We start from the raw sequence: 71,389 nt of genomic DNA, 5'->3' as shown, positions 1-71,389 counted from the left end.
TTCTCAAGAGGATCGAACCTCCTCTTTCCTAGAAGTCACCTAAAAATCTAAGGCTGAAACATCTAGGTTGCACTTTCCAGATATTATCTTTATTTTACTGCATTCCATGGAGGGCATGCGATCAAGGCGTCAATAGCTGTTTAGGTTGGATTGCTAATGATGCAGAACACCAAGGGCTGCCTTGGCATTTTGAACAAGCTCATTAATATTGAGTACATATACCTGTAATGAACCAGGCCACTAGTGTCTTCAAAATTTTTTATCAGGGTTTGTAAAGATTCTTTACATATTTTTTCCAAATGAAATTAATTCCCCAATAGGATATTGGGACAGGGTGGGAGCATGATGATGCCCACCCCTGGTACTCCTCAACCATGATTATATTTATTCTACTTATAGTAAACTTCTTAGGCAACTGATTTTTTTTTTTTCAAATAAAAAGATTAATCGGTGAATTGATGCTGTGGCTATTATATCGAGTAATAGAATGCTTAATTGAGAAATACTTATTTTGATTTCAATCGGGAATTTTTTTCACATTTGATTGTTGTGGTGTATTCTCTAACTGTCCTAAAATAGATTCTGTTGATTGGAAATGCTGCCTCTGCCCGGACCTGTTGCAGGTTCACCAATGATTGATATGGTGGGGGGGGGGGTGCTTGTTTTTGTTCATATTTTGAATTATAGATCAAATAGTCTCAGGCACAATGTTTTTATTTGTTATAGGTTATCTGGTTTATGGATCCTCCACCCTACCTACAATCTTGTGATCATAGCTGCTCCTATAGTTTTCGAAAATTTCACATTGCCACTCTGCTTTTTGCAGTTGAAGAAACTGAGTAACTCAATACCCTCTGCCGGGACCGAACCATCAGAATCTGTGGAGCAAGCCTATGGACTGAATGAGAGTGATAGGGAAAAGAAAACTTCCACAGAACAGGGTAAGAGCTTAACAAATGGTTTTCCTAATGATGGGACTCCAGAGAATCCATCCAGTGCTAAACGGGGAATGAAACGAAAAATTCCATCTAGAGAGGAAATTTCAAAATCCAGGTAATATGTCCCTTTTTATTCTTTACTAGCTTTTCACCCACTTGAACGCTGCAAATATGTCTGTCAGAAATGTGGTCAGCTTTACTGAATGAAGGTTCAATGTACTCAACTCTGAAATAGAATAGTGTGGATGAGTCATTATGATTTTTGCAACGTGAAACATTTTTTCTGTAATTAGAAACTAATATCCTTGTCATACTGCAGAGAGGAGAAAAGAGCAGCTTATAGAGAGGCTAATCGGAATGCTGCAAAGAACAGTAGGAAGTGAGGACTGACGGCTACAATTCCGACCATGTACGACATGGTGAAGTCATAATTGTCTGCTGATCAAGTTATCTGGAGCAAATGTCTGGCTTTTAGTTATTTGTATACTTTTTAGTTAAGTTGGGGTTGCCCTTCGTGGACTGCAAGTCCAGAAAATTTTGTTGGTTACACAACTGGTTCAACTGTTGCTGTTATTGCTATAAACACAATCAATGGGCTATTAATATGTCCAATGCATTTCAGTGGAGATTTTGCAAACAATCATAAACAAGTTATTTAAGCATTTTCCTGCTGTATCTTCTTTCCCTTTTTCCAGGAATAGCAGCAATAGATCTGTGCCCTGCGTATGTTGTCTGTCCACAGTTTTTAACAAGGAAAATGATATTGTGACAGAACAACCCAGAATACGGACATGTTACCCAAAAACTAAGAGGGCTTCAAATTAACCTTGACTGAAGAGGATATGTTTTTGGGTTATTGGATTATAATAAAAATTGCACGTTTATAATTACAAGTTTATTATCACAAGCCTACTGTTATTGTTATTGGCCTACTTGATATAAGTTTTGAAGATCATGCAAACTTGGTTGAATTGCAGAGGAATTCTTGATGTTGTTTTGTTGAGTTTGTGTATTGATTATATTCCTTGCATCATTCTTTAAATAGAAAAGTTCAACATAATTTTCACTAACTATCTACTATTTTATTAAATATAATTTCTAGTAAGTAACCATTCGTTTTATTAAAGATAACTTCTAGTAACTATCGACTCATCTTATTTTATTCATTATTTTAAGGATCTTGAACCATATGGACTCTTTATACATTTCTTTCACTATCCTCGTTCAAGTTTGGACTTTATAATGTCTGGCATGTTCTTCTTGGTCTAAAACTTGTAACTTTTTGGTTGGTTTTAGTTTATAAGAATTAATGAGCAATTTAAAAACTTTAACACCTTCGAACTCTAAAGCTCTCTTTTCAAGAATTTGAAATATCCAATAAGTTAGTAACCTTTTAATAGTAGTCTGGAGTGCTTTAGAGTTTCATTATTTTATTAGTCTATTTATTGGGAGAGACTTTTGTCTTCATTCTAGGCTCTAGGCTCTTTGTTTAGCAAAGGCCTTCTTAAGATATCACAAATATTACCCTCAATTTCTTTATAAAAAAATATATATCTTAAAGTATTTTATTGGCTTTTTTCACCTTTCATTTAAAGAGTGTATATCTCTCAACTACCCTCATAAACTTGCATTTTTTTTTCGTCATTTTATAGTGCTACTTCTATAAGGATTGATTCTCTATTTTTTTTTTTTTAATAGGGACATCCACCATTTTTTTCTCTTTCTTTTAAATTTTCTTGTAATTGTTTTATCTTTTTGGTGACATAGTTTCAAAGGACAAATATGACACTAATTGAGGTAGCTAATTATTTCAAGTTCTTCTTTGAATTAATCATGGAGTTGTTCTTGATATGTGAGAACATGTTTTTGTATTTTTTTAGTTTTTTTAGTAATGAAAATTACAAGTCTACTAAATTACAATGGAAACAACAAGCATGCTATTATAAGCCTACTATTATTAGCCTACAATTACATGCTTACTTGATAAATAAGTTATGAAGATCCTGTGAACTTGGTTGAATTACAAATCAATTTTTGTTGTTGCTTTCTTGAGTTATGTATTTTGATGATGTATCTTGTCAATAATTACTCACTCACCCTATTCAAGCAATTCAAGATAACTTTTAGTAACTACTCACTCATCATATTACATTCATTGTTTTAGAGCCCGTCTAGCTACGCATTAGCGTTCGTGTTTTTTCAAAAACACATTGAGTAAACATTTGGTTAAGGAAAAAAAAAGTTGTTTACTATGCATGGGTCTCACAATAAATTGCGTGAGAAACGCAGGGAGATGGAAAGCAACAAACTGCTGCTTTATTACGCGGCTAGAAATTCAACCATGCTTCACTGTTCATTGAACAGTGTAGCATGCCTCCACTGTTCAGTAAACAGTAGAGCTATGCTGCACTGTTCTGCCCAGACCGGGTCCGGTCCAATGCGTAAAATGCATTGAACCGGATTCGACCTAGTAAAATAAAAAATATATTTTTTTATTTTTTAATTGTGTTTTATTTGCTTGATGACATAGTATTTGCAGAATTTAATCGCAATTCTAATTTTGTTCTTGATTATATTTTACAAGTTATGTTGTTGCGTGTTAAAGAAACCAAGAAAATTGTCGGATGTATTTCAGACGTGATGAAATTGTAAATAGTTCAATGGAATAATAAAAAAAATATTTTATATAAAGTATGATTTATTTTATGATGTAATAGCAATAGTTAAATTCACAATATTTAAATTAAAAATAATCAATATTAATATATATTTTTTTAAAATTATTTTATAACCTTAATTTCAAAAGCATTCTTAACCAATTACATTAAATTATTTTTTCTTCAACCTCAATTTCAACCACAGTTTTAACCAAACACCTATTTTTTCAAACCAACTCAACTAAAAATACTTTTTATAAAATAATTTTTTTTCAAATCACAACCACAACAGCTACCGCAATACCAAACACATTTTTAATGATGTTGCACCTTGTAGACTTTTTATATATTTTTTTTATCACCTACATTAAAGTTTAGACTTTATCGAGTCTAGTCTGCAATTATGATTGACATGTTTTTTATGATCCAAAACTTTGTAGTTCTTTGATCAATTTAGTGTATAACACATATATATGTAAAATGATAGCAATCTATAAATAGTGCTACGATAAAAGTTTTCTTTTGACTCGTGAAACTCTTTATTAACTAGTTATATTATATGTAGCATGTAAACTTATAAAGTAAAATGAGTCTTACCAAAAAAATATTATATTCAATGAGATGTATTTGATGGTGGTTTTTGGTCCTCATTTTATCGGAAAAATTGATCAGACTTGAAAAGATTTTTTTGTCTCGGTTTCACTTTTTTTTTTAAGGGTAAAAATGGGTTGATTGAGGTTTGATGTGTGTTTCTTAGGTGTTTGCATATGAAAAATTGGTTTAAAAATGGATTGATTGGTAAAAAATTAAAAAAGGGAGGCCTGCTACCTTTTTATTTGTTTTTTTTTTTCCTTTTTTTATATTAGAAAAAAATTACTAGATTAACCTACTTTTCAATTTTGATTTGATTCTTAAATAATATTATAAATTGTTACTGGGATTTTAATATTTTTTTAATTGTTATGTATTTGATATAAAAATAATAACAACAACAATAATAATAAATTTTATTCATGAAAATTCAATTCAAATTGTTTTTTTTTTTTTTTTTATCATAGTTATTATTTTTTAGCTTTCAATCACTCATAAAATATGAACATACTATTTTGATTTTTTTAACTTGTTTTAATAATCAAAAGATGTTTTTTAATAGAAATAATAATTTGAGTTAAAAACTTTATATTCACTAAAATAAATAAAAATATATCAATAAGAAAATTTATCTTTATTTTTTTTAAACCAATCATATATTTTTTAATAATATTATCAAAGAATTTATGGAGACTTGAATATTTTTTATTATATATTTTTTAAAAAAAATTATCCTCCAAGACATAATACAAGCAAATTAGTTTAAAAACAATAGCATATGTGACTAATCCTTTATTTATTCATTTTTTATTGTAGTCAAGTTTCAAAATCATGGTCAGGTCTCAAGAGCTGCTCGAAAAACCGATCTTCGCGGAAACTGAAGAGCTAAAGCTAGAAAGAAAATAGAAGTATTTAAGATCGGGTTATAATTGTAATGGAATAACGGAATATGGTATTATACGTAAATATATAAAATTACCAAGAAGGATTTATAATTTTAAGAATTGGGACCGTGTGTGTACTGTGGACGTCACAAACCCCTAATAAACCCTTGTGGCTGTTAGAACCCTAAAAAAGATCCACAGTCTGTCTTTCCTCTTCCTCCCAAAAGGAGAGAAACTAAGCAGTAAGTCGTCAAAAAGAAAAAGAAAATAAAATAAAATAAAAGAATGAGTGAACAAGAAAGCAGCAGTGATGAAAGAACGAGCAGTGAAGAAGAAGAACAACAACAAAAGGAGGGATTTTCATATTGGAATTTGAAAGATGTGGAAAGGGGTCAACTGCCAGCACATATCCGAAAACAAGGAACTCGTGTTTATTGCAAACCTGATGCTCCTACTAATGTATTTCTAACTCACCCTTTTTATCCTTTCTTCTAAAGACTCAAGCTTTGGTAGAAATAATCATCGTTATAGGATAGGACTTAGTTTGAGCTTAATACAATTTATTTTAGCTCACATGTTTGCATCTTGAATTTTATGAAGTTCTTAACTACAGCCCAGTTGCTGGACTTTGTTTCTGCTATGTTTGGAGATGGGAAATTGATGGTTATTGCTTTTAATGAACATAGCACTATTTGCAGTGCGTTTATCTTGTTATCTCATTTGATTTGGAAAGGAAAAGAGGGAAAATTGGAATGGCTAAGTTTATTTTAATTGAGATCTTCGGTTTTATTTGTCTCTTTAAGTGCTTATATTTTTTAGGATTTTGGTTTCTGCAGACTGAAACTTTGCAATATTCTGGTTCCTATGCGTCAATGGGAGTAGATAATAGCTTACGATTAGATTCTTTCCGTGAAAACTTCAGAATTAAGGTAATTGCACTGGATAAGGATAAAATGGAGTTTGATATGATTGGTATTGATGCAGCAGTTGCCAACGCTTTTCGGAGGATTCTCATATCTGAGGTGTGTACGCTATGCCTAGTTCTGGGGATTATATTCTTGTAGATAAACAGTGATGAAAGCTTGATTTTTAGTTAGTTATTCTGCTGTTCTTTTGTAATAATTGATATCCTCTTTTATAGATCATTTATCCTTTTCTGTTTTTGCACATTGGGGGATGATCAGCTGTCAAAGTTTCTTAAACTCTTGTCAGAACATGTTGGTGTGACGAAAATTGCAAATTTCTTCTAATCTGCATTTCCTCAGATTTGTTGTTGATAGGTGCTTGCTTGCAGTGTTTAGTACCCCTAAAAAATTATAACTGTGGACAGACTCTTAGATTAGATGGTTCCTCGAAATGTGCTTGACTTATAAGCATATTAAAGCCATCCACGAACAAAATGGAACATTTAGTAATTTTTAAAACAGCACAGTTCCTTATATCATGAGAAGCTCTCCTTACATTCATGTCAATGGATAAAGTTATATCATGATTAGTAGTGGATTGTGGAAAATAGTTTTCACCTTTTTCATTGTATTCTATTTTTGGTTTCACTAGTTGGTTCCCTGCTGATAAATTTGAATTTCCTAACTGTAGGAATGGAGTTAACTCTCTCTCTCTCTCTCCATCTATCTTGTCTGAATTTTGATTTACGATATTGATAGTTTGTAAATTCATGTCTTGTGCATTATCTCTTGCACGTAAAGCTTGTCGATTGATGGAAATGATGGATTTTGGTTTTATTCTCTGTATTTAGGTTCCCACAATGGCTATTGAAAAAGTCTTCATTGCAAATAATACATCTGTGATCCAAGATGAAGTGCTTGCCCACAGATTGGGTCTCATTCCCATCAAGGTTGACCCTAGGCTGTTTGAATATCTTTCAGGTTTGACTCGTATTTCATTTACATGATAAGTTTTTTTCTATACAAAAGAGGGAAACAATTAACCTCTGCATTGTTTAGGAACTTAATGGACTTTCCTTCTTTTTTCTCCTTTTCTCCTTACCTGAAGCAAATGATACACCAAATGAAAAGAACACTATTGTCCTCAAACTCCATGCTCGCTGCAATCAGGGCCAGCCTCGCTGTACAGGTAACTGGTACTTTGTATATTTCAATTAAAGCCAGTGATTTTCTTACAATATTTTGTAGTGAATTGATTAATAATTAGTTGTCCTCTTTCCAATAGTTGGTAGCTTAACTTGATGATATAAAGCCAGTGATTACTTTGTATAATAGTTGGTACCATTATGGTCATTATAATGCAGTGTATTCTCAAGAATTGAAGTGGTTACCAAATGGAAGTGAGTTTGCTAAAGAATCTGAAAAACCTGATTCCAAACCAAGTACCTATACTTCATTTAGTTGCGGCCAAGACTCCCTGCCAGAATTTGCAGGCAATCCAATTTCCACATTAGAAGATATTATACTTGCCAAACTGGGCCCTGGACAGGTAAGGTTTTTTCATGTCTGGTTGGGTGGTGTTGATTTATCTTTTACATCTTCATGTAACATAATTGGAAAGGAAGTTGTCTAAACTTCAATGCTGAAAGCCCAAAGGGTATAAATTCTGGCAGATTGTGCTGAAAGAACAAAGTGATGTGTGATTGACGGATTGGATACATGCTATTGTGGTTTGTGGAATAAAGTATGATATTGAGCTTGGTAACTGTGGTATTTGTGATGCAGGAACTTTTTAATAATTTTCTTATCAGTTTTGGTTTTCTTATTTAATTTAGGATTTCTTGTGTTAGTCAGAGTTATAGCTGTTATGTGATTAGTATGTGACATATAGTAAGAGGTTACTTTTCCTGCAATCATTAGTATTAGGGTTTTAACTAGCGCAAATAGGATGTTAGGATTATTTTTGTGGACATTTTGTTTTGCTATTTTATCAATCTATTCGGATTCTAGAGCTTTCTCATGAACCCTAAACCCTATTATCTTGTTCGTGCTTCAATTTTCTTCTACTTTTAGCCATTATTCTGCTGTTATTTTTGTTTTCTACTGTTTTCCTCTCCCCACCCTACTTCTATTTGGCTATTGAACTTCCAAAGGCATAGCACAAAAGATTTTTAAAACCAGGAACTGCATTTCAACAATCCTAATTAGACCAAGCATATGATCATTGGGTGCTTCCTTTCTAGATTACATTTCCAGTAAGCATATCCAGACTTCTAAAGCAATTGAATAAACAGAAAGTAGTAACATATACAAATATAGTTTGAAAGTGGGAGGGGTTTGTTAGTGACTTATCTACGATACTAAGGATCCCAATAGGAGCATGTTTTAAAATGAGACTGGTTTCTTGGATGCTTGTGGTCTTTTGGGTTTGGTCTTCTTCAGCCATTTGTGTTTCATTCTTTGATTTCCTACAAATCCAAGATAACTTTAAAATTTTAATTGCTGCTGCATTCTGTTGATAGAAACATTTTCAAGCTACCAACCTAGGTTAAATATTTTCGGATTTGATGTTTTGCTGACAAAGACTAATTGATTTATGTAATATAAAGCTTTTCACTTGTCTAGAAATCCATGAATATTGATGCACTTCCCTCTTTCTTTCCTTTTCCATTGGAATCCACATATGCTGGTGAGCACAACATATTTGAGTTTCTGGAAGTTTTTGCATATTGTTTCTTTTTCTATCAAAGGTCGATCTTGCCTGTTACTAGATTGCAGGTGCAAATACTGAAATGTCTGATCATTTTACAGGAAATTGAACTAGAAGCTCATGCTGTCAAAGGAATGGGAAAAACACATGCAAAATGGTCTCCTGTGGGGACTGCTTGGTATCGGATGTTTCCTGAGGTGTGAAGATATCTTGTTCTCTGATTGTTTTTATCAATGCAACCCAACCCCCCCCCCCCCTCCCTTTGCATATTATTGTAACATTTGAACACTTCATCCTTCCTTGTAGGTTGTATTACTGGAAAACATTAAAGGTGAGGATGCTGAAGAACTTATAAGGAAGTGTCCAAGTGGTGTATTTGATATTGAAGACACTGGCAATGGTAAAGTGATTTTGTCTTCTTTATCCTTTCTTTCTGGACAACTTTATGTGCTGCATAGTTTCCATTAATTTTCTTAGAATATAAAAAAAACGCTTCCATCTCTGTATTTGCTTTCTTGAGTATCCCTGATGAATGATTTGGCTGTTTGACAGCTAAGAAGAAGGCAATTGTAGCTGATTCACGAGCCTGCACATTGTGTAGGGAATGCATAAGAGGGGATGAGAAGTGGGAGAACCGTGTGGCACTGCACCGTGTTAAGGATCATTTCATATGTAAGTGATGAGGTGCACATGCTTTTAGCAATCTAATTACCATTAAACTGTGAATATAAGCTTCTTGTGATTGTTTGAAGAATGTAGTGAGGGAAATTATAAGCAATATCAAAACAAAGTAAACTATTCTGATTAGTTTGATACCAATTAAATTTACTGCTAAATGTTTTTTCTACAAGAATAGTTAGAGAACCTCAGGAGCTTTGCCTCGGTGGACTAATTGTTGCTTGGAGTTATAACGACATACATCACCTTCTAGTGGAAAATCAATATTCTATTACTTGAGTTCAGATTGCAGATCAAATATTTCTCGTTAAAGTTCAAACTCAATTGGAAACAAGCTTAAGTCTGTGGCTCTTGTCCTTGCAGGACAACGGACTAAATATATTAGCTCTATCATAGTTTTATTGAAGATCCCATACTTGAGATATTCAGAGAACTTTCTTTTAACTGAATTAGAACTCCAAAGAAGGAAACTTGTCAATTTTACAATAATTGCCCTGAAGATCCTCGCTTCCAGATTTGGAAAGATCCATAATGTCATGAGATGGTCATGGTTTTGAATTTAATAGACCAAATTTTATATGTTGCCAAACCGTTTTCAACTCACTGGTTTTTGATAGAGTCCCCTGGATAGAGGTTTTTTATATATTGCAATCTATAGCAACGAATATGTTTTGAATTGATCACTTTAGCTAAATGAAATATTTTGAACTTCCAATGCTAAGCCTATATATAATTCTGCAACCAAGAGCCTGAAAGGCTGCTTGAGCGTTATGCTGTCTAAGCAGCTCAGGAGAAAAAGTTGTGCGTGATATTTCCTGCTATCCATTTACTGGAGTTCTGTTACTGTGGTTCATGGTACATAAGTTCGTCTGTGACCAATTTTGAGTAGAGTTTCTGTTGTCAATTTCTTGTACAAGGCAGATGAAATTGTCCCTCTTGTTTATCAGTATTTATTTTTTAATCTTCATTGTAGGTGGATAAAATTGCTTGAATTTGAAATTTATTAATTTTGAGAAGATCTGTACTAATTTTGCTTGCTCTTTCCCACTAGTTACTATTGAATCAACTGGAGCATTACCTCCTGAAGTTCTCTTTACTGAAGCTGTGAAGATCTTGGAAGCCAAGTGTGAACGTGTAATTACCGAGCTCTCTTGAGGCCTTCTTCTCGTTTCCATTTTTTCTGGAGTAGATGTTATTTAATGTTGTTTAGCAAGCTTGATTACTCTCTCTCTCACACAATTTTGGAATTCGAAACCTTTGCAAAGCCTTTTAAGTAAAAGCCTCAGTTTCTGCATAGAAGCCTTGTTACTGATAACACATGATTATGCAGTGTGAATGTTGAATAACTGAACTCTTTTAAGGCCAAACTTAATTGAATTCCGTGGCCGAGTTTCAATGTATAGCTGGGATTTTACTTGAATGCATCCTATTTACTTGAAGCAGCTTCTTGGTGCCTAATCATAACAGGTTTTAGACGGGAAAACTATACAGCTCCATCAACAGTTTCATAATTATTTTTGGTCATTAATTTATGTTATGCAGTACAAATTTCCATTTATGAAATGAAAATAACACCATTAATTACTGTTGTTATAAAGCATTTGAGATCCCTTGATTTTCGAACAAGAGAACAAAACAAAACAAAAAACATTTAGTGGGTGAAATGATATGAAGGTACCGGGGATTAAAAAAAGAGAAGAGAAAAGAGATGAGCAAAGAAAAATACAAAAGTTGATGTGGTCCAATCACATCGAATATTCTATTATAATATGTTAATTTTTATATATAGGGGAGTGTGATTAATAATGTTTATATTTTTGAAGTAATCCAAACCACATCTCATCGACCACCTTATAAAATTAATTATGAGACTGAAACTTCAAAAACAAGTTTAAGAATTGATGATGACAAAATGATACATAAAAAAATATGAGTTTATATGTAGTTTTAGTATTGTTAGTACCAAAGAAGGATAAGACTTAGAGGATTAGTGTTGATTTTCAAGCCATCAATAATATCACAGCACAATATTACAGTAAAGTATAAATACTCAATTCGTAATCTTAATGATATATTAGATGAATAGTCTCGTAAGTTTTTTAAGATTAATTTAAAAATTGAATATCATCAACTAAGAATGAAAAAATAAGATAAATGAAAAACTGTATTTAAAACTAAATACAATTTGTATGAGAGGTTAGTTATGTTTTTTGGACTTACTAATGCACCTAGTATTCTCAAGAGATTAATTAACCATGTTTTGCGCAATTTTAAAGGTAAGTTTTTTATGATTTACTTTGATGATATTTTAACTTATAATAAGAATTTAGAGGAACATATTGAACATTTAAGGAATGGATTGATTATTTTGCGAAAACAATGTTTATATGCTAATATAAAAAAGTGTGACTTTTGCATGGAAAAGATTAATTCTTAGATATATTGTTAGTGCAAAATGTATTGAGATGTATAAAGAAAAGGTTAAGGTTATCCAGTAATGGTCTACACCTAAGTCAATCATTAAGACAATAAGTTTTAATAGATTGGCTATTTTTTAAAGGAGATTTGTTAAGGGTTTTAGTACTCTAGCCGCATCTTTAACTGAGATAATTCAACTCAATGAGGTATCTAAGAGCATTATGTTTGACTGTGATAAATTTCTAAGCTATTTCTAGAAGGTTTTGGTGGGGAAATTATGAACAAAATTATTATTTTCTACTACTTGTCATCCACAAACTGATGGTCAAATTGATGTAGTTAATAAGACTTTAAATATACTATTAAGAATTACCGTTCAAAAGAATTTTGAAAATTAAAAATATTGTCAATTATTTATTGAATTTATTTATAATAGAAGTGTGTATTCTACTACTGATTATTCTCATTTTGAAATTGTCTATGACTTTAATCCTTTGGATTTCTTTTCTTTATCTATAGCTGAAAAAATTAGTTTTGATCGCAATAGAAAAACACAGGTAATAAAGGCTCTCCATGAGAATGTTATGAGACAAATACAAACAAAAAAAAAATAATAATAAACAATATGAATTCAGAGCTAATAAAGGGAGAAAAAATGTTATTTTTTTAACCAGATAATTGAGTTTTGGTGCATATAAAAAAAGAAATGTTTTCTAAACAAAGAAGATCTAAGTTAATATCGAAAGGAGATGGACCATTCCAAATCCTTGAAAGATTTAATGATAATACTTATAAAATGAATCTACTAGATGAATATAATATTATAAAATGAATATACTAAATGAGTATGATGTTAATGCTACTTTTAATATCTTTATTTTCATCTTTTTATTTGGTATAGGTAATGATTCTAGGTCGAATCCTTTTAAGAAAAGAAGGGGTGATGTGATCCAAATTACACTAAATGATCTATAAGAAGTTCTAGTTTGACCAATTACAAGATTAAGGACAAAAAAGCTCAGAGATACATTCAATGAGCCTATTCAGAGCATTTAGGTCAAAGTGAATTTCAAGAAGGCTACAACTTTAACAAGTGATAATAAGACCTTATTCAAATTAACTCATGCACAAAAAGGGCCTAATCCATCTATTTCATAGGCTGACTAATTTTGGCATTTAGAGACTTATTTTTTCTAATGCACGGTCTTACTCTAACAAGTATAATTTTTTATCAAATTATTGGACCAAGCTAAATTTCATCAAAGGTTTCTAGAGGTCTTTGTTCTATATTAGGCTAAAATTGAAGGATAATTATACATTAGGAAGTCCTTGCGATCAGGTCTAAAAGTTACTATGTAGGAATTGTATTAATTTCTTAGTTGATTTAGGATTTTTTTTCTATTTTATTTAAACTCTTTTATTATTTTTCTAGTATTGTTTAGGACACTTTTATGTATTATAAATAGGGTTATTTGACTTGTATTTATATATTTGTTTTGTTTTTACATACTTTGATTTTAATAATTATTATTGTGCGTTTAAGGTTTTTTTTCTCATACTTTTTGGATCTTTATTAAAATACTCTGACTTATCAAAGAATTGATCAAGGTTCATGATGTCTTTTATACTTCTTGTTTGTGTTTCTTTTTAGGTATTAAGTGAGGGTTCAATTATTTATAGTCTTGATGTCTCGGTATAAGTTATCGTTGTATCAAGCTCAATTCCAAACCTGATTTTAGCTTTCTTAGAAATAGTTGATTTGAGAGTGAGTTTCTAGATGTATATATCCATATAGATTGCATTAAAAACCTTATTTAAAAACAACTATCTTATCCACAATCCCTTTTTTCACTTAAATATGGCATCACAATGACTGCCACCTTTCTTTTCTCCACGTCAACACCATAAATGACTCCACCTTTTTTCACCACTCGATCTAAACGAACCAACACCATGACCATAAATCTTCTCCCCATTATCATAGCCCAATTTTTTTATCTTATTTTCAAAATATTTTTCCGAAAAATCCAAAAATAGTAAAAAAACAGCATAAAAATAAAAAAAAATACCTTTTTTATGCATTCACGTCATTTTCAATGTCTTTTCAAAAGAATCCAAAAATTTAAAAAAAATATTTTCAATGTGTTCAACTATTAACACACACATTTCAAAATCATTGATTAATTTTTTCATCAAATTGACATTGATGTTGTCTTTCTAAAAAAAAAATCATCAAAATACAAAAAGTTAGAAAAATGAAAAAAAAAATTAAAAAATAGGATAAAAGGATCAAAGTGCAAAGCAAGAAAATGGAGGGACCAAGATAAAACCAAGTTACTTGGTCACCAAGTTGCTTGGGGACTAAGCAATTAGGAGAAAGAGATAAAATTACTTGAACTATAAATAATATAAAAGAAGGAAGGAATGAGAAAAAAAAAAAAAAAACCTAGAGAGGACCCATTAAAAAAATATACCAGAAAACAATAGAGAACTCTCTCACATACACACCTAAAAAACCCTAGATTTTTTTTTACAAGCCATCACCCTCACATAAGGGGGGGAAAAAGACCTCGTAGAAGACATAATCAATCTATCCCCTATGCTCTCCCTTCATGTCAAAATCAAAACACACACAAAAACAAAAAATCTCTTTTTTCTTTCTTTCCTTTATTCATGGGTTGGATAAATAAATGGGCTAGCAAAAGATAATCTTTATGGTCCAAAGAATTATTTTATAACAAACCCAAAATCAAGTTCATAACAGGTTAAAAAAAAACTCAAACCAAAGACCAGAATAGGTTAGCAAAAAAAAAACCCAAGCTCTGAAGCCCAATATATGATCTTATAACTATGCTGAGCAAAGCCAAGTCAATCTAGCGGGATAAATAAATTTGTTGGAAAAAATAACTTTATATATACTAAAAACTTATTTTATAACAAACCTAAACTCAAGTCCAAAATAAGTTGCAAAAAGAAAACATAAGCCTTGAGGCCCGAGCTTGTGACCATGCTTAAGCCAAAATATACTTTTCTTAGGCTTGGATATAACCCTTCAACGTTCCACTATATAAATTATAGAACAAACATAGTATTTTTCTAATATAGGACAAAGGGTTTTAAATCTCACCATAACATATGAATCAAAGATTTTTAGAAATTAGTTTCTCATTCATCCATATTTTATTTTTATCATGTTAATATTTGATATTAAAAAATTATCATTAGAGGATAATTTACAATGAAGTTTTTAACCCTAAAAGTAAGTGGACTCAACTTTTAATTTGACATCAAATTATCTCATTAACCATGTTTTAAAAATAAATTCTTAACAATTTCCCACATGGAAAGAAATTTTTTTACTAGTATATAAAAACTTCAATATTTGTATGAAGATAATAATTTGGTGTGTCACTACATCAAGGTAGATAATTTTAAGTTTTGAGCATTTCTTGATGAAATACTATTGGATTTTCTTGGTTAAATAGTGAATGTGATGTTTTAAACTATTTACTCTTTTATGTAAATCAAGACAATAGTACTTCCTTTGATTCTCTATGTTATGTTTATTTTGGCTCTGAATAACATACACATTCATGAGTGCTTTAGAGAATTTAAACTTTAATAAACTCTTAAAAAGACAATCATATTTTTCACTTATATAGGTAATTTTTAAAAATATTCTATTATACTCCACTTGGTATACAAAGATATGAAAATCACTAAGAGCACAACTTACCATTTATCATTTTGCAACTAATATCTTTTTCATCACAGGAATAAGCACGGAATAATATTAATATTTCATGTTAAACAATTTTTATTGAATAATTATTTTCAATAAAATTTAAACCCTACTTTTAATTTTACCTTAAATAATCCCATTAATTATATTTTTTAAAACAAATTAATGAGTGATGATAATACTTATAGCTACTCACGTATAATTATGAAATGCTTGTTCGGCTATGGTGGTTGGGCTTAAGCCCTTGTCTTTGTGTATTATGTTAAGCATGATCGGGAGCCACGACAGGCTGGAAAAAGAGTTTTTACAACTTAGAAAATTATGTATCTGGTTTTCATCCATGTAATAGTTATTATATTTTAAATATTTTTTTATTTTTTAAAAAATTATTTTTAATATCTACACGTTAAAAATAATCCAAAAATATAAAAAAATAATTTTGAACAAAACAAAATTAATTTTTTAAAAAACATTATTTAGAAAGCAATCTAACCCATAAATACAAACAATAAGAGCTCCTTTTTTTTTCATGAAAAAAAAAATGATTAGTTAAACATTCATAATTTGCCTCTGTTTTACTTAAAGTATTAAGATAAATTTATTTTATTTTTAATTGAATTACATTAAAAAAACATTCTATTTATTTTTTATAACAAAAAAAATGTGAAGTGACCATTACTTAAGTCAGTTTGGATTGGTTAAAAGGATGAGGATGCTGATGCTATAATGACTTCAAGTCTTTGGCTACTTCTTTTTTTCTTTTTTATCCTTCTTAAAGTATGTAAATTGTTTTTGTTAACGTAATTCAATTACAAAAGAGAATTAAAATTAACCAAGGATATGAGTGCTTAAAGTTGTAGAAGTAAGAATATAATTTTTTTTTTTATTTATATGAATATTTAGATTAGTTTACACACACTTCGATTAATCTCATAAAAACATAAATTTTAATTTAAATAAAATGATAAACAAGTCAAATCAATCATGAAGATGGGAACAAGAAAAAGGAAAGATTTGTGTTCATGAAAGTTAAATTATTATAATATTTTATGGAAGACAGCAGAACAGGAGAAGATCCAAAGATGAAGAGGTATATTCTAAGCTCACTCCTGTAGGTTCAATTTGTTCAGTGGATTAGGAACATTTTGTGATGCCATTTGACATGGGTATCATGATGAATTTTTCTTTGCCATAAACAATATACCCTACTTTCAGAGGAGAATAAAAATCTTGCATTCTGTTGCAAAGAATATATATCATTAATTATCAACATTATTCCTTTAGATCCCATTAATCTTTTTTCTACTAAAGTTACTTTTACCTACCCAAAAAAAAAAAAAAAAAAAGAAAGTCTAACATGAAAATGTTAGCACAAACATTTTTCTTTGCCAAAAAACTAAAGAAGCACACTTCAATGCATAGGAGAGGATAAAAGAAAGGCATAAAAACTCATGAAACAAAACAATGGCATGCAAAGGAAACGAAACTAAAAGGAGCCCTACAAATTTAGTGTATGTATATGGGAGCTAACTTGTGTTTTTTTAAATAAAAAACATGATTTTTTAGTTTTTAAAGGTGTGATAAAAGGTATTGGATTCAAAAAAAAAAAAACTATCACACCTTCAAGTCAAACATATTTTTAAAACAACAATAAAACTCGTATAATTATCACTTCATGATGGAGGAAAGGACACGAGCCACACTTGTAATTGTAGTGATTATTTAATATAAAAATTATAATTTAACTAATCAGATTTTAAATTTATTTTTAAAAAATTATCAGTTTGAGTATTATAAATTTCATAATTATTGAAGACTTATATGGCCATTAACTTCAGAATCTTATAAAATTAATTAAGTTATATGGTTGTTAGTTTTACAACTTCAAGGAATTAATTAAATAACAAGTAAATTTATTTAAATATCAACGATTAAAAAAAAAAAATGGAAGTGATTGTTAAATGTCTCTTCGTCCCTGAGAACACCACTAAACCTCTCTTTTCTTTTGAGGTGAATGTCTTAAAGAAACAGGTTCCTTTATGTCAACTCCTTAATTATATGATTTCTCTTGCAAGGACTGTGATGCAACTTTAAAAACCTTTCTTCTTTCCTCTACTGATCTTTTCTTTCGAGTTTTGTTACTCTTTGTTGCCTTTCTCTTTCTTTTTCTCTCCTTTTTTTTCTACTGTCACTCTCCTCTTTCTTTCTTTTGTTTTTTTCTCTCATTCTTGATGTTCCTTCTTTCTCTCTTTTTGTTTAGCTACCCCTTGACGTGGGTATTGAAAGCCTCTTTTATAGGCAAGGATCGGAGAATGGTGGCCTCTTTTCACAACCATTCCTCGCAGCTCACGCTCCTCCCCTGTCCGTCTTGCAAGCCGGCCGACGGTACTGTACAAGCTGCTCACAGTTTTGGCTGATTTGGGTGGTGTTTTTTGCTGTGTTTTGCAGGTTTTTAGGAGTTAAGAACAGGTGGGAAAGGGGATGTAATTAAGGTGTGAGGATAGGGATGTAAGGCGGGCATGGTGGTTATCTTAAATGAGGAGCAAAAGGGGTGTTTCATAGGGGAACTTGAGCCATATCTCAGTTGCAAAGAACCTCACATTAGAGAAGAAGAAACAGCTGAATGACGTGTCGTCTCCATCTTTAATTAGGGATTCTAATTAAAGCAAACAATGTCGTTTCCCTTTTCAATTTGGTTTTTCTGATTAAACCGACGGCGCCGTTTTGGATAAAACAACTGGATCCTGGCATTTTAATTGCTTTCGACTTCAGGCCTTGGTTTCGCCAAACTCTCAAAATGGCATGAATTGGACTCCTTATTACAAAATCATTTTCAATTGTACCATTGATCCTTCTTAAATCAGTCTCGGCATTTACACGTGTGGATCAATATAGTCCCTGGATCCCTTATTTGTGCAATTGCAGTCCAAGTTGACTTTAAATCTTAAAATTCTATTCAATTGAGACCCGAAATGAACCAATTATGCCCTTATAATTTTAGTGCCTTTTTTATTTTAGTCACTGGACCTTCAAGTCTTCTAATTTTTGTCAAATTGACTCTTAATTCCAAGTTTTTGTTCAATCATTCAACTAAGACCTTCTATGTTTTCACCAACTTAATTTTAGTCCTTGAATTTCTAATTTATGCAATTTGGCCATAGTTTTCAATTGTTCTCTTATGTTAAAGTATTAAACTCATAATTAACTAACCTGGACTTCCAAAATTTTCCAACTTGTTCATTTTGATCCCTAGTCTTCTTATTTGTGTGATTATAATCAATTTCAAGTTTTTTTTTCAATTTCTTCAATCAAACCCAAATTATATGTCCTCATTAATTTGATTGTTTGTAAATTGAATTTTTTTTATGATTTTTCTTGAAAATGACATTTTCTTGGAAATTTTTTCTTAGAAAATTTAGAAATTAATTTGGAATATTTTGAGGATTTTAGGGGGGATGAAAATTGGGTTACGATATGTAACAGACACAGAATGTATTCTAGTTTGCATATTCGTGCTAAGGCACAAGGGACTAAAAAAATTGAAATGTAAAAAAAAGTCCTTATCCTTGGGAATTCTTTTGCATTTTTATTAAAACTAGAAATATAATCATTTTTTTATCACTATTATAATAATTTATAATTTTCTTTGCAAAATATTTTTATCGCTAAAACCTTTTTCTTCACTTAAAAATCATTAATCAAATAGTAAATTTATTAATTAAGATATTTAATAAATATTAAAAATACATAAATTTTTATTAATAATTAAATATATTTATATAAACAAAATTAATATCACTTATAATTAATCAACTGACTATATAGCATATATACTAAAAGAAACCTTACACTATCAAAATCTTTGAATTGACTCGCACACATGCAAGCAAATATTTTTGAACTACTCATTTTTATTTTATTTCAGGTTGGAAGAGCTAGAGGCTATGAAACGTCTATTTATTTTTGTATTTGAAAAATATTTTTTAAAAAATTTATAAATTTTTTATTTATTTTAAATTAATATTTTTTTTTTAGTATTTTTAAATTATTTTGATGTGCTGATATTAAAAATAATTTTTTAAAATTAAAAAAAAAATATTATTTTAATATATTAAAAAAAAACATTTAAAAACAATTTCTATCACGCCACGAACACCCTCGTGAGAACATTCTTACCACTTTAAAATTCGTGCCGTGTGTTTTATTTTAAAAAGCAGTGCAAGTGGCATGGTGCATAGCAGCCACCAAAAAATTCAGCATCTTTTTCCCTTATCGGTTTTTATTAACAATGTGCAAGGAAAAAAAAAAAACTCTTATTTGGTAGAATATATACTTGGAGAGAAAAAAATCAAAGAATAGAATAAAAATATTTCAAAGCATAGAACATAAAATATTGGAAGGGATAGTTGGTATCTCGATTGTCAACCAAATGAATCTATCGTGTGTGTATATGAATGGACCGCTAAATTTTAAAGATAGAGATAATCTCTGTATTTAAAAAAAAAATATTTCATTTTTATACTAAATATGTCTGGATGTTTCTAAAATCATTCCATTTAATATTAAGGATTTTTTTTAAATTGTAATATGTTTTAAATTTTTGGATGATTTTATGATACTTCAAATAATTCTAATATATATATATATATATATAAAGAAAAATATTGACTGTGTCATATGTTGATCTTAGTTGGCATTTCGAAATGACTCTGGAAAATTGAACCGTCCCTGCCTGTTTGCTGTAAATTTATATTTTATGACTGTTTAATATTCTTCTAGAAGACAAACATGACATTTCATCTAAGAAAACATATGGTATTTTCAGAAAAAGGAAAAAAATATTCGACTTGTTTATACTTTATAGCATGCTTTTCTGGAAAAGGAAAAAAAAAAACACAAATTATAAGCATATATTTTCTATACTAAAAAAAATTATGGTAAAACCACCTTCTTCACTGTTTGGAGATGACTTTTTTTATTTATTTATTTTTCTTTCTTGCATTTCCTCCTCTTTCTCTCTTTTATTTTTGTCATTTGTTTTTTAATTTTATTATTTAATATTTACTTGATTTTGAATTTTTTTTTATAAATTATTTTAATTTACTTTATATGAGGTTATTCTAGTCCCAAACAAACGTTTCAATATTAATATATGTTCGATTTTATAAAAAATTTATTTTTTTATCATATAATTAAATAAAAAATAATTTAAAAAATTTAAAATTCAATGGAGTTCATCGCCGAAATCATAAATTTAACAGGTTAAGTCATGAAGTTTAGGTCGATCCAATATATCATTGTTTTAATATTAAAAAAAATCATTTTGATTTTTTTAATGTTTTTGACCGATCACTTGAATTAACTTTAGACCCCTAAATTAACTAATTTAAATCAAGTTAAAACATTTTATAATTAACCAACTTTAATAATAAATATCAAATAATTGCATATGAGTTAAACATTTTTTCGACATGAGATTTTTTTCTATTTGATAGCTCAACCTTGTAAACTATTTCCATTCTAATTGATTCAAAATATGTATATTGAATCACTGAATTTACCATACTAATACAAACAATAAATTGATACATACATACATATATATATATACATACATATATATATATATACATACATATATATATATATATATATTAGTGTTGACTAACAAACAAGCTAATCCAAAACTATATTTTTATCATTAAATGCAAAATAAAGTAACGTTTTTTTTGGTTCATTGTTTAGACGATAGGGGTGAAATTTTTTGAATTTGAGCGGTCCAACTTCTACGTATTGGATTGATATTTGACCGTTCGAAATTCAAATTCTTCCTTTTCAATTGGCCTTTCACTGCTCTGACCACCTTTTATTTTTATTTTATTTGAGGTGGCTCTTCTAGATATCCCTTGGTTGGGGTTTGAAATTTGAATGGGTCCTCTACTAAAACAACCAAACAAACCCTTGTATTTTGTTGAATGTGGTTCCTTAGCTGATAGCCACAATATTGGAAGGTCAATAATTCCAGCCCCGTATTATATAAGGAGGGTTGTCTTTAACCATTTATTATATTATATAATATATATTATATATTATAAATAAATAAAAAAGCTGAATGACAACGGTTTTTTGCCACGCCTCCGAAAACAAAGCATTATTCATGTCACTGTATATTATAATTTTTTAATTTATTAAAAAAAAAAAAAACTAAATTGCGACGATTTTTTACGGTGCCTCCGGAAACATAAGCACTGTTTACATCATTGTAGCCCTACAGTTACATGAAAATGGTAACGTCGGTCCTCGCGTTTCCCTTTTGTGATATTTTAATTTTTGATATTTTGTTGTTCTGCGTCTCGGTTGTAAAAATTTATTTTCATCATTTTTTTAGTTTAAGTTTTCATAAAAGAAAAAGTTGTTAAAAAATAATAATAAAGAAATATTTAGGTGGTCATATTCTTACCATAAAAAAGATTAAAATTGATTTTAATGAGTTTGTTTTGGATGGAAAAAATTTAATAATAGCTGTTTTGTACATCGATAATGTAGAAAAAAATACATTGGAGCCCTATAAAGTCTTTTTAGATCTTATATGATTTTTAAGTCTTAGAGTATTTTCAATGTATTTTGTGATTTGAAATGAGTTAATTTATATTTTTAATTTGTTTTAGAAGTTTTATGTAAAAAATAGGCTAAAAGTTAACCTTTGGAAGTAAAAAATTTCAGCATTGATTTTTCAACTACTAGAAATGATCAAGAAATTATTGCAGCAATTGATGCATTGTATGCTATAATTTTTATATATATAGTCATGTGGGTCTGGACTAGGCCGACATTCACTTGCATTTTCTTTTTTTTTTTAGGCTTGGCCAGCTAGGCTTGTGATTTTTTTTTTATAATTGAAACTAAATTTAAATTTAAATTAATAGTTACAATGCTACTTAACAAATTTAATTATATCATACTTTTTAAATGAGATTAGACATTTTATGCTTATATTTGCAATCACTTTTTTTTTTTTTACAATTATATATGAGTGTAGTATGCAAAAAATTATATAAAAATGTACATTAATATTCAATGAGAATTAAATAATTTTTTAATTGTTAATTTTCATATGGTTTTCATAAATTAATTATTCCTTGTGTGATTTATAATGTAATGGGAAAATATAATGGAATGTAATGAGTTGTTGCATTACATTTCATTATTTGGTTACAAATACTCTTAGTAATATGATGAAAAACTTGTACAAATTTTTTCATTCTAGTCCCTGTATTTTTGAAAATAAATTTAGTCTATAAATCTTACTTTTATGTATTTTTAAAAATTATAATTTAGTTCTTATAATAAAGAAAACTTCTTATAATTAGGTCTTCTTATGATTACTCTTGATCATGTAATTGTTCATTACATAGTCTTTATTGCTTGTAATGTGATAAATCATCATAATTGCAATGATGTATTACAGTATAATTTTAAATATTACCAATCAAATACAAAAATCTAATATATCATTATATTATAAGATTCATTATATCTAATCATACATGCTGTTAGGATATCATTTGGCTTCCTATTCTTTTTTTTTTTTTTTTTTTTTTTTTGAGTATAAGGATGCAAAGTTAGAGAACATTTGGATCGTGTTTCACAAAAAAATATTTTATTTTTATTTTATTGTATTGATTTTAAAAATAATTTTAAAAAAATAAAAATAGTATTATTTTGATATATTTTAATATAAGAAATATTTTAAAAATAATCATAACCACACTTTTTAAATAAAAATTAATTTTCTATATTTGTGCATAATCCGGTAATTTTATGTATCTTTTGAAAGAAAAAAAAAAAATCACCCTTGCGTGCTTAGCACTTGAATCGATGTAAAATATTAAGTTTCCTAATTGGGTGTTGTGTTATTCTAGTAATGTTAATATATTAAATGAAATCTTATTTGATTTGGATATCTCTTTAATTGGTTGTAATGATTTTTATTAAAAAACAATTGAGTTTATTTAAGATTTTTAATAAATTCTTAATAATTATTCGAAATGCATTTGTTAGCTAACCTTATGAAATAATCAATAAAAAAAAAAAAGCTTGTTTGAAAATATAATTATAATTTTTTTTTAAAATACTTTTCATTTTAAAATATATCAAAATAATTTTTTTTTATTTTTAAAAAATTATTTTTAAGATCAGTTTATCGAAACAATCAAATATATATATATATAATTAATTTTTTATAAAAAAAATTAAATCTATTAAAAATACAAATTAGTTTGCGTTTCCAAAGTCTTAAATGGCTGCTGCAAACAAAAATTTATAAAATAAAATATTTTTTTTATTAAAATTAATTGTTTTTTAAAGGAAGAGAAAAAAAAAATATAGTGTTCCATGTATACTTCTTTTCAATTTTTTTTTTTTTTTTAAAAAAAGAAAAGAAAAAAGAAGTCAACATCTTTCCATTTTTAACCATTCGTTAATTTTTTTTTTTTTTTTTAAAAAAAAAGAAAAGAAAAGAGAGCAAAACCAGAAATCAGGAATTGCTCACTCTCTCCTCTCTCTCTGTGGGATATGGTTTTTTAGTTTAAATTTGGTGACTTTGAGCTCTCAAAAGACACACGCAGAGTGAGAGAGGGAGAGGGAGAGGGAGAGGACTGAAGCGGGTGTCTAAAGCAGCAGAAGACATCTGTGTTCTGTCTTGGTGTCCTAAAACGAAAAAAGAAGAACAACAACTTGAAAGAGAAAAACAAGATATGGGCACCACTGCTAATCAAGATCAAGCAATCAAACAATTTCAGTCCATAATGGACCAAAGTCAGCTCTCAAAATCCACTTCACATTCTTTTTAAATCTTTCTTTTTACTTTTTCCCATGAAAATTTGATCTAAAATTACTAACAAAGAGTTTTTTTTTTTTGGCAGTAGATGAGTCAATGAAGAACACATATCAGGTTAGTTTCTCTTGGAACTTTGTTGATCTGATTTATTTTTGACTGATTCTTATAGTTATTGAACTATCTGGTTTAGTTGACTGTTTGTTTTCCTAAAAATAGATTTTTTTATTGTTTCAATCAAACATAAACAAGATAATCATACATATACCATTCCGCTTCGTTTGGATTTGATCTGGGTTTATTATGATTTGCAGTGTTCTCTTTGTTACTGCCTTTGCATGTTACATGGTCTGATTTATATGTAAAAAGATTGGTGTTTGCTGTATTGTGAAGTTCTTTAGTGTACGAAGCAATTTATTTTGCTATTGGATAGTATTCGTTGATCTCCTCTATGCTTTTCTGGTTCAGAAGATAATGCCAACGCATGTTCATTGCACTGAAATTTGCTGGATCTTTATACTAATTGTTGATACTGGAGTAGGCTCTAATGATTTTACTGTACTTCCCATGAAAATTTTATTTTTCTTTTCTTTTCTTTTCTTTGTCGGAGCAAAAGTTTGGAGCCCTTTTTTTTTTTTTTTTTTTTTTTTTAAAAAAAAAATTTTGAACTGAATTTGATGAAATATCCTGGACAGCACCATAAGATATTAGGATATCATGATCTTTATGTTTGAAATATACAACTTTTTTTTTTGTCAACTTATTTTATTCGAGTAGCAAAAACCTATCGTATTTACTGCATGTTGCCTATAGTCTTCAGATGCTCGAATGACCTCGTTTCATCATTCTTTCTCAAAATAGGTGTATTGAATTGTATGAATTCAACTTCCTTTTCCTTTTGGTAAATTTGATGAAGAAGGAATTGTCTTGACTCTTTCAAGTGAATGGAATGACAAATAGGTCCAAAAGATATGGCAGCATCAGAAACTAGCATTAAGTTCATAATTTGGGATGGAAATGATCTCAAAATAGGACAATCGTCTAGAGAGTTACAATTTCCTTCCAAGTCTGGATTACATGAGCGATGAGAGCATTTCTGTGGCTAGTTGCACAGTTCTTCATTCAAGATTTCCTGCATTGTAGGGGATTACAAGGAAACGACAAAAGAAAGTTTGAGGAATACTTGATGTCATTTTCGATTATTTCTATATCTTCATTATCCTATTGCATTTGCGGTTTCCCCTTCCAATAATTGTTGTATCAATAAAAGGTATTCTAATAAACAAATGTTCTACTTTAACCTTGTCCTATGATCTGCAGAATATGCACCAGGGCTATCCAACAGAAACTTTGGTGCGGTTTCTCAAAGCAAGGGACTGGAATGTTGCCAAGGCTCATAAAATGGTTAGATCCATTTACTTACAGAGAAGAATGTGATTTAATTAACTAGTCCCTAGGAATTAAATATCCTCTTCATAGTCATTTGTCTTTGGGCCTCATTCCTGCTGTGGTTGTTTTATTGTTCCAGTTGGTTGATTGTTTAGAATGGAGGACACAAAGCAAGATCGATGACATGTTAACGGTGAGTTTTCTTTTTCGTATAATTCTTCGGATGGTTGCTATTTGTTCTTTACAATGCAAAACCTGATTTTCTCTGATTCATCTTGACATGATTAAAAAGTCTGATCATGTTCTACTTGGGTTCTACATTTAGATATGTAGGTTTTTTTTCCTGATCTGTTTTAACATATTTAGTGTATCTTAGAAGGAAAACAGGTACAATGATCCACAACCTTAAAAATAAATGAAGCAAATGAAGGAGAACCCTCTACATGTGGTAAAACTAGAAGGAGAACCCTCCACAAAGCTTCCCTGTTTTACCTAAATGCTCATGCAAGATGATGCTTTGATCTGGAATGAGATGCTGAATAAAAATGTCTGTCTCTGGACTTTGAAGGATAGCTGTTGCTCAAACTGCCATCTCTTCTTTGAAGTAGACCAGCTGCTTATGCATTTCTTTGTAGTTTGCTGCCTTCTGCATTTCTCAGCAACGTCAGGATGTAAACTCTACCACAAAACTGGAATATAAACCTCCCAAGTGAAAATTAATGTCAGCTAATTGAACATGCTGCAATGTTCCAAACTGTTCTCTTATTAAGAATTGACTGAAAAAAGATATGCCTGCTGTCTTTTGTGTACAGTTCATTAAATCCAGCACAATGTTTCGTTTTTGGAGCAGAAATTGGCATGCTCAGTTCTTTTCTAAATATATAAATTATATATTGCAAACTTATGTTGTAGATACTTGTATGACCCTCAGTGCTTCCGTCAAAACATGTGCTGTAGATACTTGACCTTCAGTGCTTCTCTTCAAAATCTATGTAACAATTGCATAGCTTGCATATTTGATAACACCATTTTTGTATAAGATTGCAAATAGAACGAGGCACCATTCATTGTACTTGTGGTTAATTTTCTAGCAGTTTATGATGATTCATAGCACATTAGTGAAACAGCTGTGCATTCCATCTGTTGGACATCTTTCATATTATTATTGATTTGATTATTTCTGTCTCAGAAACCAATAATTCCCACCAATTTGTATAGAGCAGTTCGAGAATCTCAACTTTTAGGATTATCAGGCTACTCTAAAGAGGTATGCATTGATTTTTCCAAGTTCAGTCTTGCCATCCAACAGATATCATTGCTGTAGCCAGCTTGCTGGAGAGGAAGGGGAGGGAGAGGGGGGGGCGCTGGTGATTGCAATCCATTTTTCTATAACAATTTGAAAAATCTGCTTCTTTATGATTTACCTTGTTTTTTTTTTTTCTGATGCAACCCCCCATGAGAACTTATAGCTGCAAATATTTCTGAGAATTTTTTAACGTAGTGTTTTCCCCTTTTATGCTGATCTTTCAGGGTCTTCCTATCATTACCATTGGTGCTGGGCTCAGTACATTTGATAAAGCTTCTGTAAGGATTTTTCATTTTATTACATCTTTTTTAAATATGAAGGTTAATAATTTGCGTTACTGCAGTGGTGATAATATTGACTGGTATCTGATTCTGTTTCTACTTGCTGGTCCTCTTTTTGTTTCTTTTAAAGCAGTATCTTTGAACGCTGCTATGTGCACATGTCTTTTTTTGTATGCAATTTACTGTTCGGTTGTATTCACTTCATCACTGCCTTCTATTGCTTTTAGGTACATTACTATGTGCAGTCACACATCCAAATAAATGAATATAGAGATCGTGTGATATTGGTGGGTTTAGCATCTTCTGTGTTTATGCAAATAATTATCATTTTTTTCTTGTTGCATAGCTGAATTTGGTTAGTTTTTCTTTTAGCCAACTGCAACCAAGAAGTATGGACGACATATTAGCACCTGTCTGAAGGTTTTAGATATGACTGGCTTAAAGCTTTCAGCATTGAATCATTTAAAGGTATCTTTTATGTTAAGCATACTTTTAATTTTTCATTGGTTTCAACTACACAGCTCTCCTTTCTTATTTATCCTTGCATGAATTTGCTGCATTTATTTATACAGGTGCGTTCATTGCACTGTATTACTTTCATGTGATGCAATTGTATTTAGTATCATTCAAAGGCATCTTATACTCGTTTATTGTGCTGTTTACCAGCAGTTTAACATGAAGAGTGTTCTCTAAATGGTAATTTGAAGCTTTGAAAATTTCCAGAAAGGGAATAGGATATGTAATTGTAGCTACTTGTGAGTGGAATTGTCACACAATCACTGCAAACTTTGAACAATGTTCGCCAGTGTTTGTTTTCAGCTGGTGATATCCACTTAATCTGCACTATTATTTTTATGTAGATGCATCTGCAGTTTTGTGTTTCTTTTTGTTTTATGTTTCTCTAAAGAGCTTGTCTAGGTAGAAGGTTTTGCCTTGTTCTCATGTTTTATCAACTAATTAGCTTATGTACTCTTGGGAGTCTTCTGAAACTCCCAAGTTCTGATATATATATTTTTTAATCCTCTATTGCAGCTATTGACTACCATGTCCACAATTGACGACTTGAATTATCCAGAAAAAACAGAAATATACTATATTGTCAATGCCCCATATATATTTTCAGCTTGTTGGAAGGTTTGTGTTTGCTTTTTTTTCTAGTCTTGAAGAATTTTAGAATAGTTGTCTCAGGAACACGTTACACGTACCCTCTTCAGCAGCTTAAAACATTTTGGAATACATTGGCAGGTTGTGAAGCCTCTCTTACAAGAAAGGACAAGGAAGAAAATTCAGGTGCTGCAAGGTTGTGGAAGAGATGAATTGTTAAAGGTAAGGTGGTGCAACAAAGCATTGTTTCTGAACTTTCTTCTAAGCTTGCATTTCATTTCTAATATCAGCTGTGGCTTTTATCTTATAATGCACCTTTACTCCTGCCCCTTAACCCTTTGGTATAGAAAGACAAAAGCATGTTACTAAGAAAGAGAGTATTCATAGTAGCTCCTCCCTCATTGTCTTCCTTCATTTTGCATTTTTTATGGAAAATAGGAAAAGCCAATTGGCTTTTATTTTTTATGACTTTTAATCACTCTTATGGGCTGTGATTCTCTTGTGTTTCTGCAAGGCAAAGCCAACTGAGCTGCTCTTGTTTCATTTCTTCTGGTGTAATTTCCACTTATTGAAGAATGCCAATCTCATACACCTCCATGACACAAGTAACTAAGGATGTCTGACCAGGTTGATTTATGACTTGCATGCAGATTATGGATTATTCTTCCCTGCCACATTTTTGTAGAAAAGAAGGCTCTGGTTCATCCAAGAACACTGAGGATGGAAGCAATTGTTTCTCCCCGGACCATGCATTCCACCAACAGCTATACAGTTACATCAAACAGCAAGCTGAACTTCTGGATTCAATTTCACCGATCAAACAGGGGTCAGTCCATGTGGGTTTCCCTGATCCAGACCCCGAAGATGCCAAGATTGCTAAAACAATAGAATCCGAGTTCCACAGGCTCAGGAATCTGAATGGGCTATCTAACTCATTAAATGACCTTAAAGTTGATGGTAACTAACAGATGGATAAGGGGCAGCTTTGACTCGTTGCATATTCATGCCTGCCTGCTTTGAAAGCAGGATTGTGTAATTCAGTTATTATGCCATTGCTTGTATCAAGCTCGATGCAGGTTTTGATAAAGACGAAACTAATCTGTAGACTGACAAAACCACCTTCGAGTGGATAATTATATTCCAGTTTCAAGTATTAGGAAGCACTTTTATTGCTTCACACAATGAGGTTTCCATTCTGGTACTTCACTTTCTTATTTTCGCTGTCAAAAAATGCTCTTTGAATTTTTTTTTTTTTGAATTTTGATATGTTATATCAAAAATAAATTTTAAAAAATAAATAAAAATGTTATTTTGATTCTGACAAACAATCATTATTCTGTCAAAAATATTATTTTTAATAAATTTAAAAAAAATAAAAAATGAGCAATTATAATAAATGTTGTGGTGAAATTATTGTGGATCAAAGATATATTTTACTGTGGATTGTGGATTGTAATAGTAGTTTTATTTTTTAATTTCTAATCTTTTCACGAATGGATAAACATTTATTTGGCTTTCTTGCACAAGAGTATCTAAGTTTTTTTCAAGTATAAGCAAATAATGCTTTTAGCCTCAGAAAAGACAAAAAAAAAAAAAAAAAAAAAGCTTTGTTTTTTGGAGTATTTTGTGTAATTAAGAGAATCATGGGGGCATTTTTAGTATTTTCATGTAGTATTTTTTATTTTTGAATTAAAAAGTTGTTAGAGCGTGTTTCACATATCCCCGCAAGTGGGTTGTGCCTGCGCCATTAAGGAAGGGTGTGAGATACTTCTCGATGGTCAAATTTAGCCAACCATCGTATCACTAAATGCAAAGTCGTGTCCTCTTCTACAATTAGTGGAGCGTGTAGATATATCATGATTGGATTGCTGTCGGTGATTGATTTTTTGCGTTTTTTTTTCTCTGCTGACAACTAAAGTGTATAATTATTCTCTTTTTGTTTGTTGTTTGCTTGGATCTAACAACCATATTTGATGCCAGACCTAGGCTTGCTTGAGTCTGGCATGGTTGCCAGACCAAAGACATATTGGTCTCGCAAGGCCGCCAGATCCATGCGGCTAGGTTTGCCAAGCTCAACTACCGTGGGTTTGCATGTTGCCAGACCCAAGTAAACTTGAGTCATGTATTTTTGTCAGACCTAAGTAACATGGGTCTGACATGTTGCCAGACCTAATTATATTTGAGTTAGGTATGGTTGTCATACTCAAGGACCTTGATTGTTATTGTTATTGTTATTGTTATTGTTATTGTTATTGTTATTGTTATTGTTGTTGTTGTTCAAGTAAACTTGATCAGACATATTTGTCAAATCTAAGTAATGTGGGTTTAAAAATTATTTATAAATGAAGTATAAATAATTTATAAACAAAAAATCATAAAAAATAATAATATAATTTAACATGTTTTAAATCTAAAAATTCAAATCATATCTTTCCATTAAAATATTTTATTTTTTATGTTTATGAATTTGTTATTCCTTTAATAGAAATTATATCTTCTCCCTTTTTTTTTTTTTTTTTTAATTATATATGTTTTTAAGTGAATGCCTAGATCTGACATGATTCAAGTGTCTTGGCTTAATAACCATGTCAAATCCAAGCAACTTGAGTCTGACGGTCACGTTAAACCCAAACATCTTGGGTCTAGAGGTTATGCCATACCCACGACCATTGGGTTTGAAAGTTTATGCTTGGGTTTTATCTTAAAAAAAACTTCCTTTACAACATAAATCTACATAAAATGTTCAAACAAATATTATAAAAATTTTAAAAAACTACATAAATTGTATAATGAAACTAAACACATATAGTCCAATATTGTTAAAAAAAAATATATAAAATAATGTTGTCATTGGTGAGATATTACAAACAACCACCCATTAAATAAATTTTTTTTGCAACAAGTTTGAGTAAAGAAAATATATATAAAAATACAAATTCAAATAAAAAAAAAGAGAGAGAAGATATAATTTCTATTGAAGCAATAACAAATTTATAAACATAAAAAATAAATTATTTCAATAAGAAGATATGATTTAAATTTTTAGATCTAAAATGTTAAATTAAATTTTTGTGATGATTTGTTGTTTATAAATAATTTCTGAATTTGAATTTCTATTTAGAATACTTTAAGGATAGTTTAAATTATTTTTATATAAAAAATAAAAAAATTAATTAGAATTTTTGTTTAGGATACTTCATGATAGTTTAAATGATTTTTTTTTATAAAACATTAAAAAAATTATAAAAAAATATTAATTAAAATTTTTATTTAGAATACTTCAAGATAGTTTAAATGATTTTTTTTTATATAAAAAAATCAATTAGGATTTTTTTTTATGATATTTTAAGATAATTTAAATGTTTTTTTTATAAAAAAATTTATAAAAAAAGTTAATTAGAATTTTTGTTTAGAGTACTTAAATGATAAATTAAATATTTTTTTTAAAAAATAAAAAAAATTATAATTTCTGTTTATGATATTTTAGTAATAATTTAAATATAATTTTTATAAAAATAATTAATTAAACATAGCAGCTAGATTCAAGACGTGCAGGCCTGATAATTAATTAAGCATAGCGCGGGTCTTTCAAAGTTTCCAGACTCAGGCATGGGTCTGCTAAAATTACTAAACCCAAAAAATTTAAAATGCTTTTTATATTTTTAATATTTTTTTAAAAAAATAATATTAATCCACCACAAAGCTATCCCTGTCTTGTGTCAGCAGCAGGATGATAAGTAACGAGAACCTTTTTTTTGGTAAATAGAGAATCTCAAAAGATAATAATAATAATAAAAAAAGGAGTTTTGGAAAACGACTCCTAAAGTTTTTTTTTTTTTTTTTTTCAAGAAAGTAAGACGTTTTAATGGTCTACTCTGTTGTTAGTAACAGCACATATTAAAGTTTTTTTTCTTTCCTGTTCCAAGTACATAGTTTTTTTAAAAAAACTATTATTTGTCATAAAGATGTGCGCTAAACAATATCTTTTTCGTTAATAATGTAGCAGATAAAAAATTATGTCTAGAAAATCTCTCATAAAAAATAAAAAATAAAAAATGGAAAGAGGTGTTCGGTGGACGAGTGCTAATTCAAAGCTAAAAGACCTTGTATTGATCATATGCACATTTCAACATAAACATTTAGGTTTGGGAATGGAGAGGATGAAGAACATAAATTCACACGTCTGTACACATCTGGTCCTGCGGGGCTCAGGCTGAATTCCTTCGCCCCTGAAATAGATATTACAAACATTGGATACAGGAAAGGGGAAAGCAGCCACAAACTGGATTTTTGAAGCTCCATCACAGCTGCCTGTAGCACTTGTAAGCAACAGCAACTGACACTACAGCACAAGCAACAGCAAGAGCTGCGTATGTATCATCACGCTCCCAGCTCTCAAACCATGTTGGCATTGCACAAACCTTCCGTGCAGATGATCCCTTACTGCCGTTGATCCGGGATAGCGGTTTCTTGTTGTTGTTCTTCTTCTTTTCAGGTGTCACCTTGGCTGTCCTCTCATTGGCATCTGCAATATCCTTCTCTGGTAAGACAGGGTTTTGGCAACAGGATGAACTTCCATTTTGCTGACAACAGCCTGTAGAAACAACTTCAGACCTACTCGAGCTCGTGTTTGATTTGTCTACCGGTCCTTGTGTAATCTCTTTACTGTTTTCTATAGTCCCGCCATTCTGTTGGAGCCTGCCTTCATGGGATTTAATCTGTTCTTCTTCTGATAAACCCATCTGGCCCCTGAAAGTGAGCAAGCAAATGCTCCATTAAAGTCTACAAGGCATGCTTAAATCACGTCCTAAACAAAATCTGTAAAATTACTAGACATCTAGCATTCACGGTTGCGCATCTTGAACCTGGTGAACAGCCACTTTCTACTTTCAATTCCCCAGTTTCATCATTGTGACATCTAAGGAATCAAGGGAAGTTCTTCCACAATCCTATTGTACAGCTAGCATTATATCACAAAATCCCCGCCAAGGCAACCAACCAAAGTTTTTGGAGAACAAAAATTAGTGCAGGAAACTAAAAACTACCTCGACCATCATTCATAGCTATATAAAACTATAGATTATAAATTAAGAATACCTCCACAGCCGGTCTACAATCTCACCCTTCCCAATATGCTGCTCGAGTAATATTTGTATGTCCTCTGGGGTGACATACCCGTACCTGTCAGCATTTTAAAACATATACCCGAAAAGATTTGGTTATCTAGAAATATGTTTTGGTACTGCAACTACCAAAATAATAAAGTATTTATTCCAAAAGGAGAATCATGAATGAAAGGGGGGGGGGGGGCACAGCTTCCCTGCTTACCAGTGTCCAGTGACAGCCTCTTTGGAACTTGATCCAAATATGATGACATTTCCTGCATATTTATGCCCTCCAATGTGCGAGCACGGGCTGACGGATACTTTACCTTGGAGACCCTGTAATTCTATCTCCTCTTTGAATCTACTAACCAAAGCAGGTCCACAAAAACCACAGCGACGATCTCGGGACCCATGAGAACATACAAAAACATAAGAACCCTTCAATTTTTCAGGAGTTCCAGGCAACCATTCACCATCCTTCACAAGCACTTCCTCAACAAATGTGTCGACATCAAAATGCGTCAATCTCCTGCATTATTTGATAAGGATATCAGTGTTTAAGTAGAGAAGTACAATAGCATGTAGAGCCACGTAAATGAGCCACTGGTTGACCTGTATCTGATCATGTCAGGGAAGATTAACACATCTCCATTTGATGTCTCAGTTCCATCATGCCCCTCACATATTGTTAAGCGGGTCTACAAGACAAAAGCAGGAAAACCTTGGAAAGTAAGAAGCTTAACAGTTGATTTCTTTAACTTGCTTTTGCAGGACACAAGGCTAGAAGTTCACTTTAAGCAAACGTGTAAACAAATACATGGACATACATGTAAGTGTGCACCCACATGCAAGTTTTTACATCTCTCTAGTAAGTTTTTTTTTTTAAAAAAAAATAGCACACAAGAAATTTTTTTTTGCAAAGTAGCACAGTTGAAAAAAAAAAAAAGGAAAATAGCACACCTCAGGTTGTTGCACTAATCCCAATAGGGCAACCTTTGAAATTTCAAAATTTTCAATGGGTTGCGCTGAAATTGAATTGCGCTACTCTTAGTAGTGCATCTTGGTTACGGCCTATTAAATTTTAATTGGTTGTGCTACTCTCAGTAGCGCAACCAATTGAATTTTGCTATTTCCCCAATTTTTTTCTTAGTAGTGCTAGTTTGCAAATTATTTTTGCTAGTTGGCTAGTTGTGCTATTAAAAAAAAAAACTCATTATACAGCAAACTATGATATGACAGTTGACAGCAAGGGCCAGTGAAAAAGTCATGTCAATCTAAATCAATGATATATGTCCACTCATCAATGGAACTTCCATGATTTTCTTTTCCTATGCAGAACAAGAATGTTAACCATCCATATAGCCAAGGGTTCCTACAGCCAAAAATGGAACCCCTTTATGATTTACAATACAAAGCACCAAACCATTTGTCTTCCAGTCCAGGTCTACCTAAATTATAGATGTAGCACAGCATAAAATTTAGAAAACCAATGAACCTGAGGATACTGTTTAGATATCTCAGAAACTTCACAATTACAGCTGTGTCATATGATGAACAAGCCATGTGAATTTGTCTACAATGCTTATGCTTTTGTCATTTTACCTATCTGGATCATATAAATAACAGGTAGATTCTCAAGATTGCAATTTGAAAACAATAAAAATATAGAGATAAAGCAAAATGGCCAGAAACAGATCGACTGATAGAGTAAAGCATTATCATAAGTGTCTAGCAATCTAAGTTTTTAAGTATATAGTCTAGGGAGGCAAATCAAGACCCAAAAGCATCATTTCCTTCTAAAGCCATACCTTTCAACTTTGAAAACATAGATCGATCTTCAAACAGAGCTATCTAACATAGTTATAGGCATCATAACATAGTTATATGCGCCATCCAGATCATGATTGACTTTCCAAGGAAGTACCCAAAGTACTATTGATCATCCCCCAATGTCTCCAAAGCACTAAAATCAACTCACAGCTCCCATTTACAACTTTACCCGCAATGGGTATCCTTACATTAGTTCAATAACAAAACCAACGCACAAGGCATCATGGCACACCAAATGTACACTTTGAAAAACTGAACCACCATACACTATAATTGATCATATGTACTCCTCCAAACCACCACCAAACACAGCCAGTCCAGAAACCACCCAGAGCACAAGTCAATTAAATACCAGAACGACCAACCACTATGAAATTATATCAATAGGAGGCCAAAGCACAGCATAAATCATCATCAAATCAATCTAGTCAATGGATAAAAAGAAAACCTTCAAACTTCTAAAATACCAACCAACTCAAAGGAGACTTTATTGATCCCCTAAAATTAAAATAAGGGCCATCCTCCTCATTTGAAGTCAAACCAAAATTTCTCTTCACTCATAGGCAATCCTCTAACTGCAAATAACCTCATCTGAAATCATTAACACTAGAGCCGACCACAACAACCTGAACCAGGAATGACACCAAATAAACACCTTCAATCTAATGGCATTCTGACAAACCCACACCTAAAACCTCAGTCCAGTGAAGCTTAAATTGCAGATCTCCAAATCCCTAAAGCACCTATTACCTTCACCGACCTCAATTCAGTTCACTCAAAACAAACCCAACCCTACAAGAATTCGAGACATCCAAACATCCACCACCAAAACAGTCCTCAAAATTTAAATGAGCTGTGGTTGGTTCCCAAACATAATCGAATTCAACAACACTAAAAATTAAAACCTAATGCATCAACTTGAAGCAAAAATACCAATAAACACCTCACCTTCAAATTAGCCATAGATTGGAAAATCCACAAGAAGCAGATCACTGCAGTCTACTAATCTAAACCAAACCTATCATTTTGAAGTAACAATACCACAAAATCACGCACTTTCAATAATCGAACCAATCCACAAACCACCAAAAATCCCACTTCAATGTATGTTCAATTCACTAAAACTAAATCAACCACATCACGTTGAAGCTAACTAAAATAGCCCCGAATCAGAGACGTTCAAGTCAGCCATAATCTGAACCAATTCACAAACCAACCCACTTCAATCCACTAAAATACACCAACCCACATGAAGACCAAAGAGACAACGCAAACAAGAAGACAAAAACCAGTTCAAAAATCCCACAAAACCAAACAACCCACCGTCAGAATTAAAGCTAAGAAATCACATTAAACAACCAAACCCACTTCAGTTTACTCAAAAATAAAAGCAATCCATTTCAAGAATGAAACCGAAAAGCACACCTCGTTCTTCATATCTCCTTTCCTGGCCATGACAGCAGCGGATAGCAGCCTAGGCAAACGATCAAACTCAGCAGCCTCAATCCTAGGTGGCCAAACAGAAGGGTTCTTGTAACACAAGAAGACGTGGCGGTGATACAACTGTACAGTCCCAGCAAGTGGGCTTTGTCTGAAATCAGGTCTAGAGAACCCAATCTCTGCATCACTGCCGCTGCTCGGAGTACAATCAATGAGGAAAGCAGAGTCGTTTTGGTAGCTATTGGAAGCACTGCCAAAGAGAGAGTTTGAAGGGTCGGCGAGGAAAGAGGGCTCTAGAAGGTCAGAAACTGTGATTGGAGAGGAAGATGATGAGAGGTTGTTGGTGTATGAAAGGGAGTCGTCTCTGTTGCTTGCCATTCTTCGATTGTGTTTTCCACTCCAGATTGGCTTTTCAAGTTCCCAGTGCAAAATAAAATATTTTCAATCTTTTTATTTTCCTTTCCTTTTCTTAATCACCAAGACATTTTTTCCTTTTTAGTTATTCAAACTGCGTCTATCATGTCATCATTTTTATTTTATTTTATTTTATTTTCAATACCTTCCTTTGCTGTGAAAGCTTCCAGCATCCAAGCAGGGATTGCTTTTCATGCTTTTCAATCTTTTTTTTTTTAATTTGTGTAGAGACTTTTGATATCATTTTCGTTTTCTGTCTCTGTTCTTCTTTTTTCCAGTTTTTTAGTTCTTTTTAAAATATTAAATATAAAATATATTTAATATCAATAATAAGATATTCCAGCTATCATTAATGGTCCCTGGACTTCCTGTACCTTGATGTTTATAAAAACGTGATAGTAATTATTATTTTTAAATATATTTTTATATAAATATATTAAAATAGTATTTTTATTTTTATTTTTAAATAACTCAAAGTATATAAAAAAAGAATTAATCTTAAATAAAAATAAAATAAAATTTAATAAAACAATGGTTAGCCAAACACCCCCATCTTGAGCCCATCGCACTAGAACCAAGGCCCAGCTTGAATTCTAATCATGATCCATGTCCATTTCCAGGTTCTTAAATCCAACCTAAGTCTGGAAATATATGTTAATAGCCTAATAATGCAAATATTTGTTATTTTTTAAAAAACAAATAATTTTTCACATCTTGTTCTAAAAAATTATAAAACATAAAAAAAATGAAAATAAAATAAAATATCAAACAAACCTCTTGAAAATAAATTCCAAAGTTAAATCTAACAAAAATCACTTGATTGTGTTCCTCTTCATAATATTATCTATTTTCCCCTTTTTTTTCCTATTTCTTTTTGTGTGTTTGGTTTAATTTGATATATTTTTGGGTTCTTGAGTGACTAGATTTTCATGTAGATTAAGAACGATAAAAGGGGGGTGTTTATTAAAAGAAACTTAAATGAGTTGTTGATTTCGGGAATGTAATTACCTTTGTTTTTTGTTGTGTTTTAAAAGTATATTTGACTTGAAAAAACATAAAAGTAATATTGTTTTAGTGTTTTTCAATATTTTTAATATATTAATGTTAAAAATAAAAATAAAAATAATCTAAAAATTATTTTTTATATATTTTCAAGTGAAAAATACTTTTGAAAAGTATCATGCATCTCAATACCACCGAAGTACACTTCACATTACACTGTGAAAGAAAACACAATAAGTGGATTTCAATAGTGTTTTCTCTTCTTTCTTTTCTTATCCTTGGAGAATTTTCTACTTTGATCACTTAACTTTTTGTTTCAATTTTGTCCTTACAAATTAAGTTGGCTTTGATTTAGGGCTGATAATTTATTTCAATTAGTTTGTTACAGGTTCCGATGATGTTAAAAACAGTCTGGTATCAAATTGATGCTTGATTTTGGCAAGATAATGTTCAATTTTATTTCTAAAACTTCGATGATCAGATTTGACTTTGAAAACAAAATGCAGACTTTTTTCTTTTACTATTCATAAGGTGTGTTTTTTAAAACTCTGGCTTTTTTATTTTACTAATCATAAGGTGTGTTTTTTAAAACTTTGATCCCAGAGTTTTTTATTTTTTATTTTTGATATATTTTTAGTTTAATCCAAAACTTTGTTTTGTTCACGTTTTCGTTCCAAAGCTTGAGAGGTGAAAGAGAAAATCATCAAAGAGAGAAAGAGGTTTCTCCGCCGCACTCCAGCAATAAACAAAATTGTTGTGGTGTCAATGGGATCCAATGGATGAGAAGAGTTCCATTGAGGTGTTTTTTATCCCTAATCTTGCTAGAAAAAACAGATCAAGTCTTGGGTTTGTTTTATTAAATATTTTTTTGAGGTTAGATATGAGTTGATTGATATTTGTGGATTTTTTTAAGGTGTTTTCAAGTGAAAATAAGTTATAAATATGTTTTTTTTTGTCCAAATAATTGTTTCGGCAACTTTCCAGCTACCTTAGGTGGCTAGAGTGCAACAAGTGGATAACACATTGTCCATTGTCCATCCATTTTAAAAAGAAAAAAATGGTTAGGCGTTAGCTGACCTGGCCTTTTTTAAAGTGGGGCAAATGCATTAGCCCACCAAAACCCAACATTTAACCCCCTTTGTTTTTATGGTTTTTTTAAAAATATTTTTACATTAATTTTAATAAAAATATTCTTTAAAATAAACTAATTAAAAATATACTTGATATTATTTCATTGAACCCCTTCTAATTTTTAATTTATTTTTAGTAAGATTTTACCATTTATTTAATAATATTAGCAAGATTTATTTTGGTACAACACTTTATGATTGTTCTCTTTACTTTATTTGAATCTAGTGGCTTTCTTTTGCTTGTTTTTGTAATTGTATAACTAAAAGAAATATTAAAACAAACGAACCTGTTAAACCTAACTAGGTTAAACCAAACAATGTTCATGATCTAGGTTGTCAGTTTGGCAATGAACTTGAGTTGATGTCATGACCCGATTCCCGGATCCATGACCGGCACATAGGCAAGGTTCCCCTCCAAGGTTCCATATTTATGTTAACCCAAACTTACATACAATCTTATCCTTTAAATAACTCAATCAGAGTTCAACGCAACATTAACAACAAACTAACTTCATAATGTAATTTCATTGTCTTAATACAAGAGTGGATATAATTTTATAGTTTTGGAGCCTAACTAGACATAAAAGGAAGGTACAAATTAAAACCAAAAAGCAGGTTCGGAAGATTCAACAAAAGTAACTCACTATCAAGCTATAAGCCTGAAAAGATAAATAATGAGAGGGTGAGTTCAACAACTCAGTGAGTAGATAACGTTCAATATACACACACGAGGTAATACTACATTGAGAAATATATATACAAGTATGGCTTTAGGTTCTTATAAGAAGGTTTATCAAATAGGTCATAACAAGAATATCATAAGGTAAAGCTCGTTAGAAAATCAAAATGCAATGAGCATAAGGCTTCTGGGATAATCAGTCCACACAGGTTGGTGACTCTCTTGACCAATTAAGGTTCAGATACGATGTGCACAAAGACTAACATTACCCTGTTAGTATGGGTATTTTGACTCACATACCATAGACTTATAATCATAATCACACAGATATATTTATATCTCAAGGCTCAACTCATGACGTCAATCAAACGAGGAGTTATCAATTCAGAAGTCAATTCAAAATATATATTGGTTCATATCAAGAATTCAGATTCAACAATTGATCATGTTTTATCATAACAAGGATAATAATCAACATATATATTATCAAGAAGCATGATCCAATTCATATTAATAAATCAAATATTTATAATATTTCTCATGCATATGGAAAATTATCCACTCATTTGACTTAAATGCAAACAGAAGTCAAAAGCAGACACCGAAGAAAATCCTACTAAATTCTCACTAGTAGAATATCATGATTATCTGAATACAAAAGAGACATATTCAATAACTACTTGAAAGAATATTTAACCTATTTAATACAATTAACTAAGGGTCTATTCCATAACCCTATATGTTTTGAGACTAAACTAGTTATTTTTTTCAAAAACCCAAAATTAAACGGTTTTCTCGAAATCTAATTTGTAATAAAACAAATAATAAGACTTGATAATAATTCACTAAATAACCCTCATTTATTCATCAAAACAATCTAAAAAGGCTAATATTACAGCTAGGGACCAATCTGGAATTTATCATATTTTTAGGGCCAAATTGTAATTTTTGTCTAATTGGAGGACCAAACTAAACATGTCTTAAATTCATGAATATAGTGTAATTATGTCCATAATTCATCCTCATTTATGTCCAGAACCTCTAATTATACTCCAGGGACCATTCTGGAATTTTTCCAAATTTTTAGGGTCAAATTGTATTTTTTGTCAAATGGAGGACCAAACTAAAATCATCATAAATCCATGACTATATTGAAATTCTGACCATAATTAATCCTCAATTCTGTCCAGAATATATCATTATGCTCCAAGGACCATTCTGGAATTTTACCAAATTTTTAGGGTCAAATGGTAATTTTTGTCAAATTGGAGGACCAATTGAAAGTGTTAAAATTTCATAACTATACAGTAATTCTGCCCATAATTCATATTTTATTCTGTTCAGAATCTCGGAATATGATCCAGGGACCAATTTGTAATTTTCCAAAGTTTGGGGACTAAACTGTAATTTTCATAATTTGAGGGACCAAACCGAAATTTTGTCATCTTCAACCTCCAACCCAGAATTTCAACATAAAACCTACTGTTCTTTCCAGATTTCTAACTCAAATTCACCATTTACATAATTCATAACTTCAAATCATCACAATTTTCTATAATAAACTAAATAATCAATTACTCACAACAATCAATCCCTAACATTTAAATTAATTCATCAATCAAACCCAAAACATAATCTTCAAAACCCTAACATTCATCAAAATCAAAATTTAAAGTTCAAATAACATATTATACACATTAAAGCATAAATCTTATCCTTTTAACTTATTTTCTTCAACTCCTTTCTATTTCCCTTCTAATTTTCCTTTTTTCTCTTCTTCTTCTTCCCTTTTTCTTCTCTTCTTCCGTCAGTTTTTCACTCTTAATTTCAGATCTATCTTTTTTTTTTTTTCTATTTATACTTATCATCTCTTTATTTAATTACTACAATACCCCTAATTTAATTATACTTACTCTTTAAGCCTCCAAGGGTTTTATTGCATTTTCCTACTCTTTAATTTAAAACATTACAGTTGATGTGGGTCAACCCAACACATCTTCCTCTAACTATTAAAAAACAATTAAACAAAGAAATTTTAAAGACTTGGATCGATCTGAAATGATGTTTATCTCAATATTTTAAAAAAATAAGAACAGTGATGTCTTGGATTTTTTTAAAAGTTAAATTAGATCTTAACTCAGTTGAATGAGTTGTATTTGAATTTATCAAATTAATCAGGTAGCATGAAATTAACTCTCATTTGGTTTAACTTAGAACATGATCTAACCAATCAAGCATGGCAATGGGCCTCGAGGCTGACATGCTAGGTCAAGCTGAATTTAAATAGTTTCTCATGACAATGCATAAACAATGTATTATTCTTATGTTTTTTAATACTTTCACAACAAATTATCAAAATATTGTATTTTTAATAAAAAATTGTTTTTATGATTATGATAAGATGTTATCTAAAAAATAAATATTATAGTAAAAAATTGCCAAACAAATTGAACGCGCTTATAGGATAAAAAAGTTTTGATTATACAAATACATTTTTTATCCATATTTTAAATCATCCATTTTTATTGGTGTTCCCCTGATTGCTTTTGTTTTTATTAAATAAATACATAGAACAATAAATATAATTTTTTTAAGAGATTAAAAAAGGAGGAATTATACTATAAAATTAATTTGTTTTGATATAATTTCAATTACCTCTTGTTATATTAAAAAACTATTTCCATATAAATAAATAAATAAGATTTTGAGGGCTACCCACCACACAAGATCATATATTTTAATATGCATCTCTTGAGTTCTCAACTTATTTTTTAATTAGTATTAACAACTCTTTTTAATATTTATTGGCATATTTAGTCCTCGGTCAATTTTATTAAATGTAATTTTAAACTCACAATTAAAATTAATTTTGTTTCTTGAAAACATGTTGACAAGACTTGTACATTCTTTTTTGTGTCAATTTTGTTTATTCCACCTCCAGCGGAGTGCTGGCTAATTGGCTAGCTAACAAGTGACTAAATTACTACAACCACTAACAAAATATTATTCACTAAAATAGTATTTTGTATGTTTTTTTTTTCAATTTTATCATTCAATATTAATTTTTTTTATTATTATACTTCATAATTTCTTTTGATTTTATTTCTATTGAGTTATATGTTGGTCTCATGGATATATATTTTTTTCTTTTTAGTTTCAACATTAAATTTATTGGAAGTTGAGCTTTATAATTTTTCTTGGTTTGCTTTTTACAAATTTATCTTGATCTCATTATCCAAATTGTTGGTTTAATGAGTTAACCTGAGTTGACTTGAGCTATTTTTTGGGTTGTTTTTTTTTTTAATTTAGTTATTTTTTAATTTTATCTTTCAATATTAGATTGATTGGAGATTTTGTTTTGTAATTGTTTTACTTGTTTTTTATTCGGTAATTCTAATCTCATGACTAGGGTTGTAAGTTTGGCATGTTGATCTAGATTGACTCTATTCATTTTATTTGGGTTTTTTTTAATTAAATATATTTTTAATTAGGCTTCATAATTTTATTTTATTTTTCTTCTTATAAGGTTATTATATTCTCAATGGGTCTTTTTTTAATGGGATTTTTTTTTTCAATTCATTCTCCAACAACTTAGTATTTTTATTTTAGTTTTTTTTTTCAATTTCATCATTTAATATTAGGTTGCTTGGAAATTAGAGTTTGTAATTTTCTTCAAATTGCTTTCCATAGAGTTTATTTTGATTTTTTAGGTTTAGTTTGTTTTTCTTGATTTCAACCTTCATAATTGAATCTATTGGAAATGAAACTTTGTATTTTTTTATTAGTTTTTTTATAAAATTATCATAATTTTATGACTTAGATCGTAAATTTAACAAGTTAATCCAAGTTGACTTTATTTTTTCTTACCCTTTTTTCATAAAAAAATTTTATTTTATATTTCAACATTGAGTTGATTGATTGGTTGGAAATTTAAAAGTTGATGGTTTCATGGATTATAAATTTAAAAGATTAAATCAAGTTTAGAATATTCTCATAAATTTACTTGATTTTTTTTAAAACTCATGTTTTTCAATTTCATATCTTAATATTTATTTAATTAGGTTTATTAATCTCAATCAAGTTGATGATCTAGATTTTTTATTTTTATTTGTTTTTTTAAAAACACTAGTATAGTTTTAACATCATTTTTTTTACATTAAAAATTCTTTTAACTTGACCACGTCTGAGGAAGATCCGAAAGGCAACAAGGCATTCACCTTCATGATGAATGTACTGATAAATATTGGAGTTCCTTTTCGTAGATGTCCATGTAAATGAGTTTCACATGGACACAAATATATATCTATATATATATATATATATATATATATAGAGAGAGAGAGAGAGAGAGGAGCTTGAACTCCAAGGTAAAGAGATCTCTTCCTTGATTCTCTCCATCCTTTTCTTCCTCAAGAACACACACAGAACAACCGTTTGGGCTCTCAGCCTCGAAGGGCCTCCTCCATGTTTGCTACCTTGACCATTATAAGATCCTTTATTATTTCTAAAGACTTCCCTTTGTTTTGCAGGTTTTTCCATCCAGGTGCACGAACAACCCTTTTATGAAACCAGTCCGATCAATCTACAAGGAACAAACTCATTAATAGCGGTTTAGGAGCCAAATTGTCCTCGCTGAAGTACTGTGCTTCCATCAGAAAATAGAAAAGGACGAAAAAACCGGCTTAGATTTGCGCGAGTTTTTCTATTATGTTGAAGCTCACTCGGGAAGGCGAACCTGGCAATCTCAAGAACAAAGATATCACACTCGGAAACCGGTAATGATATTTTCACTTGAAATGGAAAACCAGAAAATCATGCCTCAAATGAAGATACCAGCGTTTTGGTCACATCAAATTAAAAAAAGACCATTCTTGAAGACAAACTCATTTCTACAGCAGAACTTGTTCGATCATTAATCTAATAACTAGTCATATACAAAAGGCTCACTTCCCTGACTTGTTCCATCATATTATCGCCTATCTCATCTTCTCAAACTGAGCAAGGGCTTTTGTTTTTCCCAGAGAAAATTTTATACACAACCAACCATTTCATGAAACGTATCTCTCAACCATTCATAATCACAGAGTCTGGCAAACACAAATGTCAAACAGGCTTCTCTCCAGGCAGATAAGAAGGAGACCCACCTTCGATTTGGTTCTTTTTTCTATAGAAGATACCGCTCAGATTAGGTAAAAGTGCCTTTTTAGAGACAGAGAACTTCTCTTTGTCCAACTTCCGAACCTCAATAACTGTCTGAATTGCCGGGTTCTGCTTTTGATTCCTATAATGGTGCGGGGATGATTCCGAAGCCATCTGTGTTTCTGCCAGAATCCGTGATGCAGTATCAGCAGCCTTCTTTTGCTCTCGTTCACGCCACCTTCGAAGTTCTCCCTCCACTGCCCTCTTGGCTGCTTCAGCCATCTCAGCTCTCTTCGAAGCCTCCTCAGTTGCAGCCCTCATATCCTCAATATCCTTTTGCGCTGCCTCTAACCTCTTGAGAGCCTCGTTTTCACTAGCCTTAACAGCTTCTATTTGAGCCACAGCAGCTGCCACTTTCATTTCTGCCAATGTGTCAGACTCCTCAACTTTCCGGCTTAAAGCCTCACACTCTTCCCTTGATATTGTGATCTTGGCACCAGATTCAGAAGTTGAGGCTCGTGCAGCATTAGTTCGCTCAGACAATGCCTTAATTTGATCTAGAGCCCTTGTTTCTGCTGTTTTTGCTTCCTCAACTTCTTCCAAAGCAACCCTCAGCCTCTTCTCAGCTTCTTCTAGTGCAATTCTGGTGGCTTCAGCTATGTTCTTCAACTCTTCAGCTTTGCTTTTCATCTCTTCAGCTTCCTTTCGTGCACTCTCTGCTTCTGATGATAGCTGGTGGAGAGTAGAGATCATCTCTTCAGAAGCACCCTTTGCTTTGGATTCATCTACAAGTGCTTGTTCTAGCTCAGTCTTACTTTTGCGGAGCTTGACATGCAGGTTCCCAGCAATGGATTCTGTTTCTGATTCCTTCTCCTTCAGTTGAGAATGCTCCTTCTTCACATTCTCCAGCTCCAGCTTAAGAGATTCCAACAAGCTTCGCAAGGAGTTTTCCTCTTCTGATACTTTTTGTAGAAACTCCTTGGCACCATCTAGCTCTGAAGTGACAGTTCTCACAGAATCCAGATCTGAAGCCTTGGCATTTTCCATCTGCTTTTGCAGAGCACCAATCTCATTCATTGTTTCAGCCAGTTGTTTTTCAAGATTCCGGGCCAGTTCAGGATCAAATTCATTCTTCAACACAAGAAGTTTATTTGCTGATGCTTCCAGGGTAGCTTTATATGATTGCCTCAGAACATCTTTTTCAGCAAATATTTTTGCTTGCTCTTGGTGTGCTTCCAGAGCCACAAGCTTCGCTTGCCCAATTGATTCCTGAAGGGCTGAGATTTCCTTGGAAAGCTCACTAACTTTTTCCACATTTGCTTTGGCAGCATGCTCAGCTGCTGCAGCTTGGTTGAAGGCAGCAAGCTTTGCTTCTAAGGATGCATCATGCTCCTGACGAATTTTCCTTAGTTCTTGCTTTGTGGCATCAAGTTCAGCAAATACAGTCATGTACTGTTCTCTTGTAGATTCCAAGTCCTGCTTCCTAGCACCATCAGATCCAGGAAGGTCAACATTGCTAGTTTCTTCAATTTGCTTAGCCTGATTCTTTGCAGCTTCTGTTTCCCTAATTGCTGACTCCTTTGATTCAGTAACAGTTTTGAGCTTATCAGTGAGATCCTCTACTGTTCTTTTAGCCTTTTCAAGCTCTACAAGTGCCTGGGCCTTTGTTGATTCAGCGTTCTTTACTTGATCCTTTAACTTGTTCATTTCCTTTTGGGCCAGGTGAAGCTGTGTCTCCTTCGCCAATACCCTCTGCAGTAAAGAAACAATAAGTTAGTCACATGTGCAAACAAGAGCAACACTGAAAATATAAATTCTCTGCACATTAAAAATTCACAGTAGATGATGTTAAAAAATACAATCAGAATAATTATCAATATTTTCATCAATCAACAACTTTAGTTTTGACTATTCATTATCTTGAGCAGCAACAGAAAGGGATACATTATGATTCATCTTTTAGCTATTTATAACCTTAGAGGATGAATGCACAGGGAAAGAGGGGAAAAATAAGCATGCCTTAACTATCATGATGAATAACTCAAACCTATTTGTAAGGTTTTATCAAACCATGTTTTGGGGAGCAATACTACTACTAAACATTGTGTTACTCCAAGCTACACAAATATGACTCACCCCAATCTATTCGTTTAGGAATACTAAACATTGCTTGCAAGTGTTCATGGATCCGTACAACAAGATAGATATCTAAAGGGAAGACAGCTTTATATACATCATATAGTTACTACAGTAAAGTTTAGCCTGTGGAAGGCAGGATGGATAAAGTTTAAGGAAACCAAAAACACTAGGCAGTACTATTTAGAGCCAAAAAAGATGAATTACAATTACCTCAGCAGAATGAGGTTTTGCCTTTCTGATGGCAGGTTTTTCCCCTGAGAAAGCACCTTCACCAAAGAGGGTAACGGCATCTTTGACAGATTGAAATGGTGCCCTAGTATCTATCTCTCCCACCTCCACTTTAGGAGAGCCCGTAGTATTTTGGCATTCTTTTGCTCCCATATTGCTTTATTAATCTACTTTCCTCTGATTTCTCAAAAATCCACCTGTTAGGAACAATAAAAGGCAACCATTTATAACTGCTCTGGAAAAAAGATAACAGACACATTAAAGGATTGTCATTTTGAGTTCACAACACTGAAAACATGCCTCTGCAGATAGTGTGTGAACCTGCAATCCACAGAAAGTACAGAGCCATATGCATCTTACAAGGCTACATGGAAGAAACATAGGGAGATATGCAACCCAAACATAGACTTTTGTTTTTCATCCTAGAGAAGTTGCAAACCAATCATGGACGAAACCAAAGGGCACAATAGAAAAACTTCATCTCATTACCCACAGCCACTATGTTCCTTTACCTGATTTATACTTCATAATCTACAGATGCCCTCTCAATCCTAAACAGCACAAACAAATGACTTCCCAAATCAATGGGAAACCTAGGGACTATCGATCTAGCAGTATTTGAATGAAAACACTTTCCTAACTATCTTCTCTCTCCCTAACTGCATGTACAAAAAATGCTCTGTGCTCAAGGTCTTGACATCTAGAAAGCTATATAATAAAACACAACAAAGCCAGATAAAATTTGGGTAATCAGAATCACAAAAATCAAATCAAGCTTTGACAAACTCATAACAGGCCTCCTGTCAAGAAACCAGATCATATATGAAAAGAGAAGACTGATTCTTTCTTTTTAATTTAAAACTCACTAAGTCTATCTTCAAAACATGTATTAAGAGAGTTATCCCTGTCAAAGAACCATTCAACAGAAAAGCTTAAATTGTCAGGTAAAGCTTGTAGCATGGTTTTATATTAACTTTCTAATAAATCCCCTCAAGTGAAATCCTTGGAACTTGCAAAGACCAACGCTATTTTGTGCTGAAATTTTAATTTTAACTAAAGGAAAATAGGGGATGGTAGTATTAGAAATCATGACCATTTAGTCATTAAAGCTCCGATGCCATGTTAAAAAACCATTCATCCCAACAGCTTAAGTTGTTAGGTAAGGCCTCGAGAATGGTTTTATATTAACACTCTAGCATCCCCTAGCCACATATGACAACTATTCCTGAGTGACAAACACATAGATAGGCACAAGGACTTAGAGCCTGGAGCCATTCACCTTCAACAAACGTGATCCAAATTCTTGTCCAAGTAGGCTACTTGACATTAAAACAAGGGAAAATAAAAACCAGATAAAGCATGGAATTGAAATTCACACTTACTGCATTCTCAGTAGCAACTTTGCTACACAAACCAGTGTTATTGTACAAATTGCAGGGTACCAAGTTTCTATAGACAATGCACCTATTTCATCTAGCACCAGAAATGGGTTTTACAAGCTCTTTAAATTTTGCAAACGTCTTGTGCACGATAACAGGCCTTGCCATAACAGTAGTCAAAACCTAACTGAAGCCTAAAAAGTACATCCAAGAGAGCCTCCCTTGTTCTTCCCCAAGTAAATTGTACCAAAGGGATGTAATTTAAATCATAACCTTCACGATCCTAAGAAAACTCCACAGAAAACAGCTTCAACTTTTGGCCAACTGTAAGCTTTCAAAATTGAGATGGGTATAAGAAAAGGATAGAACAACTGCTAGCTATGACTTGAATTTCCACCATATAAATGTACTCTCCTATAGGGGAACTTCAATCTCCTCTGAAGCCTTGAACAAACATACAGAGATGCATGAAACAAGATTGCCAACGAAAGGCCTAGAAGATAAAAGGCAGAAGAAAATGAACCACCAACAGAAGCAAACCATCATTTCCCCATGTGTACCATGTTTATATTCTCAAAAAGTAAAAATAAATGTAATCAATGATGGAACAATTTCAGAACATTAATTTTGACATTGAATTTATGCAAAAGAGTGACATATCTAGCCAAATGCAGAGATGAGTCATCTACAACCATAAATAGGATCTCAGTTGCCAGCGAAGAAACTTCTCAGAAAATCCAAGAATTGTCTCAACCTAATTCTTCTCACCCTTCTCTATCCACGCTCCAGTAGCTGCAACTTAATTAATCATCCCAGCATTGTTAACATTCTCTTTCTTGTTAAACTGTGTTTTTCCCTTTCAATTCTAAGAGATGCTGATGCTGCATCTCTCACAAGTTTGTGGCAAGCATTTTGCGTAGTAACATTGTCAACTTTTTCTTAAGAAAAAATGAGAACATTGTAGTTCTTTTAACAAACTGTGAACCAAAACCATCTTCAAAACAGCTAACTCACACTAGGACAGGGCTTACAAAATTAATACTTATCAATTCTAGCTGCATCTGACCCCAATAGCAATCAATTGATCTTTTACTTGTTGATAAATTAAATTCTCACAAAAAAACCCTATTATGCAAACATAACTTTTTAATCCAGATGATCACGACATAAAAACATTACCACATATTTCTCACAAATTCAAGCTCAAACCCTAAGCCTCAGCATCAAATAGTCATCAACTAATTTTAAAACAAATGAACAGAACGAACGACAGATATAAAGTAGAAGACAGACAAAAAATTATGAGCTTGAAAGCAACTAAATAACAGAAGGAATACCTGAAATTACTTACCAAACATAAAACCCTAGACAAGCTTAGAAGAGAAACTAAACCAAAAAAAGTCAAACTTCACAAACTTGAAATCTACAATTCAAAACCATAAAAGATTCTTGCTCATCTCCTTCTTGATCTTATCCAAAGCCAAAAAAATCTTTTAACCTTTCGTTACAAACACAAAATCCCACCAAGAAAATTCTAAACTTCGAGTGAGAATCTCAAAGAAACTTCTTCAAATGATTTTCTTAACCAAGAAAGTAGTAATCTTTTTTGCATAAAAAATCTCTGTTTTGAATCAAGATTCAAAAAAGGATGTCCTTTTTTGGGAATCTAAATGGTAGCAGTCGCAGTTTAGAGAGAGAGAGTTTGAAATTTACAAAGCTGTTTAAAGACAAATTTTATATCAGAGATTACTGTAGAGAGAGACTATTTTTTTTTTCCTTTCCCAGACAGAGATAGACAGGGTGAAGTCATCATGCTGCTTTCTAATGTTGTGCATTAGTGGCAGTCATGTCTTTTCACTCGAAACACAGGAATACAGCAATTTGTTTTTGAATTTTAAAAATATTTTTTAAGACTTTTTTTTATTTTAATATATTAATATCAAAAGTAATTTTTTAAAATAAAAAAATATTATTTTAATATATTTTTAAATTAAAAAAATATTTTAAAATACAACTACCGCTACTTTTAAACACCCAAACTAAAGAATAGTCTCTTCACTGCCACGAGGGATGCCTAAGAAGTTGTTTAATGGGTAAAACTTCTTTTCTGTCCTTATAATTCACCAATATTATACTTTTACCCTTAAAGTTTTCCGATGTATATTTTAGTTTCCAAAAAAAATTCGTACGTCACTTCCAACCCTTAATAAACTATTTTTTGAATTTTATTTTGAAAACTTGAGTCAATTTATCCTTATATTTTATATATAGTCTACAATGTTTTTACTAATATAACTGCTCTCAATTTATCTTAAGATTTTATACTATTCTTCAATCTTATCTAAAATGATAAAAATATATTTGATTAAGAAACTTAATCTAACCTAATTTATTTTTGAAAATAATAGTGAGAAAATTAATTTGAAGGATATATCATTATCTTTTAAAACTTACATTCTTAATAAATTAGGTGGGGTTTGAGTTTTTTAAGGGAGAGTATTTTTGTTTAGAAATATTTACTAGAAGGATAGATTAAAGAATGACTAAAAATACAAGAAAAATTAAAAGAAATTAGACTAGTAGAGAGCACAAGTTGAATTATTTTCTAGTTTTATTTGTGAGTTTATTTCAATTGGATCTAAATGAATTTCATATTAACCTATGATTTATTTTGTTTATATCTTTAGAATCCAACGTCAAAAAAAAAAGAAGCTCAAATGCATGTTTTTATTTATTTCTAGATGGATTTTCGACAAATCAACCAAATATAAAATAAATTAAAGAACAAAAATAACCATTAAAAAAATAAAATCTCAAATAATTGACAAATTAAAAAAAAAATTGTGAAATCACTTCAAATAGTCGGGTCTCAAAAGGGCACATCTAGTTTATTAAACAAGAAGTCGGATCCAATTAATTTTTCATGGAAAGTGTATATATATATATATATATATATGTAGAAAGATATGCAAGCACATGGAAAATGCAAGACATTAAATTAAAAATTAACGTGAGCATGATGATGTCCAATAAAAGAAATAGAAATCCTAATAAATGGGGATTTATTTATTTTTGGCAAACTAAATTAAATGAGATCCATTGTGAAACCTCATAAACCTTACATCGTCGGATCTCATAAATAGAAATCTCGTCTACTTATTATTACAACCAAAATAAAATCCAAGATTGCCAACCAAACATGCTATTATTGCGCACTAAGAATGAAAATAATTGCTGCAATGCCTGGAAAAATTATAAAACAAAACTGGCTATAAAAACCAGAGGCAGCCACGAGCGGCTCGTCTTGATTCATGTGCTTGATTTTATATATTAATATTAAAAAATATTTAATATAAAAAATATTTTTAAAATAATTATTTTCTCAACATCTTATTTGAAATATGAAGGGGTAATTATTTTTTATTCGGTTTGATTTTTATTTTTAAAAAATAACCAAATTAAAATTTTATAAAATACAAAAATAAAACCGATACTAGTTTGATCATTTTTTATTCGATTTGTTTTTTACTTCTAAAAACAACCAAACCAACATTTTATAAAATATAAAAAATAAACATAAACCTATTCCAACTATTTGGATTCGGTTCGGTTCGATTATTTTATATCAAAAACTGAAACTCAACCGATCGGTTTTGATTTTATTCGATTATTTTATATTAAAAACCAAAAACTATATTGTTTTGGGGATTTTTTTGGACTTTCTGATTGGTTTTTAGTTTTGGTTTGGTTTGATTTTTTTGGTTCGACTCGGTTTATTTTAAACTAAATTGGTTCGGTTTGGTCGAGGTTTTTGAATTTTAAACTTATAAAACCGAATTGAATATTTTTTTAAATACTCTAATCAATTTAATTATTTTTTTTTACTATAAAGTTTTTAAAATTTGTATTTTATTTTTGATTTATCATTTTTTTTTTCCTACATGACATGCTACATTCCACACCAATCTCTATACCTTCGCAGGACCTTTCGGCTCTATACCTTTCGGCTCTATGTTAACATCATTGGTTCCAAACATAAGTCCACTCGCTGTCTTACTCATGGCAATTAATATGCTGGAGGTGGTCATGGTTCAGGTGGCAGCAGGACAATGGTTCGAACCACCCTTTTTTTTCTATTATTATTATTCCATAGGAGGGGGCCGAGTGTCTATATCACAAACACCATGCAAGCAAACCGTCATCAACCACCTGATTATTGAAAGAAACCAGCGAAACTCCTCCAGCTAGGTGAAGAAGTCAATAATCAAGTTTGTAGCTAATCATGCACACGCACTCTTCTCTTCTCAACGCCAAGAACACAAGGAAACAAAGATTAAGAGCATGGTTTAAGAGACCAGGAGCACAGAGAAACTCGGATTGTACCCTTTGCGCAGCCTTGAACCTTGGACTAGCTTTAATGAGGATTTACTCAAGTTCCAGTCGTCTGAATCCTGACGAACCGAGGCCCAAAGCTACTCAAATCTGATTCTGATCTTCCTCCGAGGTCCGAGGCGCTGTCTTTCAAAGACGAGTTCGTACTATTTGCTGACTTTAATGATTGGTTGGGGTTTACACTCCCCAACGTACGTGTGTTTGTTCTAGAGTTAAGGTTGAGTTTGGGTGTGAAACCCACTAAAAAAACTATAAAAAACAAGAAAAAATAGTTTTTATGATTGAGTTTTGTGTATAATTAGGTTGTACCCAACTACAACCTCAACCTCAACAACAAAAACTAAAACAAACACACCCGTACTCAATGTCACAGAATCCAAGGCATTAACCATACAAGACACAGTCCTCGAGCCCTGATGAATCTTGGAGCTAGCAGGGGCATTAAGGTCTGAGTATAGATCGCATTTCTTCAACCACAGGCATATCATGTCATCCACTGCTCCAATGGATCCAAGATGGTCGGTCTAGCTTTCTAGTCGCCTTGTTGATCTGCAATACCGACTTGGAGTGCTATCTATTGAGGTCAATAAAGTGAAATCCATGGAGAATACTTCTTGAAAAGTTTAAATAGTATAGCATGATTATTAACTTTAAAATTTATAAAATTAATTAAAAATATACCAATCAGCTTAAATACTTACATTAATTAAAAATATGAATTGAAGCTAACTATTATCCTTGTTGCACGATCCTCTGGTCAAATTTGGTATGGTAACAACCAACCATGAGACAAAATTTATATGCATTGAATGAAGGCATACATCCTAGCCACCACTCGTCTTCACAGAATATCAATTCTATTACCATTATCAATACTACACGATTCATAAAACCAATATTTCAAATATTTTTTTTAGTGGTTTAGGCATATTTAGGAGGTTGTTATAATTTCTTTTTAAAGTACTTTTTAATTTGAAATACCTTAAAATGATTTTATTTTATTTTTAAAAAATTATTTTTGATATCAGCGCTTCAAAATGATTTAAAAATACTAAAAAAATATTAATTTAAAATAAATAATTTTTTTTAAAAAATTTTTACAAAAAATATTTTTGAAACGCAAAAATAAACAATGTTTTATTATCACTCTAAATATGTGTTTAATTTTAAGTAGTACAAAATAATAGGTGACAAAAACATTAACCACTCTATCCCCCATGGTCACACTCAAATAATTACAATACATTGATTAACCTTAAAAAGAACGTGAAATACACACACACACACACAACACTTTAAAGCTATTAATGTAAGATTAAAAAGCCTTTTTTGAAATCATGTCCATATATAACTTTTTTTTTTTTTTTACGTAGGTATCCGGACCAGCTTGCAAGCACCACGACTAATCTCACGGCTCACTGAATATCCTGCAAATCCAATAAGAATGTAAGGCACTGCGGGGGTGACAGGCGTGCACGGTAAGGTTTGAACCCAGGATGCAGAGGAAGAAAACAAGTCTCTTCAATCGCTGGGCCAAGACCTCAAGTGCCCATATATAGCCTTTTTAATTATGGGCAACCTGAGCATGGTACCGCAATTTGGACCGTTGGTTCTATGCTAAGCAATTATAAGATACATGTGTAAAGCTTACAGCTCACTTCAAAACGAGCATCCTATTAAAGAAGAGCTTCATAAAATTAATTATCATCATCTAAAGAAAGAGAGAATGAGAGCATTATGGCTTCCCTAACAAGCTTCAATGAATTATAAATGCTAAAAGTAGAAGCCTTATCGGAGTTAGCAGCCATAAAAGCTATAATCATCAATGGAGTCCAAAACCAACCTTATAGAAATAATTATATACTAGAATGCCAAATTTAATTATTATTTTTTATTTTTTTTAAAATTAATATGGGTATCTAAATCAGTTTGCACACATCTCGACTAATTCTGCGAGTTTTTAAGTTAATAACCATATAAGTTTTTAGTGACCCTAAATTTTGTGAAATTTAAACTAATGATCTCTAAAGAACAAACTCAAAATCTAACTAATTAAGCTATATCTTTTAAAATTCCTGACAAGTCTTCTACACGAGGATTTCACCTTATTAAACTCAATAAGCAGCACCCTAAGTCAAATTTGTAGACAGGTGTTGGGTCAAGAAGGCGACTTATAAAAATAGTTATCTATTAGAATGTTAAATTTAATTATTATTTTTTTTTATTTTTATTTTTTATTGAAAATTTTCTTTTCAATTTAGTTAATAAAAAAATATAGTTTATTCTAATACAATGGAGTGGGAAAATGGGACATTTTGTTTATAGAAGTAGAATAATTGAAAATGAAATTGTCAAGGGGAGGGCTACAGTGTAAAATGGCAATTAGCATTTGAGAAAAGAATACAGGTACCTACGTGATGTCCAGTCTCTCTTTTTTTTTCTTTCTTTTTTGTCGGTCTTTATTTTTCTAGGTTGTTTTTTTGGCAAGTAGTGGCAGAGGAAAGGCAATTTATATGTACAACGAGATAGCGTGAGGTTTCAATATATATATATATAAATGAAGAAGAAGAAGCCTAGGAAGAGGTCAGGGAAGCACCAGCTGGTCTGGTCAGCAAAGGTCGTCACCACCGGCCGGTGACAACGACTTCAAGCTTGTTTATCAGTATTCACGGGTGGCCTTTCTAGCTGTTCCTGTCTCTCACGTGTGATATGTCTGTCACGCACAAAAATATTATAATTCAAAGTGTAATTTACTTAAAAATATATTAAAATAGTATTTTTAATATTTTTATATATTATATTAATAGGTTAATTACACCTATTGTCTCTCTCCTATGGAAGTTTGGTTTATGGGTTTCCTCTTATCTTAAGGAAACAAAATAAAATTCAAACCACTCGTCTTATACTAGCACTATTGTTGTTTAAGGGTAATTATTTTCAATTCAATTTGATTTTTATAAAAAAAAATAATTAAATTAATTTTTTTTAAAAAAAAAACCAATTCAAACTGATTGATTTCAGTTCAGTTCAGTTTTTTAGGATAAAAACCGGTTCAAATCAGTTTAACTCGGTATTTTTGGTTTGACTCGGTTTTTTTCTGTTTGAGTTTGGTTCGGTTTTTTTTTTTGGTTGCTTATAAAAATGGAATCGAACTGAGCCGGTTGATTTTTTTTAAAATTTTAATTGGTTTTTTTAGTTTAATTAATTTTTTGATATTTTTGCTCATACCTTGTTTTTAAGTGTTAGTTTCCTAATCAATTGAGTAATTGTATTTTATTTGTGAGATTACATTCCTAATCAAAAGAATGGATGATACATTAAGGACATGAGACCAGGCACAAGGGAAATAAATTCATCTAAATGGCCACCACTCCACCAAGAAATTGAGCATCCAAAAATTAGATTCCAAGGAAAAAAAAAAAACCATGGAGTGATTTGATTACAAGTTCATTTAAGTAATAATACTCCTACGATGTAATATATATAGATCCTGAAATGGATTAAAGGTTAAACTTTTTTTTTTCTTCTAAAAAATCTTTTAACAAAATTGAAGCTCCTTGTGAGAAGGATGTTAGAGTTACAAGCATAGTTTTTAGACCCGGTCCGGTTCAAGATCCGGGTTCCGGGTTTGACCTAGTCATTGGGTTTTGATCGGGTCACCAGGTCATCCGGGTTATTTTTTTTAAAAAAATAAAAATAACGTCTTTTTAGTAAAAAAAAATCAACGAGTTGCAATCTGATTTTTGACTGGGTCAATTAGGTCACCAGGTTATACCGGGTTTTTTCTTCCTCTATTTTTTCTTCAACCTGATGCTATAATTATGAGAGTAACTTTGTTAGGCTGTTTATATTAATCTCTATAAGAATATAATTATTCTCTACCATGCTTATGAAGTTTGGGATTAATTTTGTGTTTAATTGTGTAGTGAATGATTGTTTAACTTGAAAATATATCAGTATATTTATTCTAGATTTTTATCAATTAATATATTAAAATTATAAAAAAAATTTTCAAAATTATTAATTTAATGTTTTTTAAATAAAATATACTTTTAAACATTACCCAAAATAAAAATCATCAGACTTTCAAACCTTCATTAAGTACAAGTTTGGAACGTATTGGCATGGAAGCTCAGAGGTTACTTGAGTGCTATGAGTGTTATTATTTGCTTGTGACCAAAGCAAGTCGAAGTTCAAAATATTGTTGATTATTGGATTTGAAATATTAAATGAGGTTTAGTTTAGAAAGTGAAATACATTTCCCAGAAATGTCTAATTGTGCGTTTAATATTAACGGTAATTTTTAAAGAGTGTTTTTTTATATATTAAAATATTTTAAAAAAATTTCTTGTTATTTTTAATATCAATATATTAAAATCATAAAAACATTAAAAAATATCAATTTTTTTTTTCCAAACAGAATGAACTTTTAAAATACAGGCGAACATGTTTTATTATCCTTAAGTAGCACATTGTTCGAGAAAGTCAAGGAGAGCCCCACGATCCAAAACAACTAGCCAACTAGTCTGCCATCACAGGTTGGATTTATCACAGAGTTTTTTAGTAGAAATAATGTTCTTTATTGTGAACTCAATATTTAATATGGACATTAATAAAGATATTTGATATTATTTAAATACTGAGTTCACAATAAAGAACATTATTTCTACTAAAAAACTCTTGTTTTTAATCCAACCTGTGGGACATTAATTAGCCAATCCTTTGTCCTATTAACATCTAATTTTTTTTTTAAAAAAAAAATTTAACCAAAATATTTGTTTTCTGGACACCATCTAATCATAATCCTAAAAAAAAAATTTAATTGAAAAATTATAATTATGATAATTTTAACACGAGTATATTAAAAGAATATAAGAACAATATATTATTTGTGGGCTTATTTAAGGAACTATTTGGCAATATTATTAAATTTGTTCTAGTGTGCTAACTTGAAGATCCTCTGACTTGTTCTTTTATTCGGCTTAAACTTCAAATTAAATTATATGAGAATTAATTTGATGTGACTTAATTAATTTGATAAATTTAAAATGATTTAATTAACCTTAAGCTTGGTTTTTAACTTAACTTATTAGTAGGAATCTTGTTTTCTTTTTATCAAATTTTAGAAGAGATTATGAATTAACATGACCGACTATCAGTTGAGGTTGAGGATCAGTCACAGGCTAAGCAGCTATATAAAAAAAAGTGTTATAAGAATATAGGATAAAATAAAAGATAATAATCAAAAAACATTTGGACAAAAGTTATTACTTGAAGTTCCAGGTACATGTCTTTTGTTAGACTTGATGTAGATTCAAATATCTTTCTTTTAATTTCCTTACCTGGTAGCTTCTAATAAAAAAAATTTATTTTCATTTCTTATAATTAAGAATTATAGATAAGGTATATAAATTTTATGTACAAAGTGAAGAACCCTAATTGATGCCCAAGGTCAATGTTAAGTCTATCACTTGAAAATTTATAAAGTAATGCTTATTTGCTTCAGAAACTTCTGTTATTTTCTCTAAACTAGCAAAGATTATTTTATTTGGAAAAGTTTTATTTATAACATAAAGCATGAATAACTGAATACACTAAAGGAACATTAGTTGTATAACTAGTAAGTGAGGGTTATATGGTTCATATAAATAGTAATTGTTCTTTGGAATGGGATTAATTACCAATCCAAAGTGCAAATTCTTGGGTCAGTAAAAATCATAACCGGCCAATAGAGATTTTATAGTCTGAAACTGGTTATATAAAAGAAAAGATAATATCATCTTTCAAACATCTTACTTGAAATAAAGTGCATTGTTGATCATGTTTTAAATTGCTAAGAGTTTTTTTTTTTTTTTTTTTTTTATAGTCATCCTATAATATTTATGACTATGGCGTTAGTGAATATTTTTAATTCAGGCATCAGCAAATATTACATAACAAAAAAAACGGTATTCTTAATTCTTGCGTCAGTGAATAAATCCGTAAAATTTGGATTAAAAGAAAAAAAAAAACTATTTTTATATTTTTTTAGAAAGAAAAAAAAAAAAAAAAAAGGAGACATGTATCGCATATCAGATTTGCATTTTACACTAAAACTTTACAAATCAAATATACAGCAAAGCCAACAAAAAAATGCGAGGGATTCATAAATAAATAAAAAAAAACCCCCAATTTTTTTCAAAATGTTTTGACACAAAGAAAAAACTTGTTTGGTCAAATATCAAAAATGTGTGCAAAATAAAAGGAGAAGGCATATAAGAGTGTGTTTCACCAAATACACTTTTAACTCAAAATTATTTGGGCCGGCTAAGCCTGAGAGCTAGACCCGGCCCGCTCTCAATATTTTTATATTGTTTAGATTGGGCTGCATTCGCATTACTAACTCAAGCCTGTGAGCGGGCTGGTCACTGTTGCAAGCAAGCGTGAATTATTAACGCATGCTTGCAACAGTGCCAGAGTAATTAAATTTGCAAGCGAAGGAAGAAGAGAGACTTACCTGCTTCATACGCTGTTGGAGACGAAGTGGCTGGCGATGGCGTGCTGGCTGGCCGATGCTACTTTTTTCCTCTGCTTCTGTTTTTGTTTGTTTTCTCTCTGGTTCTCTGGGCTCTGTCTCTCCCTCTTCCTCTCCCTGTCTTTCGTTCTGTGTGTTTCTTTCTTCTTATGTCCTCCTGGTTTTCTCTGCTCGTCCGTCCGTCCCTGTGTTTGGTCGTTCTCCTGGGTTCTGTCCCTGTGTTGTTCGTCCTTGTTCTCTGGTTTTTGTTGGCCTTTCTCTTGGTTTTATAAAGCCAGAGAATGCCATGAGTTCATGCCCCGGTAATGGCATTTGGGAGATGCATCGTGGGCAGCTGGCAGAGACAAATCGTTTCTTCTTCCTACTGAATCAGTTTTCCCTGGGGTAATGAAGAAGGTGATGAACAGTGGCTTGAGAAATGGCGCCTTTTGTTTTGCTCATAAGTGCCTGAACTTCTGACATTTAGCAATTGGGCCCCTGTTCTTGGAAAAATCTCTTTTATTTTTAATTTTGCCCCTGGATTAATTGCAATGGAACCCCTGGATTTCAATGCCATTTATAAAACTGTTCTTGATTTCCAATTTAATCAATTCAGTCCTTAATTTGCTTTTCAACTTTTAATTCTTTCAAAATTACCCATAAAAAAATCAATTAACCCCCTATTTTATCACCACCTATTCAATTTGCTCCTTGGATTTTAACTTTCAATTTCAACCCAAAATCAGCCTTAAACTTTGGTATTTCTTCAATCAAGTCCTTGATTGCATTAATTGATTAAATCAAAGTTTAATTAAGTTTTAAACTTGTCATTTCTTCCACTTTTGATCAAATTGACTCCCAAATTTATAATTCATCTTTATTGGTCCTTAAACTTTCAATTGTGTTGTCTTCATTCAATTCTCAAATTATTTTTTATTTGTTTTTTTAAAATTTAAAAATTGAGTTATGATAGCTAGTATAGCATAAAAGCCAAATGTTTTTTAAAAGTAGGAAGATCGATGTTTTCTTTCTTTCTTTTTTCCATCAATAAGTTGAATTCAAGTGTGTCCAACACTAAGTTCTCAAATGAACTTATATCAATTCTGGTGGAAGCATAAATCTCCTTAATAGCTAGGTAAGGCCACTTATTATAGCCAAATCATATAAGAAGATTATACGTATTTAATATCTTAATACAAACAAGTTGTTAGACTTTAATTAAAATAGATAAAGAGTGGTTAAAAGTTTCTTATTGAGCTTTAAAAACACTCTAGATATCTAAATCAAGTAAAAAACCCTTTTATGCCTCCATTGATAGCCAAAATGGTGTTGCATTCTTTTTTGCCATCTATTGTAATCAATAAGAGAAGCCCTCGACCATAACATAATAATTTTCTTTTAGGTGCTTAAATTGATGTGATTATCTTGAAGGTGAAGTCTTTTATTTTCAATGTCTAGAGTGAAGTGATGATTTTCCTTTTTAAAATAGACAAAGGTATTCCTCTTCTGCATTTTTTATGACACTATTTATGAAACAATTAATATAGGGCACATAATCTATTTAATTTTGATAGCGAGTTATGAGTGTAAATTTTATTGAAATAGAGTTTGAGAGTGTTATTTTTCAAATAAAAAAACAATACTTACAAGTTTTTGATTGATTTTTTTATAAAGAAGTCCTTTGAGTTTGAAAGAGGGATTGGGGACTTTTTTTTTCAAGTACAATTTATAGAGTTCTAAGTATCGTCGGTTAAGTTAGACTATGGACTTTACATATAGTTTTAGAACCGACTCGGTTCGACCTAGTTAACCTAGAACCTAGTCGACCCAATATTGGAATCGGATCGGATTAAAAAAAAAAAAATAAAAACCTGATATTTAACTTGATGGTTTTCTAGTGTCTATTTAGAATTGTATCGTTAAGGTTTTTATAAAGATATCAAGTGTGTCCAAAAACAAAGCTTCAATCTGTCTTGAGTTATTTATTCTTTCATTTCTTCTGCAATTCTCTTTTACCATATTACCTTATCTTATTTTTTTTCTTGACCAGAATATTGAATCTCATCTTTTGACCATGAATTTTTATAAAATTTTAAAATTTTTTGTTTATATTAATTAATTTATAAGAGATACATATTTTGAAACATGACTAAACAACCGATATTAAGAATAACAATAATATACAACAATGATATTAAAAAACACAATTTTATTATGTATTTAGATCACAAAATATAATAAAAATAATAATCTATATTATTTTTCAAATACTTTTTCAACCTATATTATTACCTTAAAACTTTTACCAAATTATTTTGTATTTAGATCACAATCTGGCTCCTCTCGCGGTACCACTCCATTCAAGGAATGCGGCATGGATTCACTTTTCAATTTTCCAATTCCTAGAATTGCGTGAGAACTTTGGCTTCAATATATTCCTCTTTTATTATTTTACTGTTTTGGAGCACCAACCCTCCATCATCCTTCTCCCACCACTAAAATAAATCTGCTTACTTGAGGTCATTGATTCAGTGGTTGAAAGTAACTTGTTTTTTTTCCTTTGTATTCTGGGTTTAAATCTCACCGTACACGCTTGTCACCCCTGCGATGTCCTTATATGCTCACTGAGTTTGCAGGATGTTCAGTGAGCCGTGGGATTAGTCATGGTGCGCGCAAGCTGGCCTGAACACCCACATGTAAAAAAAAAAAAAAGATAAATCTGGCTTTTATGAATCTTTTGTGGAGCAAACATTGTGGATATTATTATTAAATTCAGCTTGCCGTAGCAGGTTAATTTGGGGGACTAGTCCGGGTCCGATTTCAAATTAAATATGATAAATATAATCTTACGATATAAGTAATTAATTGATTTGATAAGAATTTAATTTAATTTAATTTTTTTTAAATAAAATATTAAGATAAAAATATTTTAAATTAATCAAATTAACCTATCTAACCGGTCACCCAAACCGACCATCATTTTAATAACTTTGGATTTCACGGGGTCAATATTCAGACACAATTATATCTATCTATATATGTCGAGGCATTAACTTGAGGGTAAATTTGTGATTCTGATCTGTTCGTCAATTATAGAGAGATGAGAAGTGAGAAGAAGTATGTTCCTCCTCTGTTTGAGACAAAGAGAGCTAGGGGTCTGGTCTTCTTTAGGTCCTTTGCAGTGACTTTGTTTGTGGGCATATGTTTGATATTGTTTTACAGAGTAAGCAACATACCGAGAGATGGAGAAGAAGGGAGATGGGTTTGGATTGGGTTGCTCGGAGCTGAGCTCTGGTTCGGTTTTTACTGGGTCCTCACACAAGCTCTCAGGTGGAACCAGGTTCACAGGCTCACCTTCAAGGACAGGCTCTCTCAAAGGTAAACAACCAAGTTTTTCTCTTCGTGCAGGAAATAAAGGGGAAAAGAATAGCTCTACGGAGCTCGCATTAATGTTCTTGTTTCTATTGTGTCCGAACAGATATGAGAAAGACTTGCCTCGGGTGGACATATTTGTGTGCACGGCAGACCCCGTGATAGAGCCACCGGTAATGGTGATGAACACTGTTTTATCGGTCATGGCTTATGATTACCCACCGGAGAAGCTTGCCATTTACCTGTCGGATGATGCCGGATCGGATCTAACTTTCTATGCTCTCTTGGAGGCATCTAGATTTGCAAAACAATGGCTACCATATTGCAAGAAGTTCGATGTGCAACCAAGGTCACCAGCTGCTTATTTTGTATCCAAGTCTCCTACAGGAGACGGTGGCGGTCAGAGTCAGACCATGGACTTGATGGCTATCAAGGTAAAAGTCAACCTTTTCGCCCCAGTTTACCTACTTAAACCTTGAGTGCTATAATCTTTCTTGTTTTTTCTTGACTTGCGGGTGTCCGAAGGCGCTGAGAGTGGGATTAATATATAATTTATCCAATTAATTAGGATTAAAATAGAAGAAGGAACAGAGGACTGGGTCATCCATGACGCACTCGGATAAGCAAGAACAGATTTGCTCTAATGAATCTGCAGTTGATGTGCACTAGTTGTTTCTGTACAAATAAACTTCCTGCCTGCATTATTGATGAATAATTGACCAGCTTCTGCTGATGTTTTATTTATTTATTTATTTATTTTTATTTTCTTCACCACTTAAATTATTGCCTAGACTCCAGACCGTTGGAAGTGATCACAACTTCTTACAAATATGTTTCATATATACTTCATGTGTGACAATTAGCCTTTTTTTTTTTTTTTTTTTTCTAATTTTAAAGTAAGAGATGCTGTGATTAATATAAATAGAGGAATGCTGTAAAACTTTTTAAACAGATTAAATTCTCATATAATCAAGCATGTAAATTGATTTTTTCATACAGCCAATCATTTAATTGATAGAATCCATGTATATTTAATCATGTATCATTAATATAACCTGCTATCCTTCTTCCTAGAATTTGTACCAAGAAATGGCGGATCGAATTGAAACAGCAACCATGCTAGGAAGAATCCCTGAAGAAGCACGCCTGGAACATGAGGGATTTTCTCAGTGGGATTCTTACTCATCGAAACGAGATCATGACACCATTCTTAAAGCAAGAACTTTTGACACCAAACAATTATTTTTCTTATTTCAATTTATATAATTATGGCTAGAAACTCGACCGCATGTTTGATAATTGTTTGTTTTCTCTCTTCTTGCTGCCAGATTTTGATTGACGGGGAAGATCCATGTTCCACGGATACTGATGGGAGTGCATTGCCTACTTTAGTATACTTGGCTAGAGAAAAGAGACCCCAACATTTCCACAATTTCAAAGCTGGGGCCATGAATGCTTTGGTAAGCTGTAATGCTTGTTCGTTTGCATGCTTATATCATGGGCAGTACCCCCAAGCAAGGATACTAACACATTTTCGAAAATAAATGTGCAGATAAGAGTGTCTTCAAAGATTAGCAATGGACAGATCGTTCTCAATCTAGACTGTGATATGTGCTCAAACGATCCACTAACTGTGCGGGATGCGCTTTGCTTCTTCATGGATGAAGAAAAGAGCCATGACATTGCTTTTGTTCAGTTCCCACAGTGGTTCGCAAACGTTACCAAGAATGACCTATACAGCAGTTCCTTGCGTGTAATCACCAATGTGAGTAGTACGTTGTATGTACATCACTGTTCAATCTTTTAATATTTCAAAGGAGAGGTTCGAGGCTCGTCATTGATTATTTCACTTCTTTCACACATGTTGATCATGAAGGTGGAATTCCATGGTACGGATGGTTATGGAGGCCCTCTTTATGTTGGAACTGGCTGCTTTCACAGGAGAGATACTCTCTGTGGAAGGGAATTCAGCCAGGATTCTAAGATTGAATGGAAAAAACATAACGATCATAGAAGACAACAAAGTGTTCACAAATTAGAAGAAGAAACAAAAACTCTTGCAAGCTGCACTCATGAGCAAAATACAAAATGGGGGGATGAGGTAAACATATACAGCCTGCCTGCTTTTACCATTCGATATTATAAAAGTAGAAGAAACATAGTTAAAATTTAACGAAATGAATGTTTGATTACAGATGGGGTTGAAATATGGATGTCCAGTGGAAGACGTGATTACAGGGTTGTCTATCCAGTGCAAAGGATGGAAATCAGCATATTTCAACCCAGAAAGGAAAGCATTCTTAGGTCTTGCACCGACCACCTTGCCTCAGGTGCTCGTGCAACACAAACGATGGTCTGAAGGTGATTTTCAGATTGTGCTCTCCAAGTACAGCCCTGCATGGTATGCACATGGCAGGATTAGCCTTGGCCTTCAACTAGGGTATTGCTGCTACTGTTTCTGGGCTCCTAACTGCTTGGCAACTCTGTACTACTCCATCGTCCCCTCCCTTTTTCTCTTGAAAGGCGTATCCTTGTTTCCCCAGGTATGTTCTTCTTCTGTTCATCACATTTCTATCAAACGCGCCCTCACCTAATATCCCTATTCCACAGTTACACGATTGACTTCTTACTAGTGCTAAAACGACCCTCTAAATACAGCTGCACTAGTTAGGGAAATCCTTGAATATATAGGAGAATTACTTTTTTCCGTGGAAGATGATGAGCTTGACTATATTTTGCTGCTGCTGCTGCTCTAGGTTTCAAGCCCATGGCTCCTACCATTTGCATATGTGATATTTGCCAAATACACTTACAGCCTGGTTGAGTTTCTCTGGGCTGGCGGGACAGTCCTAGGTTGGTGGAACGACCAGAGAATTTGGCTGTATAAAAGAACAAGCTCCTATCTCTTCGCCACTGTCGACACCGTTTTAAAGACACTAGGATTTGGTGATACAGCATTTGTAATCACAGACAAAGTAGCAGATGAAGACGTCTCGCAAAGATACGAGAAGGAGATGATGGAGTTTGGAGCCACCTCTCCAATGTTCGAAGTCTTATCCACGCTTGCGATGCTCAATTTATTCTGCCTCGTCGGAGCAGTGAAAAAGGTGATCATGAATTACAGCATTCATAGACTTCATGAGACAATGCCTCTGCAAATTCTACTCTGTGGGGTTTTGGTCCTCGTCAACTTGCCTCTGTATCAAGGCCTTCTTCTAAGGAAGGACAAGGGCCGGATGCCATGCTCTGTTACAGTCAAATCTTCTTTAGTAGCTCTCCTTGTTTGTACCACCTTCTCTTTCCTATTATAATTCCCTCTTCCTTTTTTTTTTTTAATTATAATTTCCAAGTTCAAATCCAAGGAATTAATAAGATGTGCTTGCAAGAAATATCTCTTACCCATATTTCATGTGCCCTTATATATATATATATTCATTATCCTCCATTAGAAACATATTATACATGGCCAAAGGCAAGATAAATAAACATGGATAAATTATTTATAGTTCTACCTTTATTGTACTAATAAAAAATGTACTATGAATTCCTTCATACATGCTTTTTTAACAGTAATACCCAAGCAAAAAGTATAGGGGAAGAATCATCTTCTCTTCATTGTGAAGGCTGAGATTGAAGATTACTTGGGTATGATAATTATACTTTGTATGCTTGATGAGATTGTTGGTCTTAGTAGCTATCTCCATTGATTTGATGGATACATGTTATATGCTGCTGTTTATTGTGTGATATGAATGATGCTTCATTGAAGAACTTGCTATTTAACGCTCGTTTTATTATGGGTTGAATGTATTTTTTTTTTTTTAAATAAATAAACAGGTTTTTATGATGTGTTTTTATATATTAAAAAGTCGAAAAAGAAAATTTTAAAAATTTATACCTACATCTAATTAAATAAACTAAGAAAAAAAATTATAAAACCCGATCCTTATCACTAATAAAAAATTAATAAATACAAATAGAAATATTGAGGGAATATTTCTGCCGGTAAATTTTCGAGGGATTTTAGTGATGAAAATATTCCCTCGGTATATACCGAGGGAATTACAGTGGGAAAAAAATTAAAACAAAGTTCCGTCGGTAAAAAATCCATCGGTATATTCGTTGGTAAATTGTGAATACTGTTCATCATGTCAATTACAAAAGGAATCACCGACGGTATTTTTCATCGGTATTTTCCAGAGAGCTCCAGAACTGTTCACTTTTCAATTACACTGATAATTGTTGTTCTTTACGGATAAAATCACCGACGGATTGAAAAGTCGTCGGTGTTATTTGATGGTTTTTTTAAAAAAAATCAATTAATTTAAATTTTTTATTTAAATATTAAAGACAGAATCAACGACGGATTTAAAAATCGTCGGTAATTGTTGGCGGTTTTTGAAATTTTTTTACGAAATTAAAAATTTAAATGAAATATTATCGATGAAATTACCGACGAAATAATTAAAAAAATATTAATATTCAATTATCAGTTAGTAAATCCATCGCTAACATGCTCCAATAAAAAACCCGAATCCCCTTATTTCACAAGAGACATACTTATTTCTTATTTTTCTTCTTCTTCACTATATGTAAAAAACATCAATATCTATTTATTTCTTCTCTTTTCTCTCCTCATCTCCTTCTTTTTTTTTTTCCATGCTCGAGTATGTCTTCTTCTTCTTTCTTCTTTTATCCTCTTAGTTTTTTTAAATTAATATGCTTTATAAAAATTTTCTCTCTCCTTAGCTTCACTTGCAACTACATTAAGGTAATATTTTTCTTTTTTCTTCTTTTTTCATGATTTTGTTTCACTATATTTGTTTTTTATTTTATTTGTAATTGTTTTTGTTCTTAATAATTGTATAAATGTTGTTGTGAGATTTTTTTTTCATATGGGATTAATTTTTAGTTGATTTATTTATAGGATTTTTAAATTTTTAGCAATTGCTACTTCATTTTTTTCATATGAATTTTTTTGGTTGAGTTTATTTTTTTTGTTTTATTTATTTGTTGCAAATTTGTTTGAGTTGATTTTCTCATTCTTTTTTCCAAGCATTTTAAGTATATATTATAGAGTGTTGATTTATGTTAATTTAATTATTTTATAAAATGAATTTTTTTTTAAAATATTTTAAATAATTACCGACGAAATTACCGATGGAATTTCCATCGGTAATAAAAAAAATATTATTACCAGCATGTCTGTTTCGTCAGTAAATTTATCGGTAATAATATTTTTTATTACAAATGGATTTATCAATAGAAAAAAAATTACCAATGAAAGATTCACCGACGGAGCATTTCAGCCTGTGATTTCGTTGGTAAATTAATTACCGACGAAATATGTGTCTTACGCTGACGTAAAAATTATGTCGTTAAAACTGTTAAATCTTGTAGTGTATTCAACCAAAACTAACTAGCTAAATTCATAACCTAAGTTATGGAATTAACTGGGTTCAACAATTTTTTTTTATATATTTTTTTTTTTTTATCTATAATAGACATCAATAAAATTAAGAATCAACCAAATATCAAGGCAATTGGAAGAAAAAAAAATATCAAAATGAAACAAATTACGTTGCCCATATAATAATTAACCAAATATTAAGTTATGAAATTGAAAAAAAAAAGAATTTTTTTTTAAAAAATCAAATTGTAATGAATAAAAATTCAGAAAAAAAAAGACTCGGTCTCTCAGGATAGGAAGGCTCAAATCTCTTCTGCCTCCAGAAAAAAGTCTAGGTGAGGGGGCTTAAAGCAACCCACATTGCTTTATTTTTTAAATTTTTTTTAATGGGCAGACGACGAGTCATCCAATCTTTAATTCTTTGAAAAAATCATCGAGGTAGATGTCGTGTCGCCTACCTTGCTCAAATTCTTGGTTGCCAAAAAACCAAGCTGGTATGTTTCAGACCAAGAAAAATCTTTTTTCAACCATATTTTGACTTGAAAACAAAAACAAACCCTAAAATCTTTTTTCAACCATATTCATAGCCTCTAACAACAACAAAAATTGGCTCAAAAATCCACAATGAACCTAGAATGAAAGTTTAGATCTACCTTTTTAGGAAATTTTGGAGGAAATAAAACACCTTGAATATACTCTCCCCATAAAAAAAAACTCATTGACACCAAAATAACCTATTTTCATGGCCATAATCGATCTCAACCAAAACTTTCTTTCTCTACTACCGAAATCCCACCACTTTCTCTCTCCTCTCTTAAATCAGGGACCAAAAAATAAAAAAAAATGTTTGTAACCAAATTGAATTTCATGAAATTTTAGAGACTAAAAGTATATAATTTGAAAAAGTTAGAGGAGTTTAACTACAAGTTTAGAGAAACCATATATTTTGTTGCTTTTGATTTGATTTTAGTCTCATATATTTGAATCTTGCCCTTCTTTAATAAATGTGCTTTAGTTAACTATCAATTTGGGTCTTAGGAGTGTGATTAGTTAAAAAAAAAAAAAAACAAAAAGGACTAAATAAACAAATTACCGTGTTAATCCACAATGATTTGTCTCTGGTTGAATAGTGGTGTGAGGTTCACTAATTTCCCCAAGCCTTTTAGAGTATTTCTTAATTATTCAACTATAGTTTTTACCAAATTTTTATTCATTGATAGTTAGGATATACAAAGACCATATATAATATTTATTATAAGGATGAAACTGAAAAAATAATTTTAATTATATAAAAGTATTAAAAAAAGAAGAAGCAAAAGACCCATAAAAAATAAAAAGAATGAGGACCAAATTGAAAAAAAAATAATATATGACAAATTATGATTGAATGATGAAATTAAAAACAAATAAACTTCTACAACAGGGCCAATAAAAAAAATTAATAAATCAAAAGAATAAGGATTGAATTTGAAATGCTAACAACAAAGAGGACCAAGATGTAGTTTTTAAGAAAGAGAGAAAAAAAAAATAAACAAAAAAGAAAGCTCTATCGACGACAAACTACCTTGTTGCCGCCGACACGCACCACAAAAAAAAAAGGACATAACAACGCTTTCAATGACATGATGGAAGAATATTTTTTGGATGTTGAGAGGCATCACACATGCAACCCGAAGTGTGTTGGCCCTTCCATGCACAACCCAAAGTGCACGGACACCTCTATGAGCATATGCTTGCGCCTCACGCGCCATCACCTTTTTTTTTTTCCATTTAATTAATATTTAATCTATGTAAAAATACCAAATTGCTCTTCATGAAATAAGTAATAATGGAAAAAAAGTGAAAAGACCAAAAGGTCCCTGACACATGTTTTATTTATTTTTTATTTTAAGGGTAAAGTAGCTATTTTATTGTGTTTTAAAAAGTAAAAAGACAAATATTCTTGTCTGTTAGTTTCAAAGATTGTAACTTAGAGGGTAATTGACTCATTTTACTATGCTTAAAAAAACACATACACTCCTGATCAATCCTTTAATAATTAACCTGTTTGGGAGTGTGGTTGCAGTTGTTTTTCAAAATGCATAAGAATGATATTTTTTTTATTTTTTAAAAATTATTTTTGAGATCAACGTATCAAAACAATCCAAAACATGCAAAAAAATATTAATTTTTAGCAAAAAAAATAAAATAAAATTTTGGTGGAACGCGATTTGCACTGTATTCCCAAATGCCCAATAAATCTTTAGAAAAGATCTAAATACCCTCCACATCAAAGCATTTGATTTTTGTTTTCAAGAATAAAACCATAATTACAATATTCTAGTGAATAATATAAATGAATATACGCAGTTAAAGAGAAGGGTATACAATCAAGGATTATTTGACATTCCTAAGTCAAAGATAGCCCTTTATACCATTTGTGTTCATTATATGTTTGCCACGTGTATCTGTAATGCATATTTGAGTTATATGAAGAGAGCATGTGTTACCAAAAACTGAAAATATAAAAGGCTTGGCAGGAGTTTAACAAGAGTAAATTATAACTTATTCATTGTAGTTTTAACAAAATTAATAATTTATTTTGTAGTTTTAGAAACTATACATTTAGTCTCTATATTCTTAAATTTGTTTGTGAATTAAAGCGGTTTGGAATTGTATTCTAACTGATATTTTTAATACAAAATAATTTTTTTTAAATATATCTTTATATTTTTTTAATTATTTTAATATATTGATATCAAAAATAATTTTAAAAAATAAAAAAATATATATTATAATTTATTTTCAAGCAAAAACAT

General features: G+C 31.3%; 6 protein-coding genes across 8 annotated transcripts in view; 4 read left to right on the top strand and 2 right to left on the bottom strand.

Moving 5' to 3' along the window:
- The window catches only part of LOC118056868 (26S rRNA (cytosine-C(5))-methyltransferase NOP2B), a 5,865-nt gene extending 4,265 nt beyond the window's left edge, over nt 1–1,600 (top strand). The window contains exons 17-18 of the mRNA XM_035069259.2: nt 827–1,053; nt 1,258–1,600. Of these exons, the coding sequence (XP_034925150.1) occupies nt 827–1,053; nt 1,258–1,321 (291 nt within the window). The 3' untranslated portion in view covers nt 1,322–1,600. The remainder of the gene's footprint in view (nt 1–826; nt 1,054–1,257) is intronic.
- Nucleotides 1,601–5,206: 3,606 nt separating this feature from the next.
- LOC118056869 (uncharacterized) lies at nt 5,207–10,717 on the top strand. The gene is made up of 9 exons (XM_035069260.2): nt 5,207–5,529; nt 5,907–6,092; nt 6,827–6,956; nt 7,084–7,164; nt 7,340–7,524; nt 8,787–8,882; nt 8,992–9,085; nt 9,238–9,357; nt 10,415–10,717. The coding sequence occupies exons 1-9, from the start codon at nt 5,356–5,358 to the stop codon at nt 10,516–10,518; spliced, it is 1,170 nt and encodes a 389-aa protein (XP_034925151.1). The 5' UTR covers nt 5,207–5,355; the 3' UTR covers nt 10,519–10,717.
- Nucleotides 10,718–24,030: 13,313 nt separating this feature from the next.
- On the top strand, nt 24,031–29,621 carry LOC118056870 (phosphatidylinositol/phosphatidylcholine transfer protein SFH1). 2 transcript variants are annotated; one of them, XM_035069261.2, is made up of 11 exons: nt 24,031–24,340; nt 24,451–24,476; nt 25,680–25,763; nt 25,888–25,941; nt 26,938–27,015; nt 27,279–27,332; nt 27,563–27,622; nt 27,708–27,803; nt 28,368–28,469; nt 28,581–28,661; nt 29,090–29,621. In XM_035069261.2, the coding sequence occupies exons 1-11, from the start codon at nt 24,280–24,282 to the stop codon at nt 29,402–29,404; spliced, it is 1,011 nt and encodes a 336-aa protein (XP_034925152.1). In that variant the 5' UTR covers nt 24,031–24,279; the 3' UTR covers nt 29,405–29,621. The 2 variants fall into 2 exon arrangements, with proteins under 2 accessions (XP_034925152.1, XP_034925153.1); XM_035069262.2 differs by having other exon boundaries at nt 24,448–24,476.
- A 2,902-nt stretch (nt 29,622–32,523) lies between these two features.
- LOC118056871 (uncharacterized) lies at nt 32,524–37,460 on the bottom strand. The gene is made up of 5 exons (XM_035069264.2): nt 36,800–37,460; nt 34,157–34,242; nt 33,768–34,073; nt 33,537–33,620; nt 32,524–33,188 (listed from the first exon to the last, which is right to left on the bottom strand). Exons 1-5 carry the CDS (start codon nt 37,190–37,192, stop codon nt 32,741–32,743), a joined length of 1,317 nt encoding a protein of 438 aa, XP_034925155.1. The 5' UTR covers nt 37,193–37,460; the 3' UTR covers nt 32,524–32,740.
- Nucleotides 37,461–44,798: 7,338 nt separating this feature from the next.
- Nucleotides 44,799–50,719, bottom strand: LOC118056872 (WEB family protein At5g55860). Of its 2 annotated transcripts, none has more exons than XM_035069267.2 (3): nt 50,262–50,719; nt 47,528–47,742; nt 44,799–46,930 (listed from the first exon to the last, which is right to left on the bottom strand). In XM_035069267.2, the coding sequence occupies exons 2-3, from the start codon at nt 47,696–47,698 to the stop codon at nt 45,143–45,145; spliced, it is 1,959 nt and encodes a 652-aa protein (XP_034925158.1). In that variant the 5' UTR covers nt 47,699–47,742; nt 50,262–50,719; the 3' UTR covers nt 44,799–45,142. The 2 variants fall into 2 exon arrangements, with proteins under 2 accessions (XP_034925158.1, XP_034925156.1); XM_035069265.2 differs by having other exon boundaries at nt 50,276–50,719.
- Nucleotides 50,720–62,834: 12,115 nt separating this feature from the next.
- On the top strand, nt 62,835–66,570 carry LOC118056873 (cellulose synthase-like protein E1). Its single transcript, XM_035069268.2, has 8 exons — nt 62,835–63,187; nt 63,288–63,615; nt 64,256–64,396; nt 64,510–64,641; nt 64,734–64,946; nt 65,058–65,282; nt 65,377–65,724; nt 65,938–66,570. The coding sequence occupies exons 1-8, from the start codon at nt 62,910–62,912 to the stop codon at nt 66,490–66,492; spliced, it is 2,220 nt and encodes a 739-aa protein (XP_034925159.1). The 5' UTR covers nt 62,835–62,909; the 3' UTR covers nt 66,493–66,570.
- Nucleotides 66,571–71,389: the final 4,819 nt, after the last annotated feature.

Source organism: Populus alba, chromosome 1 (assembly GCF_005239225.2).
Source record: "Populus alba chromosome 1, ASM523922v2, whole genome shotgun sequence".
NCBI classification, from domain to species: domain Eukaryota; kingdom Viridiplantae; phylum Streptophyta; class Magnoliopsida; order Malpighiales; family Salicaceae; genus Populus; species Populus alba.
This window is presented reverse-complemented; position numbering and strand designations above follow the sequence as displayed.

Excerpts from the sequence above, each read along its gene's own strand:
- LOC118056869 (XM_035069260.2), top strand. The coding sequence starts at position 5,356 with ATGAGTGAACAAGAAAGCAGCAGTGATGAAAGAACGAGCAGTGAAGAA. Across the intron at positions 5,530-5,906 it reads AACCTGATGCTCCTACTAAT|ACTGAAACTTTGCAATATTC; the intron begins GTATTTCTAACT and ends TGGTTTCTGCAG. Across the intron at positions 7,165-7,339 it reads GGGCCAGCCTCGCTGTACAG|TGTATTCTCAAGAATTGAAG; the intron begins GTAACTGGTACT and ends ATTATAATGCAG.
- LOC118056870 (XM_035069262.2), top strand. The coding sequence starts at position 24,280 with ATGGGCACCACTGCTAATCAAGATCAAGCAATCAAACAATTTCAGTCC. Across the intron at positions 25,764-25,887 it reads TTGCCAAGGCTCATAAAATG|TTGGTTGATTGTTTAGAATG; the intron begins GTTAGATCCATT and ends TTATTGTTCCAG. Across the intron at positions 25,942-26,937 it reads AGATCGATGACATGTTAACG|AAACCAATAATTCCCACCAA; the intron begins GTGAGTTTTCTT and ends TTTCTGTCTCAG.
- LOC118056871 (XM_035069264.2), bottom strand. The coding sequence starts at position 37,192 with ATGGCAAGCAACAGAGACGACTCCCTTTCATACACCAACAACCTCTCA. Across the intron at positions 34,243-36,799 it reads AAGGAGATATGAAGAACGAG|ACCCGCTTAACAATATGTGA; the intron begins GTGTGCTTTTCG and ends TTTGTCTTGTAG. Across the intron at positions 33,621-33,767 it reads GAGGCTGTCACTGGACACTG|GTACGGGTATGTCACCCCAG; the intron begins GTAAGCAGGGAA and ends AAATGCTGACAG.
- LOC118056872 (XM_035069267.2), bottom strand. The coding sequence starts at position 47,698 with ATGGGAGCAAAAGAATGCCAAAATACTACGGGCTCTCCTAAAGTGGAG. Across the intron at positions 46,931-47,527 it reads CAAAACCTCATTCTGCTGAG|AGGGTATTGGCGAAGGAGAC; the intron begins GTAATTGTAATT and ends TCTTTACTGCAG.
- LOC118056873 (XM_035069268.2), top strand. The coding sequence starts at position 62,910 with ATGAGAAGTGAGAAGAAGTATGTTCCTCCTCTGTTTGAGACAAAGAGA. Across the intron at positions 64,397-64,509 it reads ATCATGACACCATTCTTAAA|ATTTTGATTGACGGGGAAGA; the intron begins GCAAGAACTTTT and ends TCTTGCTGCCAG. Across the intron at positions 65,725-65,937 it reads GCGTATCCTTGTTTCCCCAG|GTTTCAAGCCCATGGCTCCT; the intron begins GTATGTTCTTCT and ends CTGCTGCTCTAG.